This window comes from Heloderma suspectum, chromosome 5, assembly GCF_057233095.1.
Source record: "Heloderma suspectum isolate Gila_16-S chromosome 5, 16-S_ref, whole genome shotgun sequence".
NCBI lineage: Eukaryota > Metazoa > Chordata > Lepidosauria > Squamata > Helodermatidae > Heloderma > Heloderma suspectum.
In genome coordinates this window covers 15,043,308-15,115,396 of record NC_139462.1, presented here as the reverse complement: position 1 = coordinate 15,115,396, position 72,089 = coordinate 15,043,308, and the positions used below count along the sequence as shown (strand labels likewise).

The window sequence follows — 72,089 nt, the reverse complement described above, 5'->3', positions numbered from 1 at the left end:
CAAGAGGCTCTTTAGATTCTCTTCACTTTCTGCCATTAGGGTGGTATCATCTGCGTATCTGAAGTTGTTGATAATTCTCCCAGCAATCTTAATTCTGACCTCTGATTCATCCAACCCGGTGTTTCTCATGATGTCCTCTGCATATAAGTTAAATAAGCAGGGCAACAATATGCAGCCTTGTCGTACTCCTTTCCCAGTTTTGAACCAATCGGTTGTTCCATGTCTGGTTCTTACTGTTGCTTCTTGACCCTCGTACAGGTTTCTCAGGAGACAGGTAAGGTGGTCTGGTACTCCCATCTCTTTCAGAATTTGCCACAGTTTGTTGTGATCCACACAATCAAAGGCTTTAGCGTAGTCAATGAAGCAGAAACAGACGTTTTTCTGGAATTCTCTTGCTTTCTCCATGATCCAGCGAATGTTGGCGATTTGATCTCTAGTTCCTCTGCCTCTTCGGAACCCCGCTTGTACTTCCGGTAGTTCTCGGTTCACATACTGCTGAAGCCTAGCTTGTACGATTTTGAGCATCACCTTGCTGGCATGTGAAATGAGCGCAATTGTGCGGTAGTTTGAACACTCTTTGGCATTGCCCTTCTTTGGAATTGGAATGTAAACTGACCTTTTCCAGTCTTGTGGCCACTGTTGAGTGTTCCAAATTTGTTGGCATATTGAGTGCAGCACTTTAACAGCATCTTCTTTTAGGATTTGAAATAGCTCAGCTGGAATACTGTCATCTCCGCTAGCTTTGTGGTTACTAATGCTTCCTAAGGCCCACTTGACTTCACTCTCGAGGATGTCCAGCTCAAGTTTTGTGACCGCACTATCATGGCTATCAGGGACATTCAGATCTTTCCTGTACAGTTCTTCTGTGTATTCTTTTCACCTCTTCTTGATCTCATCTGCTTCTGTTAGGTGTCTGCCTTCTTTGCCCTTTATCATGCCCATCTTTGCACAAAATGTTCCCTTGAGATCTCCAATTTTCTTGAAAAGATCTCTAGTCTTTCCCATTCTATTGTTTTCCTTGATTTCTTTGCATTGTTCATTTAAGAAGGCTTTCTTGTCTCTCCTCGCTGTTCTCTGGAACTCTGCATTCAGTTGGCTATATCTTGCCCTTTCTCCCTTGCTTTTGGCTTCCCTTCTTTCCTCAGCTACTTGTAAAGCCTCATCAGACAGCCAATTTGCTTTCTTGCATTTCTTTTTCTTTGGGATGGATTTCGTTGCTGTCTCCTGAACAATGTTACGGACCTCTGTCCATAGTTCCTCAGGCACTCTGTCTATCAGGTCTAATCCCTTCAATCTATTCCTCACCTCTACTGTATATTCATAAGGGATATGATTTAGGTCATACCTGAATGGTTTAGTGGTTTACCTACATTCTTCAATTTTAGCCGAAATTTTGCAATAAGAAGCTCATGATCTGAGCCACAGTCAGCTCCAGGTCTTGTTTTTACTGACTGTATAGAACTTCTCCATTTTTGGCTGCAAAGGACATAATCAATCTGATTTTGATATTGACCATCTGGTGATGTCCATGTGTAGAGTCGCCTCTTGTGCTGTTGGAAAAGAGTGTTTCCTATGATCAGCGTGTTCTCTTGGCAAAACTCTATTAGCTTTTGTCCTGCTTCCTTTTGTATACCAATGCCATGCTTGCCTGTTATCCCGGTGATTTCTTGACTTCCAATCCCCTATGATGAAAATGACATCTTTTTCTGGTGTTAGTTCTAGAAGGTGTTGTAGGTCTTCATAGAATTGATCAACCTCAGCTTCTTCGGCCTCAGTGGTTGGGGCATAGACTTCAATTATGTGATGTTGAATGGTTTGCCTTGGATTCGTACTGAGATCATTCTATCATTTTTGAGATTGTACCCCAGTACTGCTTTTCCCACCCTTTTATTGACTATGAGTGCTACTCCATTTCTTCTAAGGGATTCTTGCCCACAGTAGTAGATATAATGGTCACCTGAATTGATGAGTTGATGTTGTAAACATTACAGTAAATTTCCATTATAACTTTCTGATAGCTTTCACTAAAGAACACCATGCTTTTACTGTGTAATAATAACTCTTTGGTATATTGACTGAATTGTCTTTTTAACAAGGTACTTAAAATGCTTCATTTGCAATCTAGTATTGAATGAATCCAGACCAAACAGGCTTTCTGATTGGTGTAGTCACTTACTCAAGATGGCGGGCATCACTTCAAAGCATTGCCTTTGTATAATAATTGACTCTAAGACTTGAGTGCCCCAGTCATAGGATTGCAGGTCTCAGGGTCTGGCCTGAAGGTTCAAGGTTTATGGCTTCTTCTCAGAGTCTCCATGAAAAGCTATAAAATCTCAGGCAGTGCAGCCAGGATCAAGGGAGGAGGCTATTTTGTCCTTACATTGAGAGGTTTTGCCATTGGCTCTCCTCCATGTACACCAGGCTTAAGGGTGGTGGAGAAAGTAATTCAGTTCACATTTTAATGCAAACCTACCTAATTCTGGACTTTCAAACCATCATGTGAATCGAAACGCAATAATCCTTTGAAATTTGCATAGCTCCGAGTTTTGAAATGGAGCTCTCCGATCAAAAATGCATATATTAGGGCAAATAACATTAAAAAATGTGTTATATTAGGAAAATTGTTTGCAAAAAATGTGAATAATGGGCAAAAGGCATTCAAATGCATGTATTAGTGAGGGGTTTTTGGAGGATAGCAGTAAGGGAGAAGGCCTTCTTGGTGGTGGCCTCCCAACTGTGGAATGCTCTTCCCATGAGACCACCATCATCTTTACAGTGCCAGGTTTAGACTTTCCTCTACTCCCAGGCTTTTGATGGCATATGATGGGACTTCTTAATTTAGTTGTTTCATTGGGACTTGGAATTGTAAATTGGCTTTAGCTGTTTTGTGTGTGTGTATATGTGTGTATTTTTTTTTAAGAGAAAGGTGTCTAATAAATTTGAAATAATAATAATAATAATAATAATAATAATAATAATAATAATAATGTATTAGGAGAAATGTGCACGATAATGCTCATGAATTTTCAGGCACACTTAAAAAAGATATCTCAAATTTCAGGATGAACCAAATTTAAGACTCAAGATATTCTGAAAGTTCAAGAAAAGCTGAACTTGGAAAAAACAAGAAACTGAGAGGAACTGAAATTGACAGATTTGTCCATCCCTAATCAGGCTCCACCCCTGAGGTGCCAGGCACACTCTTCCTCTGATTGGCCAGATGCCATTCTCTGACCTGTCTCTGACCTTCACCCCATCCCACCAGGTGTCAGATCCTGACCTGTTTTGTACCATCCCTTAACTCCTTGTACCTCTTGTACTACTGGCTCCATCCCTCCATCCTCTGTGGCTCTGTGACTCCCATCCATGAACTGAAGCAGACTTCTGTATACATATGAAGAAAGTGATCTTGGTGTGTTTCTGTCATCACACGGTGATGGTTGTCCAAGCCCCACTGAACCGGCTGTGTCTTTTGATGCTGGTGCCTTACTTGTTGCACACACCTAGTTGTGCATGACTAGGGAAGAACCAGAGCCAGGAAGTATAGCTGGAGACATCTTTTTTCAGGGTGGACCAACTACCAAGAAGATCTGAGACTGGCAAAAGCTCCCTCCTCCCACACCCACATAGCATGAAGGGGAACTGTGTGTAGAATGGGGCTGTAGGGCTGCTGGCACCATCCCTGAGTTTGTGCAGCACCACTGCCCCCACCATTCATTAGACATGGATATCAGCAAGGGAAAGCCTGTGTGTGTGTAGACCTCTACATGCATTGGCCATCCACAAGTTTAGGAGTCCTGCATGATTGGAGTTCAGGAAGGTGGGGAAAAATTATATGGGCAGGTTTTCCCTTGCAGACATCCATACCTAATGCATGACATGAGGGCCGGGCCAGTGGTGCGGCACAACTTTTCAGGCAGGGCCAGAAGCATGGCTCCATAGCCTTGTGTGATGTTGGAACATAAAGGGAACCATGGGTCATTTTGTATTTTTATTTATTATTGCTTTTCTATACTGCCCCATAGCCAAAGTTCTCTGGGTGGTGGACAAAAGTGAAAACATGAAATACAACCTAAAAAGTTTAAAAGCCATTTACAAAAAAGCACATAAAAGCACACAGACAATATACACAAACAACATATAACTAAAAACAACATTGAACTATCAGACCGAACTAAAGACACAGCCAGGACTGATTAAAACTCATCATGTGCTGCCAAATGCCTGGGAAAAGAGGTAGGTCTTAAACTGGTGCTGAAATGATAATAATGTTGGTGCCAGGCGAACCTCATCAGGGAGCTTCTTCCACAGATGGGGGCCACCACTGAAAAGGCCCTCTCCCTCACTGCTGCCTTCCGAACTTCCCTTGGAGGAGGCACTCGGAGGAGGACCTTAGATGCCGAATGTAGAGTACAGGTAGGTTCATTTTGGGAGAGGCGTGGCATTGTGGCTCCAAGCTGTGTGGGGCTTTATACTGTAGGTTAAAACCAGCACCTTGAATTGAGCTCAGAAGCATATATAGGCAGCCAGTGTAAGCAGGCCAGAGTTGGTCTTATATGTTTGGATGTTCTGGTCCCTGTTATCAATTTGGCTGCTGCATTTTGCATGAAATGCAGCTTCTGAACTATCTTCAAAGGTAGCCCCACGTAGAGTGCATTGCAGTAATCTAACTTGGAGGTTACCAGATCATAGACAACCGAAGCCAGGTTATCCCTGTCCAGATAGGGGCATACCTGGGTCACCAACCAAAGTTGGTAGAAGGCACTCCGTGCCACTGAAGTCACCTGAACCTCAAGTGACAAAGATGGTTCCAGGAGGACTCCCAAGCTATGGACCTGCTCCTTCAGGGGGAGTGCAACCTTATCCAGAACAGGTTGAACACCCTCCATCTGGCCAGGTCAGCAGAACCACTGCCCCCATGTAGCTGGCCTGGGATAGGAGGAAAAGCGGGAAAAGTTAGAGGCGGAGCTCAGACATTCCACCCGGTTGGTTATGAGAGATAGCTTACATAGGGGGGCACAACTGTAAGGGAGGGGCATCCCCACTTAAGTTATCCTGGCTGGCAAGTTCTTGTTCAAACTGCCAGCAACGTCTCTGATTCCCACTGGGCTCCTCTACTGATATTCGTAATTATGTGGGGTCACTATTTTCCTTTGTAGTCTGACAGTCTCCGAGGATTTGCATTTGTAAGGAACCTGGTAGCTAACTAATAAAGTAGTGAGCCTGAAGTCTGGTGCCTTGGAGTGTGTGATTGCCAACAGAGAGAACCAAGGGACCTGACAGCAAGAGCAGCGCAGAGCAGGCAAAAAGGGGCTTTCCTGGGGATGGGAAGTGCGGACGTGCCTGTACGATGCTTCCTATGCATGGCCTGGCCTCCCCACCCCACACTCCAAGGTCCTGCAGCTAGACAGATAAAATTGGGCATCTAGCTATGGAAGCAGGGTGGCTGGAGAGCAGACAAGAGGATTCCCTCCTCAGTCCACCCACCTTGCATTGGATAGGTGGTCGCCTCTGAGTTTGGAGGTAGCTGCCTATCCCAATAGGATTGCTCCCTCTGGCATTCATGGCTACGGTTTTTGTCAAGTGTGCCAAAAATCAACTTTAGAGTATGCAATTGTGCCAGTCTGTATTATACACAACATTCAGCCTCCGATAACAACAGCTGCTATGAGTACTAAATGTATCTAGAGCAGCATGCAGCATTATCATAAAAACATAAATATAATCATAAAAGTATAAGTACAACTACCAACCAATTTCTAAAAGCAATAAAAAAGAATGGATAATATAGTCAACACTTCCAAACAAATCAAAAACAAAAACCTAATAGCAGTGAAGGTAAAAGATGTTACATATTTGAACCGGCAGCAATAAAACTAGGTGTCACACATTTTTGTCTTTTGAAATAACAGTTTCTTCAATTTCTGGTGAAACAACACAGGGGAAATCTGGCAGATTTTGACTGGGATAGGGATGTATGAGAATTTAGTTTAGTTAATTTTTGACCAGAACTTGCCCCATTCACAAGTTCAAGAGTTGCTGACAGCCCTTGCCTGGCACAGGATTAAACAATAGGCTACTGAGACATTTGGGAATGCCACTTGTTCAGTACCATGAAGGCATTATGCTGTGAAACATATAAAATGGGTCATACAGACTGCTCAAAGTGGGTGGAGCTTGCACAAGATAAGGGTTGACAACTTCTGGAACAGCATAATAAGAGGAAAAACACCTGGTCTACACATACAATAGAACATGGTGGTGGGGTCCTGATGTGATGGAAGGGACTGCAACTTCAGATTGCGGGAGGAGGCTCACATTTTAAAATGCTCCCCCATGTAAAAACAAAACAAAACAAAACACAGCAACAAAGCTGTCTGCAGATTAAAAAGGTTCCAGCCTAACCCTCCCCTGCTGTGCTAACTTCTCCTAGCAATGAGGTTTTGTTTGTTAAAGGAGAGCATTCAAAACGTGATCCCCTCACCTGGAGTGGTAAGTGGTACAGTCCTTTCATCTACCTCAGGACTCTATCATCTCACTCCATGCTGCACATATTGACCAGGCCTAAGACTGACATGATCCACTGAATATATATTGCTTATTACTTAGGTTTGTGTAAGAAAACAGTTTATAAAGAAGCAAGTGTCAGGACTGGATGGGCCTTCCCCTTTGCACCCAACATCACAAAGAGACAAAGCTTCAGGCTAATACGACTTTATTTTGCTAGAGACTAGCCTTTCTATAAATGGAGGTTCAAGGAAGATCTCAGACTGCCTCAGGCCCTACACAACTAATTTGCAATCTCTAATCAGAGGAGACGAACCAAAGGATAGTGAAGTTGCTGACAGTTTGCCCATGAACCTCACAGCCAAAATTGCTTTGCAGTGATGCCCCTCCCTTAGGGTGGCTCCCTCCTATCTTGGCTTCCAAGGGTAGCTATCCTGGCTAAGCATCTGAGCCCTGCAACTAACTTTTCCTGCTTTGCTTTGTGATGCACCCTGGCATCTCTCAAGTCACGCCCCTCTTCCTCCTCCTTCTTGGAAACTTGAATTCTCACCATGGAGGGAGGGGGCAGTGACTCAGCTTGGGCCATCTGTTTGCCAAGGCCTTTGGTGGAATCTCTCCCAGCGTCTTAGGGGTCTAGGGAAGGTCCCTCCCCCAGGCTTTGATCTAGCTGTTCCAACTCTGATTCAGAATTGGAGTTTCAGAAATTTCAAGGGGCTTGGACTCATCCCTGACAACAGGAGCCTTTCAGGAGCAGTTTGTTATATAGCCATATATATCAGTAACACTTCCCTGACAGAGAATCTATTCGTCTCACTTCTAATGATCTTCCAAATGTGACAAAGAAAAACTAGGCTGCATTCCACCATATATAAACAAGAGTGGGTTTATGGGCAGCTTTCCAAACTATCCATCCTCAAATAAAATTGCACTGTAAATTAGAGATGCTGGAGAAATTCAAGACGGATTAAAATGAGCTCGGATTTCTAAGCATCTGACCTGAGGAATCTACTGCGGAGCACCCCCCTCAGGCCATGTGGAGTCTGTGGACTTTTGGATGATTTTTTTACTTTCCCGAAATTTACACATATAAATCTGTAGAAAAATATGTAACTTTCTGCTGAGGAAATGTTGAATGGAATGGGGGACAATAGGCTAAATATAATGCACTAAGGTAAATTATGTAAATACTTACGTAAATACTTATGCAATTATTTACGTAATTATTTCCATATTTTTCTGCAAGAAAAAAAAATGCATCCGTCTGTGGGCGGATGATGGAACAAAAGGTGCCTGATGATCCGCAAAACACAGGCGGAGCGGATTTTACACAGTCCGTACATCAGTCACCAGCAGCAGTTTTCAAATATTAATGACTTCACAGTATTTGTTAGCTGCTGTTGAGCTCATAAAATATAGGGAGGAAACTATTATAGGGCAACACGGGTGGATTCATGAAAAGGTTTCACCGTTTGAATATAATGGCCCTACATGTTTTGTCACTTTTCACAGGGATGTATGAGAATTTAGTTCATGTTTGCACTGCAGGAGCTCATGAAAATGTCCACAAACTCCTGTACTTGCATTAATATTAGAAAAACGCACACTTTTAAAACTGTGCATGCTTTCCCCACACCCAAATGCACATTTTTATGCTTCACTCTATGGAGGATGTCCTCTTTGAAAAAATTTGAACTTTTCCCATTAAAAATGTTTAATTTTCCCATTCAAACAAAATTTTTAAAGAGCACAATTGAACACAAGGGAGCGAGGTGTACACCAGTTGCTGGGGAACATGGGAAGGAGGGTGCTGTTGCACTCGTGTCCTGCTAGTGGTTTCTGGTCAACAGGTGGTTGGCCACTGTGTGAATGGAATGCTGGTCTGGATGGAACCTTGGTCTGATCCAGCAGGGCTCTTCTTCAGTTCTCATGAGGTGGGCTGAGCTTCAAAGTGGTGCTTGGAGAATCTTGGCACTTTCAAAAATTGCTTGTTTGCTCATCCCTACTTTTTTCTTTGGTACTCAGGAAAAAATACATAAATCTATGTGCCGGGGAGAGAAATGCAAAGCAAGGGAAAAAAGTTCTTCACCCTTTTCCTCCCTCCTACTCCATCACCTGTTCCTGTCTATCTGTGCTGCATTGCTTTTAAGGGATAAGGCATTTCAATGAACATTTGCACATGCATCTAGGATACTGATGTTGCATATTTGAATGAGAATTCCACTGAAAGCAATGGAGCATAGATAGAATACCCAAGCACTCTTGGCTACACATCAGATTTGCTCCTGGCCCTTGTTTCTGCAAGTGATAAAAATGCAGGATGTTCTTTTTTGGATAATGTTGCATAGAGACAGCCACTACAGGCCCTGCTCAAGCAGAAACTTTGTGGATAGTGATGGTGCTGAAGTTTGCCATGTTCTTCTCTGGCTTGCTGTATTATCTGAGCCGTCAAAGATCTCCCCACCTCCAGCTCTCCCCCTAACTTTCCCCTTACTTACCTGGCTGGTGGCACCATCCACAAGGAGGTCTCATTCCTTGGCACCATCCACAAGGAAGTCTACAAGGATGGTCTCCACCATCCCTGGAAAGTTCAGTGCTGCTATGGGCTCCATGACCTTTAGGGTGGTGGTGTTATGGGGACAGGATGTCTTTGGAAGGGTGATGGGTCCAAATGGAACCTAGAATGGGGTAGAATAAACTCAGCGCTGGGGGGAAATAATGCTGAGCCCAATTCCAGATTGAGCTTGTGGGACTTTGCCCATCACCAGCTGTGACTGGTCTCCTACAGGGCTGGGATGAGTGGTGGGTGCCTGCTCCTCCATCTGGTCCTTTCTATGACTGACAGGGCTCCACAATCTCACTTGCCACTCTTTGCTGTGGCAAGTCATCAGCCAGCCTCTAGTGAGTATAATGAGGGCAAGGCTACCACCCAAGTTTGTAGCATGGGGATGTGTGTGATCCCTTGCCTATTTCCCTGTCCCAAAGTTGGGTGGAAGGTTGGGACTTGTTTTGACTCTTCACCTTGCAGGTGCAAGCACAGAGCCCAAACAAGTCTCTCCTTCTCTTGTCCAATTCCTAGCCAGAGCATGGAGATGGAAGCACATGGGCTTGTCTCCATGCCTGCGGGGTGTCCAGCTAAGTGAGGCCAAAGTTCTTGCACGTCGTTGTCCAGAGAGCTGGAAGAAATGCAGGGGCTTGTTTTCACATCTCCTGGTTAGGATGAGATTGTCCTTGACATGGCTAAGAAGCATGGTCCTGGTGACTACAAAGTTTTGGTTGGCTCTGAGGTCCAGCAGAACTTTTTTAGAACCTTGGTGAGGATGCATTCACCCTTATAAGGAAGATGATGGGCTGTGTGCCTGGTCTCTTCTCCCTTTAGACACCACATTGAAGGGGAACAGTGGCTTCCTTTCAGTCTAGCTTCTAGCACCAGACAGTTCAGAGGCAGCCCAGTTTTGGGTCTTGTGGAAGATGTGCCATTTAAAAACAAAACAAAACAAAACCTTTCTGGAGCTTTTCTGATGCTCAGCACATCTTCATGCAGAACACCTCCTTTGCTAACATGAGGAATTATGCAGACTGATAGTGCCATACCAGAAAAGATCACCTACCTATAACCCCCTCCTAATTAATGTGTGTTAAGTTGCTTATCTTTCAGAAACATGGGCGACTTAATCGCTTCTCATGTCATTCTTTAATTCATAATTAAGCATTTTTTCAGCTGCTTAAATTTCTGAGGCATCCTTCTCTCCATAATAGCGAAATATCTGGAAATGAACTCATGATGGATAATTTTGGACAGCAAAAATATAAACCATTTACCTGCAGCTGCTGAAGAAGGTAGGCTGCATTTTCAGGTGATGTGCAACCGTTTGGGGGGTGGTTATCCATGAACACAATTTTGCAATGTATATGTCCTGGATTAGGGATACTGGAGAAATTCAAGATGGACTAAAATGAACTCAGATTTCCAAGAATCTGACCTCTGGAATCCAATGCAGACTGATCTCCTCAGGCCATGCAGAGTCTGTGGACTTTTAGATTTTTTTAAATTTTCCCAAGATTTACGCATATTTATTTGTAGGAAAATGCACAAGTTTTTGCTGAGGAAAAGTTGAATGGAATAGGGAACAATATGCTAAATGTTATTTACTAAGGTAAATTATTATGGAAGCTCTTACATAATTATTTGTGTATTTTTCTGTCTGATGAAAAAAAAATCTAGGGATGTACGAAACACCTACCTGGTTCTGCGCTGGGGCATCCGCGGTGGGGGGGAGGTGCTCCATCCCTCCCCCCGGAATTCTTTCCAGCTGGCTCTGCTCCGCGGCAGGTCCACGGAGCTGCTGGCTGGGGCCAGCTGCAGCCAGAGTTCTGGCTGCGGTTGGGCTGCTGAAGCCGCAAATGGCAGCTGTCGTAGTGGCTGCCATTTGCGTCCTTCCAGGCTGCCATGATAGGCTACATAAGTATTTATGTAGCCTATCATGGCAAAGAGCAGGGACGCAAATGGCGGCCGCTACATCGTTTGCGCCCCTGCTCTCTGCCGTGATAGGCTACGTAAGTATTTACGTAGCCTATCATGGTAAAGGCAGCTATGCAAACGGCAGCCGCTATGCCATTTGTGTGGCTACCTTTACCTAGGGATGTCAGAGAATTCTGCCATGGATCTCAGTGAGGCCGAATGCTAGTGCATTCGGCCCCCCGAAATCCGTGGAGGAACGAAGCCCCCCCTATGAAAGGCATGTGAAACGGAGCACTTACCTGCTACCATCCGTGCTGACTTGTGAATGGTGGCCACGTCTGCGGCCGCCATTCGCTTCCTCATCATAGCCATGATAGGCTACTTAAATAATTACGTAGCTTATAACGGCTAATGCAGGGACACCATTTGCGTCCCTGCAGAGGCCGCGATAGGCTACGTAAGTATTTACGTAACCTATCATGGCAAGCAAAAACCCCCAAAACAGCGGACGCAAATGGCAGCGGCTATGGCAGCCGCCATTTGCGTTCCCTTTTTTCGCCGTTTTAGCCTACGTAAATATTTAAGTAGGCTATTACAGTAAAAAAAGGGAATGCAAATGGCAGCCGCAGTAGCCGCCGCCATTTGCGTCTGCTGTTGTTTTTTTTTTGCTTGCCGTGATAGGCTACATAAATATTTATGATGCCTATCACAGCAAAATACAGGGACGCAAACAGCAGTGGCTACAGCAGCCGCCATTTGCATCCGTGCAGGCTGCCCAGCGGCCGGATGTCTGGCTGTGGGCGGCCCCGGCCAGCGGCTCCGTGGAATCTCTGTGGAGCGGAGCCAGCCGGACAGAATTTCGGGGGGAGGGATGGAGCGCCTCCCCCCCACTGCGAATGTCACCCTTCAAATAGGTAAGTGACTTTCGTGCATCCCTACCTTTACTGTGATAGGCTACGTAAATACTTTCGTAGCCTATCACAGCAAAGAACAGGGGCGCAAACAGCGTAGCGGCCACCATTTGAGCCCCTGCTCTTTGCCGCCATCCCTAAAAAAATCACATCAATCTGTGGTGGAACAAAAGCATCTGACAATCCACGAAACACAGACAGACTGGATTTTACACAGTCCATACATCCCTATCCTGGATGCAAATCACTACATGCCAATATAAGCTAGATGCCAGAGATGAAATGAATATTAAAAAAATATTCAAAATTTGCCAATATTTCAAATTCTAATCTGAATTTTGAATGTGAAATTTAATCTCAAAATGTCAAATTCAAGTACATTCCTCAGCACACTTACTATTGGGAGTGAGTCCTGTTGGGTTACATCTAGGCAAACATGTTGGGCTGTATGACTTGGCAACTCTTAATTCTTCCTTCTTCTTTTGGTCCGCATCAGATATAAAACTTTATGAAATACCAGCTGTAAAAATCTAAATATCATTGCATGTCAATGATCAAATACAGTAAAATATCAAATACTGTTGCATGTCAGCTATTGAATACAAAAAAACCCAAAATATATGGTTAAGAGAAGCATTAGCTGTATTATACCTCCAGCAATTAGCTGACTCAGACAAACCCTTATTAAGGAGACCTTGTAGCATCCAATAGACATAGAACAATAATTTGTGCTGAATAAGGTGGAACCTGAGATCCATAGACACTTCAAATACAGATGGTAAAGTTGTGATCCATTTTTTAGGCAAAATGGGACTGTGAAGGTTTGAGGTCTACAGAGGCAAAAGGAAAAAAGGTTATGCCTAGAGGTCTGGAGTTGTTTGTTGTTGTTGTTGGGATGGGGTATCCCTGAGAGGAGTCATTTCATTTCCCCAGTTAAGTTTCAGCTTCATTTCCCCAGTTAAGTTTCATTTCTTCAGGTTTGTAACAGTACTTCCAGTTTTGAGGGAGGAGGGTATAAAAAGAGAGCAGGAGAGCCAGTAAGAGCAGAGTCGATGAGACCACAGACTGAAGAGGGAGAATGAAGCTTTTTGCAACTTTTATTTTCTTTTAAGGCCTTTTGTATCACTCACCTCTATTGTGTGAACAACCTTTAGTTGTGATTTGCTTGCTTTAATTTACCAGTAAACTGTTGTGGTTAAACCCTGTGTCTACAGTGTCAATCGCCCCACGTCTACAGCCTAAACCCCATGTTACTGGCAAGGGGAAGGTAAAAGAAGGAAGGTGGGACTTTTAAGGAGGCAAGAGATCCTTAAGGGGTTGTTTAGGGGGTACGGGTCATAAGGGGAACTCTGACAGGGACCATCCAGTTTCTTATTCCATTCCTGCTGAAGACGCTATATATCATATTCACCAATAATAAGCATTTATAAACATAGATCATGGGTCACTATAATTGATCACCCTCAATAAGTGCTTCATGTCTAATGTTTACAGGTGCTGAACCAGCCAGCAAGGTTGGAGAGAATTTCATTTCATTTCATTCTTCTCCTGTCCTATCTTTATGGCACCTTCCCACCCAATGGGACCTTGAGCCAGTCATCCAAGTTGGAGGGAAGAGCATCTTGTAAAGTGCTAAAACCTGATGGTGCATGGCTATAATAAATTGTATTGACATGTAATTGGCTATGAACTTGTTGGCCCTGTCTGCAGTGAATTATGATTCTTGTAAGCCATACACAGAGAATGCAGTTAAAAACCAAACCAAACCTGATTGCATTAGCGCAGCTGCTCTTTCTGTTGAGATAAACCGAACCCTTCACATGAACAAATGAAAACAGGCCAAAATATTTATGGGTCATTGACCAAGGGTTGAATGCCAAGGAGCTCTTCAAGGATGCCACCTTGGGAGACTCTGCATGAATTAATATGAAGTTCAGACCTTCCTCTACATTCTATAGGCACATAATGAACAGCCAAAACACTGTGTAGTGGCAAAGAATAGGAAGAGGTGAAAGCTTTCTTGCTGAGCAATGGACAAACGCTTTGGAAGAAATCTCCACTCAGCAGGCAGATGAACAAACTCTATGGGAAAAGAACTCTGGAAAGAAAGTTTGGAGGAGGATGTTATGAATGATCATAATGCTGCCTCATAGGCGGGCTGATCTGCGCCGCCTATGAGGCAGCATGGGAGCGGGTCGGTTCTCCGGGAACCAACCTATCCTATAGCCATCTAGCCGCTGACTAGTGGCCATAGGATTGCACCCTAAGTAAACAAACTGAGACCATTAAGGGCTCATTCCCCTGCTGATCTTCTCATGTGGCTTGTACTAGCTTCATCTGGTTTGCCAGCTATGCCCTTTCCACAAGAAGCCAGATCTGGCCGTAGTCATTCAAGCCCTAGTGACTTCCACATTAGGTAGATTATTGCAATGCATTCTATGTGGGGCTGCCTTTAAAGACAGTCCAGAAGCTTCCATTGGTCCAGAATGGAGTTGCCACTTGCCAGGTCAATAACTTGAGTGGACAGATTGGAACACAGAACTCTGATACTGTACCATCTGCACTGGCTCCCAGTTTATTTACTGGCTCACTTCAATATGCTACAGTTTTTAAAGAGTCACCAATAGGTTCTGCTCCATGTCACCCTGTGGTTGGAAGTGCACCGGGTGGGTAAGAGAGACAGGGTCTTTTATGTGTTTGCACCAGCACAATGGGATGCCCTACATAAGGCGGTTCACACAGCCCCATCACTGCTTGCCTTTTGGTAGGAAACTAAGACTTACCTTTTCCAGCAGGCATTTTTAGGCATGGATTTTTGAAATATAGTTTTGACTACTGCTGCTGTTAATGCTGACTTTGATTCATAGTTTTTAACTTTTATTTTAACATCTATAATTTTAAATTTAATTTTATATCCTTGTGTGCTACCACGGATAGATATGGAGATATATATATATATATATACACACACACACACACACACATACATACATACACACACATACATACATATATACACACACACACATATATATATATATATATATACACACACACACATACATACATAATATACATATACACACATACACAGAAGAACAGTACTAACATGTTGAAAAGAAAGATATAGATAGATAAGCATGATATATGCCTCTATGTGCAAGCAATGGCCTTCTATTTACATAGGGCACCCTGCACTTTCTCTGTACAAGATAAATGGGCACAAATAAGCCATTAAAAATTGGTTGATCTGAGAAACTGGCGAGGAAACATTTCAGTCTTCTTTGACTTGAAAATTACCCTATTTCACATATATGCACCTGTGCATACATGTGTGTGCACACACACACACACACACAGTTTCAGAAGGAGACTTTCTGGCATGGAGCTGCTGAGTTGGTCTTCATAAGCAGATCTGAAACCATCACATGTGGGCTGAATAGAGACTGGGTGTGATTCATTCATTATGGACAGCAATTGTCCTTCATTAGGTATTTATTTGCACTTTTCATCTTGCTTTGTCAGTTCATTACTAGGGCTGTGCACCACCTCGTTAAGATACGAAGCCCAAATAATGAGGTGAAGTGGGCTTCTTCAGAAGAAAATCCTTGTGATACGAGGCGGGTCAGAACAGTATCAAGGCACCCTGGGGCAAAGTGCTCCACCCACAAACCGCCTCCTCCACCTCATATATTCGGAGCTCTACTTAATGCCTGAGTAGTCCAGACAGGCTAGTGGACATGGAAAGGTGGGGAGGCAGAAAGACGAGTGCAGGAGGAGGAGGGAGTGTGCTTTGGTGAATAGGAACTCTCAGCCAGAACCGACACCAGCAGTCTCCAATCAGAGAGAGGTGGAGGAAGGAGGTATATGTACTTTGGTGAAAGGCTGCATTCGGTTATGTGTCTTTGGGAGAGGGCTGATATGGGTAGATGTTCGTGTGTGTGTGTGCGTGCACGTGCACATGCATTCCTAGGAGTTGCTCCTTTAATTCATTTGATTTTGATAGCCATTAAGCTTTCCTCAAAATTTGAAATAAAAGGAAACAACTTGGTTGTACTGGGAGTGTTTCCTCACTCCTTGATATTACGTCCCCTTTGGGACAGTGTCTTTTACAGCACCTCTTCCAGCCACCCTCTCCTATTTCCTTCTACCTTTGACTTCTTTGTTATTTGTATTTAATTAGATTCATCTCTCCTTTCCATATTTTTTCAAACTAACATAGCTTTTTCTTGGTCCTTGCTGCTACGCTCTCCCCTCCCCTGCCATTCCTGTGTTTGTTTATCTCAATTTTGGACTCCAGAAAAGGCTGTGTTTGTTGTTTAAGGCTGACCATCACTTCTGCTTTCTCCATTATATCATAGAATCATAGAATGATAGGGTTGGAAGGGGCCTACAAGACCATCGAGTCCAACCCCCTGCTCAGTGCAGGAAGCCTGATTCCCCCCAGGCGGTCTCCCATCCAAGTACTAACCAGGGCTGCCCCTGCTTACCTTCCGATATCAGACAAGATCAGGCACATCCAGCCCTCGAATGTCATTTTTGTCTGTCAACTTTGTCGCCTTTATATTTTTAAAAGATCAGTCTTATTTTGATTTTTAAAAGCAAACATTGACTTCTGGACATGTTCCTCTCCCCCTCCCTTTTAAAGTCATATTCAAGCATTTACTTTTATCTTTTTAAATTCTGAAAGAAAGGTATATTATAGCAGCCTATATAGTGTTTGTCCCCCCCGCCCCTGTGCTGAAGTGAACCGTGCTGAAGTCCTCCCTCTCTGTTGATCCTCCAAAAAGAGAAATTAAAGAATGGTTTTAAAAAAGTTTGTTTGATTTCTGCTCTTATCTTACTGCCTGTGCTGTCCTGTATTTCTTGAAGATACCCTGCCTTCCATAAAACAACATGGAATATAAAACAATAAATTAAAGACGCCAATCATTTGCTTAGGTATTTCTGCTTTTCTTTAGCTTTTGTGTGTCTGTGTCTGTATGCATGCGAGGTTGTTGTTCCACCAACACTATACATCCAAATTTCAAGGCTATTGATATTTCATCCGTAGTATCAAGGAGTGAGGAAACACTCCCAGTACAACCAAGTTGTTTCCTTTTATTTCAAATTTTGAGGAAAGCTTAATGGCTATCAAAATCAAATGAATTAAAGTGTTGAAAAAGCACGAGACACATAGTATTTATATTAATTACCTTCTTATTCCAATAACAGTCCACTGTGTGGCTAAGCAATCCAGTGCAATATGAGGCTGGATCAAATTCCACCTGCACATTACACACAAACCAGTGGGCCAAAGTGTCTGGACTTTGGTGGGTGGGAGGCCCTTGAGGGGTTCTGGGAGGGGCGTAGGTTTCACACCCGACTGTGGAAACAGGGAGAAGTCACAGCTCTTTGCTTTGGGAGTTTTCCTGGAAAGAGTCAAATTTCACCAGCGCCTAGCACACAAGCCAGTGGGCCAAAGTGCCCAGGCTTTGGGGGGCAAGATGCCCTGGAGGGGGGCTGGGAGGGGTCAAGGTGTCATATGTGTGCTTGGAAACAGCAAGAAGTTACAGCTCTTTGCTTTTGGAGATTTCCTGGAAAAAGTCATAATTCACCAGTGCCTAGCACACAAGCCAGTGGGCCAAACTGACTGGGCTTTGGGGTGTGTGATGCCCTCGAGGGGGGCTGGGACAGGCCAAGGTGTCACATGTAGGGATGTACGAAAGTCACTTACCTTTCGTGGATTATGTTGATGGTGGGGTGGAGGTGTTCCATCCCTCCCCCCGGAATCCTTGATGGGGGGGAGGCGCTCCTTTCCTCCCCCCCCGGAATCCTCCGCGGCCGGCTGTGCTCTGCCACAGCTCCGCGGAGCAGCCGGCCAGGCCCAGCCAGGCCAGAGCCATCTGCAGCTGGATTTCCGGCCGCAGAGGGCTCTGGGAAAAAACAAACAAACCGCGTACACAAATGGCAGCGGCTATGGCCGCCTCCATTTGCGTTCCTTATTTTTGCCGTCTTAATCTACGTAAATATTTACGTAGACTAAGATGGTGAAAATAAGGGGAACGCAAATAGTGTAGCGGACATAAATATTTACATAGACTGAGATGGCCCAAAATAAGGAACGCAAATGGCGGTGGCCGTAGCCGCCGCCATTTGCGTACACCTTTTTTCTTTTTTTTAACCCAGACGTTTTAGGCTACGTAAAAACTTACGTAGCCTATCACGTCTCTGTAAAAAACAAAAACAAAAACTGCAAATGGTGGAGGCAGCAGCTGGTCGGAAGACCAGCCGCTGCCGCCGGCTCCACCGCCGCCCGGAAGATCCGCCCCAGGTAAGTCTCATCCCGGGGGGGAACTGCGGGGTGGCGGGGGGGTGGCAGGCTGTTCTGCCACAGATTTCGGGGGGCCGAATGCACTGGCATTTGGTCTCACCGAGATCCGTGGCGGAATTCTCTGCCATCCCTAGTCACATGCATGTGTGGAAACAGGGATAAGTTACAGCTCTTTGCTTTGAGGCTTTCCACAGAAACTCTCAGAGTTTAACTCCATGTAGCACAAAACCCACTGGGCCAAACTGTCTGATATTTTGCAGGTGGCCTCCTTTCTGGGGGGTTGGAGAGGTCTTATTTTGTCTTCACACTAATTGAACACACTTTCCTCTTGTATTGCTGAGTTTTCTGGCCACATCCACCATCCTTCTGTCTCTCCCACTGCGTGTGTATGTTAACACGCAATGTGTATGTATACATCTATATCTATAATCTTAACACATCATGCATATGGCAAGGGGAGCTATGGCTCAGAAACTTGTTAGAGAAAAATAAACTCAGCTGCCTCCTGCTGACCAATGTTACATCTCATTGGAATGCGCTCTGGTATAGACTGCAATATAAATGTGTATCATCATCTTCATCATCTAGCTTTCCCACCAGCAGCTTTACTGTTGGATGTGCTTTACTGTTAGGATTAGTGATGGGTGAATTGAGCACATCTTTTTTTTTTTTGGCTGAGTTACAAATCCACTGTTATAAATTCATATGAAAGTTCAGTTCAATTATCTTTGAAGTTCTGTGTGTCTGCGTTACAAAGTGCACCATAGGAATGTGGCATGTTTAATGTGGTATTCCTTTCCACTCTGAGCTTCATGACCTAGAGCATGTGCATTGTTTACAGCCATCGTGCGCAAAGATGGAGGCGTTTGTATGCTTAGTCATGCAAAATGTACAGAAGATATAAATTGGCTTGTCATCCATTATGATCTGAATTTCATAAACATTAAAGTCTGTTGGAATTAAGTCAGGGATTGTTACGCATTTGAGAATTATGAACCTACCGGATTCAGTTTACAGGCTGACTAATTATGACGTTTGGTGCTGTTGCTAGTTAGGATGCAGACACAGAGGGTCTCCACTGGAGCCACTCCACTGGTTAGATTGCACCTGTGGGAACCAGCACTTGTGAAACAGGGCTTTGGCATTTCTAAAATAACCCAGAAATGTTCATTTCTGGATTGGGACAGGTCAGCAGAGCTCCCTTCTGTGAGCCTCGCTTACCTCCTGTCCCATCCTGGAAATGAGCATTTTTGCTCATTTCTGGTTATTTTTAGAACCTCAACAGGCCCATTGTAGAGATGTGTGAACACCCCTGTCTGGGTTCTCCAAACTCCTGCCCAGCCCCTGCCCTGCTTGCCAGTCTTCAGACTGCGCTCAAGCCCTTCCCACTCTGGGTGAGCAGCCTGCACTCACCCCAGTGGTCTTGTCGAGCTCTGAAGTCACCATTTCTAAAAATAATAATAATGGCGATCTCAAAAACGCGCATGGTTTTGTATGCGTGAAAATGTGCATTTTTGCGAATGTGCATATTCTCATGTGTGAAATGCACATTTTCCCTGAAGGCACACATTACTGTGTGTATGAAAATTTGCATTTTTCATAAAATCATGCATACACAAATATGCACATTTGCAAAATGCACATTTTCACATACGCAAATATGTGCATTCGCAAAAATGGGCATTTTTTGCGTGGGCATACGTTTGTGCATTTTTGTAATTGCCATTTTATTTCTCAGAAAATGGTGACCGTGAAGCTTGACAAGGCTGTTGGAGTGCATGCTATTTGCTGAGCATGGACAGGGGGTGAGCAGGGGCAGGGGCTCAGCGAGTGGGGCTTGGGGGTGCGGGCAGGAGCAGGTCTGCTGGATTCTCTGACTGAATCAGGTGCCCGCGCCATCCCTAGTCCATTGCACAAGTGGTGGGCCCACGAGTACATGGACATAATAGGATACCACCCCCAGGGCCAATGAAAGGCTGAAATATTGCCCTCACTGTTCCTTTGACTCCAGATTTTATCTGCCATCTTGAAAGCATTCCATAATTACTCCATGATGAAAATATGATATTACATCATTTAACACAATTTTTATAACTGGCATTATGTTACATCATCTTTGATGTTCATTTTGCACACATGTCTGGGGTATGCAGCCTAAAAGGCAATGAGGGAAAGTGAAGGCAATGATGAAGAAAAGTGGTACTAAGAGAAGGCAACAAAAGGTTCCCAAAAAGCATCGTAACAGTACTAGTGCTTGGTGAGGTGAATATTTTCAGGGCTTTCATTTGGTTCTCACATCGGATTAGGGATGTCAGAGAATTCCGTCACGGATCTCGGTGAGGCCGAATGCCAGTGCATTCAGCCCCCTGAAATCTATGGCGGAACGGCCTGCCCCCCCGCCCCCCCCATGGATCCCCCCTGGGACGGGATTTACCTGGGGCAGATGTTCCTGGCGGTGGCGGCTGCGGCGGTGGCGGCTGCGGCTGCGGTGGCTGGTCTTCCGAAAGGCCGCCGCCATTTCCAGTCTTGTCTTTTTTTTTTTACAGAGACATGATAGGCTACATAAAGACTTACATAGCCTATCACATCCCGGTTAAAAAACAAACAAACCGCGTACCCAAGTGGCAGTGGCTATGGCCGCCGCCATTTGCGGTCCTTATTTTTTGCTGTCTTAGTCTTCGTAAATATTTACATAGACTATTATGGCAAAAATAAAGGGGAACGCAAATAGCATAGTGGGCGCTATTTGCGTCCCTTTTTGATTTGCTGTTTTAGCCTACGTAAATATTTTTTACTGTGTAAAAATAAATAAATAAATAAATATTTTTTACTTTTCTACGTAAATACACAGCTGGTCATCGAGCCCCCCGTTGAGGATTCCAGGGGATGGGACTGAACGCCTCCCCCCCCCCCATGAACATAATCTGTGGAAAGGTAAGTGACTTTTGTACATCCCTACATCGGATAAATTAACTTCAAAGCAATAGCAAAAAAGGGAAATATTCAGTACAGTCCTTGTAAAACCATTTGATATCCTCCTTCAGATAAACTAAGGAAACATTCTTCTAGAACCTGCGGTATATACTAGGTTGGGCTGGGTTTAGGTCTTCCCATTTTGGGGCTCTCCCAAATGCTATGGGGGAGGGCATTTTGGGTGAAGGGGGTAGTGTAAAGTGATTAGTAGGGGTGGACGAAAGTCACTTACCTGTCCTCAAAGGACGTTCGCGGTGGGGGGGAGGCGCTTCGTTGGCCCCCCCGCGAAGTTCAGGCTGGGGGGGAGAGGCTTCCCGCCTCACCCCGGCCGAAATTCAGGCCGGGGGGGAGGCTTCCTGCCTCGCCCCGGCCGCAAACGCGAAAGTTAAAACAAAAAACAAAAAACGCCCCCTGATAGGTTACCTGACGATTAACGTAGCCTATCACAGCTAGATCTGCAAAGTCAGCTATGATAGGCTATGTCAATCGTCACGTAGCCTATCACGGGTGACTTAAAAAAAAAAAAAAGCGCGTACGCTAATGGCGGCCCCCATAGGGACCCGCCATTCGCGTTCCTTATTTAGTCGCTGTAGTCTACATAAATGTTTACGTAGACTACAGTGACCAAATAAGGAACGGGAATGGCGGCTCCCTATGGGGGCCGCCATTATCCGTACACACTTTTTTTTTAAGTCACCCGTGATAGGCTACGTGACGATTGACGTAGCCTATCACAGCTGACTTTGCAAATCTAGCTGTGATAGGCTACGTTAATCGTCACGTAGCCTATCAGGGGGCGTTTTTTTTCCTTTTATTGCAATGGCGGCGGCGGCAACACGGTTGAACACCCGCCCCGCTCGAACACCTGCCGAACTGCTGGCCGGACCCGCTGCCGGGAGGGACATTCGGCGAAGGTAAGTCCCGTCCCGGGGGGGGGGTGTGGGGGGCGGGGGGGGTTCGGAGGATTTCTCCCCGAAACTTGTTCGGGGGGCCGAACACGTTGGCGCTCGGCCCCCCGAAGTTTCGGGGAGAAATTCTCTGCCAACCCTAGTGATTAGGGCCGTTTCAGAGGGAAGGGGGGTTACACTGGTACTCTGTGTGTGTGTGTGTGTTCTTTCCATTCTTTTTTCCAGCTCTTACAAGCTGGTGGCCCTGCTGGTGGCTTTGGTGTGACATATGTAGCTGAGTTCTGGCTACCACTTCTGCCATTCTTCTTTAGTGATGTATGAACCCCGCACTGTCTGGTCAAGGGGTGGGGGGTCCATGGAGGGGCAATCTGGGCCACTCAGGGCCTGTGGAATCCTCTGTATCCCAGCCACATCTGCTAGAATTGGTGGAACAGCTCTCCGGCTCCCTATACGACCTGATATGCGAATGGCAGCTGCCATTGGCCTATCGTGGGGAAAAATACAGCCATAAATGGCATATTGTACACTATTTGCAGCTGTAATAGGGGTGTACGAACCCCACTCACCATTCTGGCTGGCAGCATCCGTGGGGGGGGGGAGGCGATCCGGACCTCTCCCTGGAATCCTGCCCGGCTGGCTCCGCTCCGCGGCGAGTCCGCAGAGCTGCCAGCCAGGCTCATCCGCAGCTGGACTGCCCTCCACTGCCGGGCTGCTGTGGCCGCAAATGGCGGCCGTCGTAGCGGCCACCATTTGTGTCCCTGCCCATGCCCGTGATTGGCTACATACGTATATATTTACGTAGCCTATCATGGCAAAGAGCAGGGACGCACATGGCAGCTGCTACGCCATTTGTGTCCCTGCTCTTTTTGTGACAGGCTACGTAAATATATACGTAGCCAATCACGGCTAGGGATGTTGGAGAATTCCGTCACAGACTCCAGTGAGGCCAGATTCTTTAGAATCTGGTCCCCTGGAGTTCGTGGAGGAACGGACTACTCCCCGGCACCCCCCGAAATCCCCCTCCCAGAACGGACCTACCTGGTGGCGGTGGTGGCTCCAGCGGCTCTGGCAGTGGCTCCGGCAGCGGCTCCGGTGGCAGTAGCTCCAGTGGCTCCGGTGGTGGCTCTGGGTCATCTTCCAGCCGCTGCTGGGCTGCTGCGGCCGCAAATGGGGGCCATCGTAGCGGCTGCCATTTGCGTCCTTGCCAAGCCGTGATAGGCTATGTAAGTATCTACGTAGCCTAACATGGCAAAAGTTGTTAGGCAAGACCGCGGAGCTGCTGGCCGGGGCCGGCTGCAGCCGGACTTCTGGCCGCAGCCAATCTGTGGCTGCAAATGGCAGCCGCTATGCCAGCCGCCATTTGCATCCCTGCCAAGCTGTGATAGGCTACATAAGTATCTACGTAGCCTATCACGGCAAAAGGCAGAGACGCAAATGGCTTAGCGGCCGCCATTTGAGTCCCTATTTGCGTTGCCCTATTTGCTATTTGCGTTGCCCTTATTTTTGCCGTAGTCTACGTAAACATTTACGTAGACTACAGCGACTAAATAAGGAACGCGAATGGCGGCTCCTTATGGGGGCCGCCATTAGCGTACGCGCTTTTTTTTTTTTTTTTAAGTCACCCGTGATAGGCTACGTGACGATTTACGTAGCCTATCACGGCTGACTTTGCAGATCTAGCCGTGATAGGCTACGTGAATCGTCACGTAGCCTATCAGGGGGCTTTTTTTTTTTTTTTTTAACTTTCGCGTTCGCGGCCGGGCGAAGTGGGAAGCCTCCTCCCCGGCCTGAATTTCGGCCGGGGCGAGGTGAGAAGCCTCCCCCCCGGCCTGAACTTCGCGGGGGGACCAGCGAAGCGCCTCCCCCCCACCGCGAACGTCCTTCGAGGACAGGTAAGTGACTTTCGTCCACCCCTAGATTTTGACACAGATGTTTCTTGAAGAAACTTTCTTCTGACTGTTTTACCTTCTTTAATTTTTGAATTCCTATGAACCAGCATTGGCCCTATCATTTCTTTCACTGATATATTGTTACACTAAAGGATCATTCTGCTTTTATTTATTTTTAAGAGAGATCTTTCACCTGTAGTTCAATATAGAACAATATGTTCTGCCACATCTGAGAGCCAGTGTGGTGTAATGGCAAGAGTGTTGGACTAGGAGCTGGGAGATCCGGGTTCTAGTCCCCACTCAGCCATGGAAGCTCACTGGGTGACTTTGGGCCAGTCATAGACTCTTAGCCCAACCCACCTCACAGGGTTGTTGTTGTGAGGATAAAATGGAGAGGAGGAGGATAATGGAAGCCGCCTTGGGTTCCTTGCAAGAGGAAAAAAGGCAGGATATAAATGCAATCAATCAATCAATCAATCAATCAATCTCTACCATCTCATCTGCTGCATGCATAGAGCAGTTCCAAATTCTAGCCTACGGTTGTGAATCTTCACAAACTTAGGGCACAATCCTATGGCCACTAGGCAGTGGCTAGAAAGCTATAGGATTTTTCATTTTGTGGGAACCGAGCTTGGAGCCAGAACTCCAAGTTCAAGTTCCCAGAAAACCGCCTCTGTGCCCCCCCCGCCACCTCACAGGTGGCGCAATTCATCCCTGGCTCTGTGCTCAGAAGAGCAGTGCAGAGTGGCCAAAAAGGGGGAGTTCCTAGAGTGGGAAGGAGACAGTGGAAGTGCCAGTATGATGCTTCCTATGCACTGTCTGGCCTCCCCACCCTGTTCTGAGCCACCCCAGCTAGACAGCCGAAATTGTCCATCTAGTCATAAATGGTGGTTCCACATGGACCTATGGCCCAGTTGGAGTCCACCAGGAAGACAGCCTTCAACATAGTGGCCCCCTTCCTGTGGAATACCCTGCCTTTGGAGGTCAGGCCAACGTTGTGTTGCTTTCGGCACCTCCTGAAGGCATTGTTATTTCGAGAGGCTTTCCCCGAGTGACCAGCCATGGTTTATTATGTTCAGGATCTGTTCTTTTAAAATGTTTTAACTGCTTTAATTATGGGGTTTATTCTTTTATCTGGCTCTTTGCCACTCTGAGATCTTTGATGTGGAGTAGTATATAAATATTGTAAATAAATAAGTAAGTAAGTAAGTAAGTAAGTAAGTAAGTAAGTAAAATGCAGGGTGGCCAGAGTGTGGAGGAAAAGATCCTCTCTGTGCTCTGCCTGCCTGCATTGGATAAGAACACAAGAACAGAAGAAAAGCCCTGCTGGATCAGACCAAGGGTCCATCTAGTCCAGCATTCTGTTCACACAGTGGTCAACCAGCTGCCGATAGTTGGTCACCGCCGAGTTCAGAGGCAGCCGACTATCCCCATAGGATTGCATTCTCCAGTTATTGATTTTATTCCAGGCAAACATTTTTTAAAAGAGATCTTTCACCTGTAGTTCGATAAGGAACAGTCCATTCTACCACATCCCTACCACCTCATCTGCTGCATGTGTAGATCAGATCTAAGTTCTAGCCTAAGGCTGTGAATCTTCACAAACTTAGCCTAGTAGTTTGTGAACCTGGCAAGTAGACAGAATTTGCAAAAAGTAAACTGGTGTCGAAAGGTCCAATGTTATGCACATAGCTCCAGCCTCCAGCTGTCATCACTTGGTGTGCTATATTGTGTGAAGAGGACCAGACACTTGCTATTTTCGATGGCTGAAATGATGCCAACCAAGAGCAATTAACAGCTTGGGTGTCTGCAGAGGAAAAGCTACAGTCAGCTTAGAGCTTTGCTGGAGACAAAACAACAACAACACCCAGTCACAAATGCTTTCTGGCTCAAGGGAGGCTTCACCACATGGCTGCTAATAGGGAGGAGCTAAGCATTGCTAAATGAGTAATGCAGGGAAATAAACCCCAATCCAAACCAACAATAGCTTTGGAGGTCTCCAGCTGCAAATAATTTACACATTCAATATGAGCACAGCCTGAGTTTTTATGGATCCAGAACTAAGTGCCTTTGGGCAACGTCCTACATCTAGTGTGCCATAGGCATTATAAAAAAGACTAGGATTGCTTTTTGTGACTCATTATCCACAAGACTTCTGACTACAATTCTGACAAGTAGGAGAGAGAATAGGAATGTGTGTGTGTGTGAAGATGGTGCCTTAGGGGGAGAGACTCCCAAACAAAGAAGAAACAATTGTGAAATATCTGTATTAGCACAAGTAAAAAATAAAACAAAACCCACAACTAATCACGAAAACTTTTGATGTCATCAAAACTCTTCATCAGGGTGGATGTTAAGTGAAAAACAAAACCAGGGAGAGAGAACATTATTTGTCTGGGCTAGATATCTTCTTCCAGGTGACTTTCTAGTGGGTCCAAATAAAGATATGATTTCACTGTTTCTGTTGGATGTTTTCTAATAGATCAGCACAGCTGATTGCCATTTCTGACTGTCAGACACCCTCAGAAGGATGTACTGAGGGATGCAAATTCTAGTGTGATTATCAGCGAATGAATGATACATAAAGGTAGTGGGTTTTTTTTTTCTGGAGAAAAAGGTACTGAAGCTCTTGGATTACACTTCCTCAGGAGTAGATGGGGATGAAATTGCAACAAAGAGCATTACAACAGTGGACAAACACTATATATAACTCACCCATTTAGTAGGTTATAAGATGTTCCAAATCTGCATCATATTTTCATTGGCTTTGTTCTTTGCTTTGTGTAGCTGCTGCAGAATGCTGTCAGTGAAGTAGCCATGATTGGACATACTTTGTTGAGTCAAACTGAGTAAGAGAGGGCCCAACAATTCTGATGAACAGCAGTGCCAGGGCAGTGTTAATCAATATAGAAGATCTTGAAGGAGTCAAGATGAGATTAATCTGTGAAAAGCCCCTTTCACAATCAGATGAAGATACAGGTATGATGTCAAGTGGTGTTTTCAATGGCAATAATTCTTTTGGGAATTTTTTCTCAACCAGGTATTCTTGAAATCCACAAATAATTTGTCTCTCATTCAGTTGAAGTCTTCTGGACATATTTCAAACTTCTTTCAATCTACATCTTCTGGCCACTGTTTGTTGTTGTTCAGTCGTTCAGTCGTGTCCGACTCTTCGTGACCCCATGGACCATAGCACGCCAGCCCTTCCTGTCCTGCGCTCTCTCCCGGAGCGTGCTCAAGTCGGCCACTGTTTAGGATCTAGTATTTGGGCCCATTTGAGTAAATCAGCTTCTTCATCATCCAGCAGTCTCTTTGCAATAGATACCTTCAGATTTTCATAGAAGGCCTCTGGACAGATTGGAGGACCATTTTTAGATTGTTTCTGTGGATGGTAATGCCTTTGAAGATGAGAGTTTCTGACACATAGACGGCATTTTCCTAATATTGTCCATGACACCCCTTTCTGTCTTCAAATATTGTAATAATATTTTTTATGTTTTTACTGACTTTGTATGAATCCATGTCATGTTCTTGTAAGTCTAGGCTTAGTTCTGACAGTTCTTTAAGGGCATCACATATCCGTCCTAAGTCCAGTAGAAATTCAACTGAAGTTATCTTCTTTTGTAAACCCTTGTACATGGATCTCTCTTTTCTGTCTCTGTTGCAATCATTTTTAGCTTCAACAAAATGAAGCACCAAGGTTTCATAATCTTTCCACATGGCAGACACTGATCTGAAACTGGAAGCTACCCACCTTGTGCTTAGTATTCTTCCAATCATTAATAATTTTAGCTCAAGCATCTTTATACATACATATAGATCTCTACTATTTTTTGGTGAAGCGTGGTACAAAATATACAATTTGTCAATGAAGGATTTGAATCGATCGATTCCAGAGACAGCATGTACAGCATCACTGATAATTCCAGTCTATGGTTGACACAGTGCCACACAATAACAGAGGGAAATCTATCTTTTAAAAATGTCTTAACTCCACAACCATTTCCTAACGTCACAGCTGCACCATAGCAATGAACAGAAACCAAATGTTCATGCAGATACTCTTCTGTCATTCCTAAAGAATGGAGATGTTGGAGTAATGAGCTGAAAATTCCTCTTCCTGTGAAATTATCTAGTTCTATCAAGTCAAGAAACATACTTATGGGGTACTTATTGCACATTCTGGGACAATAACTTGTACATACAAATTCAATGTAGATTTTTTAACTGGTGGTAGTTGATTCATCAATGACTAAGGAGATCCTGCTGTTAGATTTTACAATTCTTTTGATCAAGTTATTTCTCATTTCACCAGCTGTGTGATTGACAATGCTGCTGCAGGCATTAGTGGAGTGAAGCATATGGCCCATGTCGATACCATCCCGTTCTTGCAAGTTAATTTCATCTTCAAAATTATTAAAAAAAAAAAATTTAAAACCACTTTATACTCTGTGTGAAATACCTTAACTGTGACATCCTTTTCACAAGATATGGATTTCATAATACTTTCTCCAGAGTTCCCATCTGAACTTCTTCCACTAACTTAACAGCAGTTTTATGACATGAACATTCTTTATGGTCAAATAATTTCTTTCTGAAAAATAGCAATTGGTGTTTTTGCCTTTCACCATAGGCAGAGATTTCATAATTTGCCCTCTCCTTAGATATTTTCGTCCCCATTTTCTTTCAACTCCAAGTGTTCCAACATTTTGGCACTGAATGCAACCATGGTTTTCATTTTGTGCAGATAACCAGTCATACTTTTGGCAGAAAGAGTTTATTTGTTCAGATGTCCAACTGCTGGGCCGGTTTGTACCTATATTCCTCTCCTCAGCACAGGAAGACATAGGTGCCATTGGAGTTTGATTTGATTCCACTGTTTCAGTTTCTTCACATAATTTATGTTCTTTGGGCATAGGAGGTGAAAAATAATTTGTGATTTTTTGGTCATATTACCTGTCATCACAGTTTCGGCACAAAGAAATGCCCCAAATCACATGAGGCAAAGCAGCCAGATTCTGAGGAAAGGCCTTGGTTCCATCTGCCTGGAGGTTTGCTGCTGCCAAACTGCCCCTCTGCTGCAGGCCCTATTTAGGAGAGCAGGGCAGTATAAAACATATCTTACTTAACACTAGAAAAAAAAAGGTGCCAGAACTCAGCTCCAGCAAGTAATTAATAGAAGTAAAGGTGCCGGAACTCAGTTCCAGTGAATTCTGCCAGAAACAAAGCACTGGGTAAAGGTACAGTTCCAAACACATTATCTGTATTTATTCCATGGCAGAGAGCCACTGCATGATGCCGCATGTGGCTCAGCTCAAATTATGGATTGATGGATCACAAAGGAGGCACGGGTTCACAAACTCCACCCTCCCACTCCCCTTTTCCTTGCAGCATCACTTTCTGTTTGAGGGGGCCCCTGGCAAAGTGCCCTCTGCTCCCATCTCAGTGGTCCCCCTACTGTGCATCCTATCTACCTGGGTTCAAGGTTCCCAGCGATGTCAGTAGCAGTTGCCCTTACTGGAAGGGTGAGGCAGAGTCAAAACTGATGAAGCAGAGTCATGTCCAGATATCTTCCGCTTAGCTGTGGTTTGAACTTTGATCTGGTGTTCCTAGAGGGGACCAAAGAACAGAATCGGTTAAGTAAATCGGTTAAGTAAAGGTGCTCCACACCTCCCCCCCGGTGAGGATTCCAGGGGGAGGGACGGAGCGCCACCCCCCCAGCGGAACCCGGCAGAGCGAGGTAAGGGCAATTTCGTACATCCCTAGCAATGCCTTTGACAAAGCATTGCTCTGAGGAATTGGGAAATTAAAATGCCAGCCCCAGTACTGGGACTTTTTAAAAGGGGGACCCAGGGCTGGCTTGAGAGGCTGAGCCTGCTAGGGCACTGGGGTCAGTGGCGCTCCCCCCAAAGGCCTTATTACATCTGTATTAAAGAATTGATGGAAGTCCTGTTTGTATCCACCTTTTTGTCAGTGAATACTCTTTTGGAGAAAATTCTTTGATGAACTGTATGTTGGCAAAGAAGATGGGCAAGCATCTCACCGTTGCATAAATAGAAGTTCGAACAAATTGTGGCTGCGATATGTGTATTTTGCACAAATTGCAGCTGCAATTTGCTCAAATTATGCAAAATGTGGCTGAAAATTGCACAAATCACCAAATTGCATTTGCAATTTGTGCAAATTTCTATTTCGGCATTAAAAAAAAACAAAAAACAAAGAAAACAAAACAGAAAAAGTTCCTGGATTTTGGGAAAAACCCATGGCTCAGCTCACAAATGCAAGCTAAGTCGGAGGCACCACAGAAATCCATCAAGTCCCCCAAGGGCTGGATTTCCTGGTGATAGACATCCTGATTACAGATGGTTCACTTTATTATTTCTACTTTAAAAATATACTATTTATTTATTTATTTATTTATTTATTTCTATACCGCCCAATAGCCGAAGCTCTCTGGGCGGTTCACAAAAACTAAAACCAAACAGCACACAATAAAACAATTTAAAATATATAGAACATTAAAACCACAATATAACAATACAACCACAATAAAACCTAGCAGCAGTACAGGAGTTTAAAATACAGATTTAAAACAGCAAAGATAAAAATTTAGAAAGCTAAAATGCCTGGGAAAATAAAAAGGTCTTCACCTGGCGCTGAAAGGAGTACAATGTAGGTGCCAGGCGAACCTCACTAGGGAGCTCATTCCAGAGCCGGGGTGCCACAACAGAAAAAGCCCTCCTCCTAGTAGCCACCCGCCTCACTTCCTTTGGCAGGGGCTCACGGAGAAGGGCTGCTGATGATGATCTTAAGGTCCGGGCAGGCACATATGGGAGGAGGCGATCCTTCAGGTAACCTGGCCCCAAGCCGTTAAGGGCTTTGAATGTTAACACCAGCACTTTGAATCGGGCCCGGAAATGGACCGGCAGCCAGTGCAGCTGGAAAAGTACTGGCGTAATATGAGCTCGCAGGCCAGTCCCTGTTAACAATCTTGCTGCCCTATTTTGGACCAGCTGAAGTTTCCGGACCGTTTTCAAAGGCAGCCCCACGTATAACGCATTGCAGTAATCCAGACGAGAAGTTATCAGAGCATGGATAACTGTAGCTAGGCTATCTCTGTCCAGATAAGGGCGTAGTTGGTATACCAGCCTAAGCTGATAAAAAGTGCTCCGTGCCACTGAGTTCACCTGTGCCTCAAGTGACAGTTCTGGATCCAAGAGCACCCCCAAACTACGAACCTGATCCTTTAGGGGGAGTGCAACCCCCTCCAGAACAGGTTGATTATCACCTAGCCGGGCAGACGAACCACCCACTAACAGTACCTCCGTCTTGTCTGGATTGAGTTTCAGTTTATTGGCCCTCATCCAGTCCATTACCGTGCCCAGGCACTGGTTCAGAACAGCCACTGCCTCACCTGGTTTTGATGAGAAAGAGAGGTAGAGCTGGGTGTCATCCGCATATTGATGGCACCTCAGCCCACACCTCCGGATAACCTCCCCCAGCGGTTTCATGTAGATGTTAAACAGCATGGGGGATAGAATAGAGCCCTGTGGAACCCCATGGCACAATTGCCATGGCACAGAGCAATAATCCCCCAGCACCACCTTCTGGAATCGGCCATCCAAGTAGGAGCGGAACCACTGTAGTGCAGTGCCTCCAACTCCCAACCCAGACAACCTATCCAGAAGGATACCATGGTCGATGGTATCGAAAGCCGCTGAGAGGTCCAGGAGAATCAACAGGGTCGCACTCCCCCTGTCCCTCTCCCGGCAGAGGTCATCCCACAGGGCGACCAAGGCAGTTTCCGTTCCAAAACCAGGCCTGAAGCCCGATTGAAATGGATCTAGATAATCCGTTTCATTCAAGAGTGCCTGGAGCTGTCCTACAACCACCCGCTCAAGCACCTTGCCCAGGAAGGGGAAGTACTATCCATTTTTACAACAAAATGGTGGTTATTCCTAAGTAGATGTGTAGCATCAGGGCAGCAGAAGCAAGCTCCATTTTATTCCTGAGGGTGCTATGATTTAAGTGAGTTTAAAATGTGAAACCACACATGCTCAGATTCTTTCTGTCTGTCTGTCCGTCTGTCCATCTGTCTGTCTGTTTAAAATCAATGTTGGAAAAGAGGTTCTTGTTTTGTTTTTATTCTAGCATATCAAGAACGTCTGGGGGCCGCGGTGGCTTAGTGGTTAAGACGCTGAACTGCAGACCGGAAGGTCGGCAGGACAGCAGTTCGAGACCCGAGTGCTGCGTGACAGAGTGAGCTCCCATCTTCAGTCCCAGCTTCTGCCAACCTAGCAGTTCGAAAGCAAGAAATTGCAAGTAGATAAGTAGGTACTGCCTCAGCAGGAAATGTAACAGCGTTCCGTGCATCTCGGTGTTCAGTCATGCCGGCCACATGACCACGGAAGCATCTTCAGACAGCGCTGGCTCTTCGGCTTAGAAATGGAGATGAGCACCACACCCTAGAGCCGGACACGACTGGTTGGGGACACCTTTACCTTTTTTTAAAAAATCAAGAATGTAGAAGCAGTGTAAATCATGGAATGGTTGTGCCAGTGGGGAGAGAAGAGAAATGTTAGTTGTGTGCTTCACAACTGAAACAGTACACATTCGGGTGTCTAAAGCTCCCCACACGGTAAGACAATTACAGGCACAATCCTATGTTTATTTAGACAGAAATAAGTCCTACAACTTCCAGCATTACTCAGCCAGCCATGCTGCCTGGGGAATTCTGGGAGTTGTAGGACTTTCTTCCTGTCTAAACATGCATAGGATTGTGCCTTACATCCAGAGTCTAAAATTAACTATCTGTACTATTGCAAACATGGCATGAGGGGATTATTCTTCTCTCATTGTTGATCTCCAGCAACTAGAGATGGACAGATCTTTCGGTTTCAGTTTCTCTCAGTCCCCATTTTCACAATCTTAAGTTCAGTACATCTCAAACATTAAGATTTTTTTTAAAAAAGGTTTGAATGAAAATTCATAAGCATTTTTGTGGACATTTATTTCTCCTAATGCATGCATTTTGGGTAGGCATCTTGCCTAATATACACATTTTTTTGAAAGCAGTTTTTCTGATTGAATCCATTTTGAATGTTATTTCCCTTAATACAGACACTTTTTCTGCATTTGTTTGATCGGAGAACTCCATAACAAAAGTCGGAGAAGTGCGAATTTCAAAAGATAACTTGAGTGTTGATTGGAACAGTGGTTTGAAAACATGAAATTGGTTAAATTCACATTAAAATGCGAAATTAGGTAAATTCACATTAAAATGCAAACTGATCTATTTTCTCCCCCACCCCCGCCAGCAACTGCTATGATTCAGAAGCACGCTGCCTCTGAACATGCAGTTTCCATTTAACCATCACAGTGCATAGCCATTGAGAGGGTTATACAGCATGGTGGTTCAATCAACAGAGAGCTCCACAGTGAGAGAGGGCTTATTACAGCCAATTATAGGGCAATTGAGAAGATCTGACTGCATGCATACAGCTAGTATGTGGAAGCTGCTTCCCACGCCCAGGGTGCATGCATAGTTCCAGGCCCTGCCTGTGGCTCCAGGGTCTGCATATTTGGCACACGGTCTGAAAAGAGGAGTCCACCTGTGTACAGTTCATAGAATCATAGAATAGTAGGGTTGGAAGGGGCCTACATTGAGTCCAACCCACTGCTCAATGCAGGAATCTAAGTCAAAGCATCCCTCACAGATGGCTGTCCAGCCTCACCTTGAATGCCTCCAGTGTGGGAGAGCCCACCACCTCCCTAGGGAATTGGTTCCATTGTCGTATTGCTCTCACAGTCAGGACATTTTTCCTGATGTTCAGCTGGAGTCTGGCTTCCTGTCACTTGAGCCCATTATTCCATGTCTTGCGCTCTGGGATGATCGAGAAGAGATCCTGACCTTCCTCTCTGTGACAACCTTTCAAGTACTTGAAGAGTGCTATCATATCTCCCCTCAGTCTTCTCTTCTCAAGGCTAAACATGCCCAGTTCTTTCAGTCTCTCCTCACAGGGCTTTGTTTCCAGTCCCCTGATCATCTTCGTTGCCCTCCTCTGAATCCTCCTCAGCTTGTCTGGATCCTTCTTAAAGTGTGGTGCCCAAAACTGGACACAGTACTCCAGATGAGGCCTAACCAGTGCTGAGTAGAGGGAAACTAGTACTTCCCAGGATTTGGAAGCTATGCTTCTATTAATGCAGCCCAAAAGATCATTTGCCTTTTTTGCAGCTGTATCACATTGTTGGCTCCTATTCAGCTTGTGATCTACAACAATTCCAAGATCCTTCTTGCTTGGAGTGTTATTGAGCCACGTATCCCCCATCTTGTGACTGTGCATTTAGTTTCCTTTTCCTGGGTGCAGAACATGGCATTTATCCCTATTCAGTGTCATTCTGTTGCTTTCTGCCCAGCACTCCAACCTATCAAGATCACTTTGTATTTTGTTTCTGTCCAAAGTGATGACCCCTTGAAGGCCACCCATTTAGGTAAATGGGGTAGTTACAGAAAAGAATGAGCAGCCACATCTTTTCCATAACCATCCCAAATATGTAAATGGGGGCTTAAAGGGACCATGTCCATAACAATACAGGTGTTTATGCTTATAATGTTGCTGATATGGCCCCTTTAAGGCCCCCTTTAATGATCCTCATCCTGCTGCCTCCTGGTCAGCAACCACACTTTCCTGTGTGGGTGCCCAGCAGAGAGAAGTGTGGCTGCTTGGTGGAGGCAGGATGGGAACTGCAAGAGAGGTGCCACGATGCTTCCTGCTGCCTCTGCAAGCCTGCAAAGAGCCGCCATTGTGTGCACAATGGCGGCTCACTGGGGAAGTGGGCACCAGCTTGACAGACACCCACAGACTTCTGGGTGGCTCGCACCCTGGCACGAACAGGGACGGGTGGCTGGTGGGGGTCTGACGAGCGGAGGGTGAGGCAGCAGTGGGTGAGTTCATCCATCCTTGTACTCTACTTACACCAGCCCAATACTTCAATTAAAGCCCATGGGAAAATGTTATGGGGACTCATCCTATGGACCCATTTTGGATCAGGAAGTAGGGGCAGCTGGGGTGGCTACATAGTGATGGAGAGATGTGTGAAGGGCAGAAGAAGAAACAAACACAGCACCCTTGGCCACCTCTCCGTAATAATGTAAGCTCAGAAAGACCACCAAAATACATTCACAAGGCATTGTAAAGTGCCCTGAAAACAAGGCAGAGAAACAATAGCCACAGACTCAAGGTGGAGCTGGAAAGGGTTTATTGTGTGGAAAATTTTATTTATAAAAAAATGGCCACTGCGATGCTCAACAAGGCCACTGGGGTGAGTGCTGGCTAGTTGCGGAGCATGGGCAAGGGGCAAGCAGGGGCTTGGTGAGTGGGGCTCGGGGGTGTGGGCAGGGGTGGTTCCGCCAGATTCCTGGACTGAATTGGGTTCCCGCTCCAACCCTACCCACATGTGCATGCACCTACATCCCTAGCAACATTCACCAGTTTTGTCCTAAACCATTCTCCTCTTCCCCACCACATTACCACAGGTGGGGTGGTCAACAGCAACTGGCATCCTTGGATAGGTGCCAGGTTCTCAACACCTGTCAGGGCCTGCCATTGATGCCTGTACACCTAGGGATGTCAGAGAATTCCATGACAGATCTCGGTGAGGCCGAATGCCAGTGCATTCGGCCCCCCAAAATCCGTTGCGGAATGAAGTCCCTGCCCCCCCAACCCATGAAAGGCACCTGGAACGAAGTCCCCACTGCCCCCAACCCACAAAAGTCGCATGAAACAGAGCACTTACCTACTCCCGTCCGCGCTGCTTTGCGAATGGCGGCCATCCTGCGGCCGCCATTCTCTTCCTCCTCTTCATAGCCATGATAGGCTATGTAAATACTTACATAGCCTATCACGGCTAACGCAGGGATGCCATTTGTGTCCCTGCGGAGACCGTGATAGGCTATGTAAGTATTTACATAGCTTATCACGGCGGGGGGGGGGGACCCAGTGTACGCAAATGGCGGCTACCGCCATTTGCGTACGCTGGGTTTTTCCCCCCTGCCATGATAGGCTATGTAAATATTTACATAGCCTATCACGGCTCAATACAGGGACACAAATGGTGGTGGCTACAACAGCCACCATTTGTGTCCCTGCAGGGCTGCCCAGCGGCCGGATGTCCGGCTGCAGGCAGCCGGAGCTGGCTGGCAGCTCCGCAGCTTGGCTGTGGAGCAGAGCTGGCCAGGCAAGATTCTGGGGGGAGGGACGGAGCGCCTCTCCCCCATTGAGGATTCTGGGGGGAGGGACGGAGCACCTCCCCCCACCGTGGATTGCCCAGTGTGGAGCCAGGTAGGTGTTTCGTACATCCCTATGTACACCACCTGCATTCATTTTTGGCAGCCCAGTGCTCTGAGCAGCCCTGGTGGCTGAGTCTAGCAGCCATTTAATTTCAGACAATGCTTGACACTGTCATTCTGCAGCATTGTGGGAAATTAAAATGGCAGCCCTCAACACTTGCTGCTGCTGCTACCAGCTGCCAGGGAAACCTGTCAAGGCATATCAATGGAGGATGGGGTTTACCCAGGGCTCCCTCAAACTTGGAACTGGCCCTGGGAACAGGTTTGCTGCAACTAGGGACATATGAAAGTGACTTACCTATGGCCTCACTGGAATCCGTGGCAGAATTCTCTGCCATCCCTAGCTGAAACCAGAACATTTTGCTAGCCAGACAAGACATCTCTTTGAAAGCAGATGCAGACCAGAAAGATCTGCCCAAACACACAACATCTGAGCCTGAAGATTTCTGGGTAGAAAAACTTGGTTCTGATATTGGAGAGAGAAGCCAGTCCAACAAAAATGTACCATGTGCTTTTTATCAGTGTGGTTCTAGAGTACACTGGAGAATCCATATTTTGCCTACTGTGAGGAAATGAGATGTATCCATTGTTTACAAAATGGAAAGTGCCAAACCTGCTGGCATGAGGACTTGCATCAACTGATGTGTTTATCCTAGCTGGGACCCTGGTGCAATGAATCGAGGTCAAAACATAAGGCAAACATTTTTGCATTGGTTTTCAAAGCTTCTATGCCGGCCTGTGATCATTCCAGCTTACAATCTTACACTCCCAGATGTGTCCCTGAAGTGAAGGAAAGAAGTGATTAAAAACGAAGAAAAGAAAAAGGGAGAGTCATGCAGGGGGATATTCATGGGGTTACTTGGGACCTTGTTAAGAAATTGTGTATTTATTGTATAGGTCTAGAAGGGATTGAAAGATAGTTGCCCTTAGCATTAATACATTTAGTTTTGATGAATTCAAGGCCAGTCAAATGGCAGGTTTCCAAAAGGGCATTTGGAAGGGGCATGAGCTCAGTGGCAGAGAACGTGCCTTACATGCAAAAAGCATCAGGACGACTCCACAATTAATGCTTCCAAGGAAGCAAGGCTGGGGAAGATAGCTCTCTCTGCCCAAGACTAGGGTGAGCCACGGTTAGCCATATTGGCAACCCAGGATGAAATGGACCAAATTAAATGAACTCTGTCCCTCAGATCTTGACACAGTATCTAGAAGCATGCTTCCGGAGAAGCCGACATTAAAAATTCAGCCACTCTTGGCCAAACATATAGATTTCTATTCAGGCAGCCAGAGCCTGTTCTCCACTTTTTGGTTACTTCTACCCTTTCAAAGTCATTTACACCCATGGTGAATGTTGGGCTTGCTACAACACCCCCCCTCCCCCAACACACACACACATACACACACACACACACACACTCACCATCTTCTGCTGTATCAACTAAATATGTATTAGCCCAATCTCAAACCTGAGCAATTCTTACTGAATTCAGATAATATGGCACCTAGTCACCCAGCTATAGTCAAGGGTTCCTGTAGCTTGATCTGCCATGCATGAAAGGGGAAAATTTAACAAGTGCAACTTGTCATGCCGCAGCCTTCCAGGACTAGGAGGAACATTCCACAGTTCCTCCAGCTGTACAGCTATGGTGCAAGAGCCCTCAACACCTGTTGCTTCTGGCCAGCTTGAGAAGGAAACTCATAGATGGATACACCCCTCCTTTTCTATTAGGATCACAGAATACATGAAGCAGGACCCCCCCCCCCCGCCAATATATGAAGGATTTAAAACCTCATTGAAATTGGAGCCACCGGCCTCCACTGCCTCAGGCTCAGGGACAAAATATGGCTTTCTGGCATTCCATAGAAGGCCATGCTTGCTTCTCCTAGCCCCTCCCCCTTCCCCCAATCACTCATCATTGGGTGGTTTCCTGGCTTTTGTGCCATGGGTTTTTCCCATTCTGAAAAGTTGAAATGCCTCTCCTAAGGGTTAGTTGCTGGGAGCAAGAACATAAGAACATAAAAAGAGCCCTGCTGGATCAGACCAAGGGTCCATCTAGTCCAGCATTCTGTTCGCATGGTGGCCAACCAGTTGCCCACAGGAAACCACAAGCAGGACACGAGTGCAACAGCACCCTCCTGCCCATGTTCCCCAGCAACTGGTGTACAAAGTCATACTGCCTCTGGTACTGGAGGTAGCACATAGCCATCAAGGCTAGTAGCCATTGAAAGCCTTCTCCATCAGGAACTTGTCCACCCCTCTTTTAAAGCCATCTAAATTAGTGGCTCACTAGGGAAGATGGGCAGCTCCACAGCTTCATTGGGTACTTGTTGGCCTGTGACAAAGCTTGCACAGCACTGGGAGCAGGGACAGGTGGTGACAGCGGCTTGACAAGTGCCCAATGAAGCTGGGCGCAGGCGAGTCCATCCATCCCTAATGCTAAGGGAAATATGCAAAATGCAATGCACCACTGAAACTTCTGCAAATTGTGGTGGACTTTATTGGTGGACTTTCCCAAGCAGCGGGGGGGGGGGGAATCTGAATCTATCAAAGAGCAAATGACAAAGTGAAGGACACCCGGCAATCTGCAAAACACAGACAAATGGGTTTAACAAAATCCATTCATCCCTAATCACAGCCTCCCCCCTACCTGGTGCTCTCCATATGTGGGTGGGGATGATGAGGCTTGTAATACAACATATCTGGAAGGCACCATCATGTTGGGGAAGGCTGATGCATAGAATATACCAACTCACGCAAAGGAATGGAATAATGGGGTTGTGCTTAATTTCTCAGTAGCGAATTGCCTAGCCTGTCTATCAAATTGGAAACTCAGGAAGACTTGTCCATGTACTCTTTTTTATTTTTAATTCTCATGTTTCAGATGAAAGCTGGGGCTTTCAAAGCAAATGCTGTGATGTGCCCTCATCAAATTATTTCCCAATTCCTGCTATTAGTCTAAATATAATATTGCTACATGAAGTCAATATTGTTTTGAAAGCAATCTGCCATTTAATGATCTGCAGTCTAGATTTTAAATTCTGTAGTTCATACTGAACCAGGAATTGACTGCTAGGGAAGGTCACACTTGAAAAATACTGGATTGTAGCACTGTACCAAAATCTGTGAAAGGGCCAGTGGTGGCTGGTGACTCCAGTTTTGGAGGGCAGTGAGTCCATTCTGGATTTTAGTTTCAACCAGCCAACATTCTAAAGGTGCTGAACCTTATCCCCAAAATGGATTCAGTGCCCTGGATAGCGCATTTAGAGTTTTGGCTGGTTGTAGCTAAAACCCAGAATGGAATCACTGCCCCTTTGGAACTGGAGTCACCAGCCACCACTGGAAAGTCTTCTGTTTTTCTGCCTTATTCTCAGGAGTGTAGGGATGGGTGAATGAGTGAGGTTTTAGCTTCTCAAGATTCTCTGAACATCAGCTCACACCTTGTCTTGTGTTCAGTTTATGTTAGCATTTGCCATTGCTGCTCATTTTGTGAAAATAGGAAAATTGTGCAGAAAGAACAGCTAGCAAATGTGAAAGCTGAGTAAAAATTGTCAAATTTGTGCAAATTTCTAAAGTTGTGCCAATTTCTCCTATAGACTAAAGTGGGGCTGATTTTAACTTTTGTGCAAATTTTGAAATTTGCACAAATCAAATGGGGGAAAGTTGTGCAAATCAAATGTGAGCACATGTTCTGTCATTTGCAAACATTTTTGGTGGATGTGTTCTCATGCTCACATTCAGAGTTGCAAGCAGGGCATGCTTCCATGTTTTATGAGCAGAAACAAACTTCTTGTACATCCCTAATGAGAGGTGGCCTGGTGTGTTATGTGTGTTTTCCCCTTTCTATTTCCCTCTGTTGCACAAATCTCCATCATCCTGCAACCTCCCTGGATACCCATGGTTCCTTATCTGAAAAAGACCCATGGAATGAGTTATCTCATGATGTCTTCCCCTGGACTTGAACTGAACCATGGGAAGCTGCACACACCCCAGATTGTAAAATGAAAGACAGGGTGCGAACTCACATCCCTTAGCCACCTTGCGAATAAGGTCAGTACAAGAACCCCACATCCTACCAATGAGAATTTCAGTAAAATTTTCTTCTCATTTGAATCCCCCCCCTTGAAAGTAAATTCTTTTCTATCAGATTGAATGAAAATGGTAAAAAAAAGAAAAGAGGAAGACCATTTCATGCTTTGACCAGATTGGTCTGTGTCTCTGTGTGTGTGTGTGTGTGTGTGTGTTGGGAGGCATTTGAAGGAAATCTCTCCAACTTTGTCAGAATTTTCTTTAACTTCACTTTATTTCCAAACATTCATTTCAATTGCAGAACATGACAAGGCATCTTCTGAGTTGTTTGTTAAGCAGTACCATGAAAACAATATTTTAGAATTCTGGACAGTCCTTTCTGGCTGTGTTGCCTTTCTCCAGTGAAGAGATGTCAGGGAGCACTCCCTCTGGTGATGGTGGGGAGATATGATTCACCACCTGTCCTGATCTACTGCCTGAGGTGAGAGATTCCTTATGGGAGGGCTGATTCTGCAAGGCAGGGAAGAATTTTAAGCCCACCGTGCTTCACTCCATTTCTTTACTATGTTATTGTCCCCAGACAATAGACAATATTATTATCTAGTAAGATGGGTACTGCCTCCAAACCAGTAGAGGATACAGCTATCATGGCTTTTAAGTACTGATAGACCCCATCCATTATTAGTTGGTTTGATCTTCCTTTTCAGAGGACCTACAGTGTGTTCCCACATGCTACACAGAAATAGTGCAGAAGCATCAAGATATATATGTAGTTGTTTGTTCCCCCACCCCAAAGAGCACTTCAGCAAAGTCTTCAAAACTCCAGTTAGAGGACCAGATACAGCACTGTTTGCATTTATACCAATAATTTATTAGTTTTTTTTTAAACTTCAACATACAGTACACAAAACTGAAGAGTGGGCTTCAGTGGCTCTTCCCTAAGATGAGCTTGTCAAACAGGAACTCTCCTATTTTAGGGGCACTCTGAGACACTTCAGGTTGGTGAGGTGGTCTCCCAGTTGCTTGATGGCCTTCACTTGCTCCTCCAGGTATTCATGCTTTAGGAAGTCACACAGCTGAGGGGATCAAAGAGCACAGAACTAAATTTTGTACATAATCTTGACTGCAACATTTAAACTAGCTTAAGGATTGGGTTACAAACACATGTACTAATATCCTTTGAACAGACTGCACCATCAGTTGCTAGGGGTTTGGTTCAATTCATGAGGAGAAGTGGGAAGATGCATTATGCCCAGATTCAAATGCCAAGTCAGCATGCAACTTTAGGGCCCACAAAAATAAACACAAAATGAACAAACCCTTGCATGAGCTCCCCCACCCCGCCGCCCAGCTTCCTTTCAAACTGCAGGTCTCATGCAAGAGCTTATATAAGCTACTTAGCTAGCCAAGATGCGTTCAGCTTCTCAAACTTTCCAGTATGAAGAAGATTTCAGAATCCTGTAGTATTACTGTAAACACACATCAGGCTCTCCCTTTTTCATCACCAGCTTGTGTAAGTCCAGCAGGACCTGGTTCACCTTCTTCTCCAGCTGCAGGGTCCTCTACAGGGCATCCAGACTGTTGCTCCACTCATCTAGCTCTGGCTTCTGTGAAAAGAATCCAGGATAAAGAATAGATGCTTTAGTGCATGCATTATACAGGAGTCCACAAAATCTAGTACAACACACATCAAGCCCAAATAGATTCTTCTCCTGCAAAGCAGCAACTCACCAATTGTCTCTACTTGCTCCTTTGAGTATTCAGACTCCAGGAATTCACACAGTTGTGGAGGCAAAACAAAAGACACCATTGCTAAATATCGCATAATATCCATCGCAAAGCTTAAGGAAAGCCTTTATGTCCATCTGTCAAGTTCTGGTTCACAAAGGAAAAGGGCATATAGCATTAATCTGCCTTAGATGCGAAGCAATATCGACAGCCATGGCTGCTGAGGTCAGGTCATTGAAGGCTAAAACAAGCCTATGCCTTTCAACTTTTAAATGCCCTGGAGACAAGCAAGGTTTAAGAAATTAGTTTTATGAGAAGAAGCAGAAGACTTGAACATGGAAAGGGGGTTTATGCAGTGAGTTACCTTTCAAATTGAATATTTTAATGTAAGCTTTGAGAATTTACTATTTAACCATGACGCACTCAGCCTCCTGATCTTGCTAATAGAAGGCAGGCTTCTCAATACTGTAACACTGAAAACATGTGATGGTCTCCTTTCTCTATTGCCAGCTTGTGCAAATCCAGCAGGGACTGGTCACCCTCCAGAGAGCCACCGTCAATAAGTGTCAACAATACTGGGCTAGATGGACCAACATCTGAACCAATATAGAGCAGCTTCCTATGTTCTTACGAATGTGTGCCCCATTTATTATACAATCCATCCTATTTTCAGCAGGAAATCAGAATTTGCTGATCCCTCAACTGGAGGATTCAGAATTTGCTGATATGGGATCCTTGAATTGGAGGATTCAGGCCTGAGGGCTAGCGCAATGACACAGCTAGATCAGCCTTCCCCAACCTGGAGCCCTCTAGATGCTTTGAACTACAGCTCCCGGAGTTCCTGATCATCATCTATGCTGGCAGGGGGTGATGGGACCTGAAACTAGAGTGTTCTAGCTGAGCAAGAGTATAGTGCTTGAACTAGAGAGATCCAAGTTCAGAACTCTTGCTGAGATGCAGGGTGGTCTTGGGAAAGTTGCCAATTCCCAGCTTAACCTTTTCTAAAGGGTAAGAGAAAATGGGGGGCAATCTCCTCCTGAGTAGGGGTGGGCAAGTTGGGGCCCTCCCATGGTCCATCACTATTGGCTATGCTGGCTCAGGCTGCTGGGACTTGTAGGGTGAAACATGTGGAAGACAAGTCACCTACCATAGCTCTAGGTGTGGTAGGAAGCAGAAGCAGCTGAGCTAACAAGAGTTGGAGCCTGAACCAACACAGCCAACAAGTGCTGTGTTGTATGAGCAAGGAATATTTATGGGCATTCAACCAGATTGCAGGGAAGCTGAAGTATAAAGAAAGGAACTGGGGTGGAGGGCGGAGGAAACATTATGCAAGGAGAGCGGGCATGGGTGGGACACAGGTGGAAGGAGCTCTGAGTGGTCATTGGCAGCTTTTTCCATACATGTGAAAGTATTCTTGCAGGCAAGGTTGCCAAGTTTCCTGGCAGAGCTCCTGTGGCTTTATCATGTATCTGACAAGCACAGTTTAGACATGCCAGCAGAGTCTATTGTAGAGATGCAGACCAGGCAAATGCAGCTTTCTGGAGGACAAAAAGTCAGCCTGGTAGTAAGAGAACATGTTCTAGCCTGCAATCCACAGGAGAGACTTTCAGCCATCCATGCATGGCCTCCAAATGTGGAAGAGGTATTGAACATGGCTCACAGGTATCTACGACAGCCCCCCCATCCTTCATTCATTGGTTGGATGCTCCTCTAAAGGGAGCCATCAGGCCCTCCCACACACTACATGGAAAGGCCAAGCTCCAGCTTTGTGTGTGCACGCGCGCATGCATGTACATGCATGCAGGGGCCTGCACAAGGCTGCCATCAGTGTCCCCCAGTGCTAAGCAGAGAGAAGACACAAGGCCCCCCTTCATTCATTTACATGGTGGCAGTAGTACTATAATGGGCTGTGGCTGCCAGGAAATCCATGGAAAAGGCAGAAGCTATGAATTGCAGGGGTGCCATGGCTGCCCCCCGCCCCAAGTGGCAGCAGGTGCTGGGGTGAGGCAAGTAAGGCATAGAACCCAGTGAGCCCAGAGCCAGGGCATATTTGTTGTTGTTCAGTCATTCAGTCGTGTCTGACTCTTCGTGACCCCATGGACCATAGCACGCCAGGCTTTCCTGTCCTCCGCTCTTTCCCGGAGTGTGCTCAAGTTCATATTCATTGCATCGGTGATGCTATCTAGCCATCTCATCTTCTGGCGTCCCCTTCTCCTTTTGCCTTCAGTCTTTCCCAGCATCAGGGTCTTTTCCAGAGAGTTTTCTCTTCGCATTAGGTGGTCAAAATATTTGAGCTTCAGCGTCAGTATCTGTCCTTCCAATGAGCAGTCAGGGTTGATTTCCTTTAGGATGGACTGATTTGACCTCCTTGCAGTCCAGGGGACTCGTAAGAGACTTCTCCAGCACCACAGTTCGAAAGCATCAATTCTTCGGCGCTCAGCCTTCCTTATAGTCCAGCTCTCACAGCCATACATTACTACTGGGAAAACCATAGCTTTGATTAGACGGACCTTTGTCGGCAAGGTGATGTCTCTGCTTCTTACTATGCTGTCTAGGTTGGCCATAGCTTTCCTCCCAAGGAGCAAGCGTCTTTTAATTTCATGGCTGCAGTCACCGTCTGCGGTGATCTTGGAGCCCAAGAAAGTAAAAGCTGTCACTGCTTCCATTTCTTCCCCTTCCATATGCCAGGAAGTGATGGGGCCAGATGCCATGATCTTCGTTTTTTTAATGTTGAGTTTCAAACCAGCTTTTGCACTGTCCTCTTTCACCCTCAACAAGAGGCTCTTGAGATCCTCTTCGCTTTCTGCCATTAGGGTGGTATTGTCTGCATATCGGAGGTTGTTGATAATTCTCCCAGCAATCTTAATTCCGACCTGTGATGCATCCGGCGTTTCTCATGATGTCCTCTGCATATAAGTTAAATAAGCAGGGTGACAATATGCAGCCTTGTCGTACTCCTTTCCCAATTTTGAACCACTCGGTTGTTCCATGTCTGGTTCTTACAGTTGCTTCTTGACCCTCGTACAGGTTTCTCAGGAGACAGGTAAGGTAGTCTGGTACTCCCATCACTTTAAGCATTTGCCACAGTTTGTTGTGATCCACACAATCAAAGGCTTTAGCGTAGTCAATGAAGCAGAAATAGATGTTTTTCTGGAATTCTCTTGCCTTCTCCATGATCCAGTGAATGTTGGTGATTTGATCTCTAGTTCTTCTGCCTCTTCGAAACTAATTCTGGGTGCAACATATTCCTTATATTTCCCTCATACCTCCAAGCACTGGGGCCAATGGTCTGTATCTCAGAAGAAGGCAAGGACAACAGTGGTTGTGCTAACATTTGGCTTTATTTTTGCAAACACACCATGCTACACAAGTTTTGAGGGGTTTAGCTGCTCACCCCCAAGGTGAGCTTGTCAAACAGGTACTCCCCTGTGCCATTCTGGGGCAGCCCCAGGCGCTTCAGGTTGGTGAGGTGGTCTCCCAGTTGCTTGATGGCCTTCACTTTCTCCTCCAGGTATTCGGACTCCAGGAAGTCACACAGCTGAGGGAGTCAAAGAGAGATGTGTACAGAAAAATGTTGTTGAAAACTAAAGCTGTACAGAAACTAACATAAGGATAGGAATACAAGGGAGTGTACTAATATCCTTTGGATTAGACTGCACCATCAGTTGCTAGGGGTTTAGCTCAATTCATGACAAAAAGCTGGAAGTTGTATTATGCCCATTAGGGATGGCACAGGCACCCAATTCCATCCGGGAATCCAGTGAACCCCCTACACCTGTACTCACAGAGCCTGCTCTGAGCTGCCCACACTCTGCGACTGCCATTTTTGAAAAATAAAATAGTGATCATGAAAATGCACATTTTTTTGCAAACGTGCATATGCAAAAATGTGCCTATTCATGCATATACAAATATGCACATTTTCACTCATATGCAAAAATGTACATATTCACAAAATGGCAATTGCAGAGCTCTGGGCAGGACCTGGGCAGGTGCCCGGAGAACCCAGATGGGGGGGCGGGGTGCCCTCCCATCCCTAGCTCAGATTTTAAATGCCATGGAAGCATAGAAAATTCAAGATGGTTGTGGCTTTACGGCCTCTTCCCACAAAAAACCTCTTGCCATGAGATTGTTTTTCAGTTAGCTACTTTTGAAAATTTAGGTCTCATTCAAGACTTACTATAAGCTATTCAGCTAGCCAAGATGTGTTCAGCTTCTCAAACTTCCCAATTCAGAGAAGGTTTCAGAATCCTGTAGTATTACTATAAACTCACATGAGGGTCTCCCTTCTCCATCGCCAGCTTGTGTAGGTCCAGAAGGGCCTGGTTCACCTTCTTCTCCAGCTGCAGGGCCCTGTGCAAGGCATCCAGGCTGTTGCCCCACTCGTCCTGCTCTGGCTTCTGTGAAAAGAATCTAGGATAAAGAATAGATACTTTAGTGCATGCATTATACAGGAGTCCACAAAGTACAACACACATCAAGCCCAAATATTCTTCTTCTGCAAAGCAGCAGCTAAAGATCACCCCTTTTCACTCACCTTGACATCCTGCAGCACAACACGCCCCCCTCGCTTGTTCTGGTATTTCAGGAACTTCTCAGCATGCTCCCACTCTTCCTGGGACTATTCCTTCAGGAACTTGGCCACATGGCACAGGGCAACATCATCACGGTCAAAATGATAGGACTAAAAATGAAGGAATGAAAGCTACACAGACCAAGTTTAGGATTACATTTACATTTAGCCCAGGAGTGGGGAATTTGTGGTCCTCCAGATGTCTTGGCCTACAGCTCCCATCATCCCACACCATTGACTATACAGGCTATGGGTGATGGGCATTGTAGGCCAAAACATTTAGGGGGCCACACGTTGCCCACCATTGATTTAGCCAGTATGTTGTACCAGAAGAACGAGTTGTGCTCCACGTGTTCTGTTCATGCAGTCTAGAGTTCTGCACCCTTCTGCAAGCATTGAAACAGAAATTGAACCTGAGCAAGTTGGCCTGCTCCTCTAGAAATGCTGGGCCAAATACAAATGCCCATTCCAACAGTCATTTCCTGTGTTGCCTTGTATCATTTTTAGCCTTTTCCAGTCATATCCACTTGTGGTTAAGGTCTGGACTGACTATAGCACCTACACACCATCCCATCCCGCCCCCCAAGTCATCTGCTCTCAACTAAATGAATGTCAGATTCCTTTAGAGATGAGCAAAGATGAAAGATTTATGCCAGCATGGAATCTGGTCACCCCAACTACAGTTAAGGATGGAGATTGTTTACTTTCAGTAGGAAGGGGAGCTTCAGGAGATGAACCTCATGTTCTGGTGCTGGAAGAGGAGGAAGAACTGCACCTTCCACAATGCAATGATTGTAAAAAGGCCACAGTCTCTAATGTTTCTCTCCAGCCTGAGCAGAACTGTTGTGTGGGGCCATAATTTTGTCCCATGTTCAATCCCTTCAGCTGAAAGAGGACCTCAGATAGCAACCAATGGTGAAGTTGTTTACCAGAGTCCATGGTGAGCTACTGCTGGTTAGAGTAGACCAGGGATGTTGAACCTTTCAGCCCAAGGCCTGAACTCAATTTTGAAGGAGCTCTCAGGGGGTGAGATTCCTCTGGTGAGCAAGGCCAAAGGGACAGGGTCAAAATATCTGCATATTTTAACTTAAAGCTCTTACTGATGATAACAAAACCTTAGGAGAAAAGGCACTGCGCAGAAACCAGTTGGGGTTTTAGCAGGATCAACAATTGGGGAAACGGGGTGGTTAAGAGAAGAAAAGAAAAGCCCTGCTGGATCAGACCAAGGGTCCATTTAGTCCAGCATTCTGTTCTCACAGTGGCCAACCAGCTGACAATCAGGAACCCACAAGCAGGACATGAGCACAACAGAACCCTCCCACCCAATCTCCCCAGCAACTGGTGCACACAGGCATACTGCCTGTGGTACTGGAAGTAGCACATAGCCATCAAGACTAGCCATTGATAGCCTTTTCCTCCAGGAATTTAAGGCGGCCGCCATTTGCATTCCCTTTTTTTTGGCTGTGATAGCCTGCGTAAATATTTACGTAGCCTATTATGGCAAAATACAGGGAAGCAAATGGCGGCTACAGCAGCCGCCATTTGCATCCCTGCAGGCTGCCCAACGGCCGGATGTCCGGCTGTGAGTGGCCCCGGCCAGCAGCTCTGCGGAATCTCTGTGGAGCGGAGCTGGCTGGAGAGAATTTCGGGGGGTGGGACAGAGCACCTCCCTCCCACCTAGGGTGGACGAAAGTCCCTTACCTTTTGTCGAAGGACGTTCGCGGTGGGGGGGAGGCGCTTCGCTGCTCCCCCCGCGAAGTTCAGGCCAGGGGGGGAGGCTTCCCGCCTCGCCCCGGCCGAAATTCAGGCCGGGGAGGAGGCTTCCCGCCTCGCCCGGCCGCGAACGCGAAATTTTTTTTTTTTTTTAAACGCCCCGATAGGCTACGTGACGATTCACGTAGCCTATAACGGCTAGATCTGCAAAGTCAGCCGTGATAGGCTACGTCAATCATCATGTAGCCTATCACGGGTGACTTAAAAAAAAAAAAAAGCACGTACGCTAATGGCGGCCCCCATAGGGAGCCGCCATTCGCATTCCTTATTTAGTCGCTGTAGTCTACGTAAATGTTTACGTAGACTATGGCGAAAATAAGGGCAACGCAAATAGCGTTGCCCTTATTTTCGCCGTAGTCTACGTAAATCTTTACGTAGACTACAGCGACCAAATAAGGAACGGGAATGGCGGCTCCCTATGGGGGCCGCCATTATCCGTACGCACTTTTTTTTTTTTTAAAGTCACCCGTAATAGGCTACGTGACGATTGACGTAGCCTATCACGGCTGACTTTGCAAATCTAGCCGTGATAGGCTACGTGAATCGTCACGTAGCCTATCAGGGGGCGTTTTTTTTTTCTTTGATTGCAATGGCGGCGGCGGCAGCCGGTCGAAAGACCGGCTGCCGCTCCCGCCCCGCTCGAACACCCGCCGAACCGCTGGCCGGACCCACCACCGGGAGGGACATTTGGTGAAGGTAAGTCCTGTCCTGGGGGGGGTGCGGGGGGTGGGGTGGGGTTCGGAGGATTTCTCCCCAAAACTTGTTCGGGGGGCCGAACACGTTGGCGCTCAGCCCCCCGAAGTTTCGGGGAGAAATTCTCCGCCATCCCTACTCCCACCGTGAATGTCACCCTTTGAAAAGGTAAGTGACTTTCCTATATCCCTACCTGAATCTCCCACCAACCAGCTTCATAGGATGACCCCACTGGGCTCTAGCATTGAGACAGATAGGAAGCTGCCTTATGCCAGGTAAGACTATCTCAACTCTGAGGTGGATACTTCACTTATTTTGTATTAGGACGATCAGGCCATCATCTGTTCTGGATACATTAGTCAAAGCATGGAGGAACAATGTTTTGGTGCAGAGTAGCTTTCAGGACTTGCTTCAGCAGCAGAGTTGAGCCATCTCATAAGAAATTTCCCAGTGGCCCACAGGTTCAGAGCAAGTTTGTTTTACTAGACCCCCAAAAGGGATAGACCCTCCCCGCCAAGTTCAGTCCACTAACCCATGGCCGTTCCATACTCTATTTTCATACTAAGAAGACCCATCAGCCTTTTCAGGGTACGTCACTCTAAATCATAGCTGGGAACTTGTGGCCCTCAAAATGGTGATGAACAATCCCACCATTCATGACCATGCTGGCTGGAGTGGATGGGAATTGAGGTCCCCTCTCCCCTTCTATTCTAAATAAAGAATAGGGAGAACAAAAAAGAATGCAGCCCTTTTAATATAGCAGGACAAGAGGATCCTAGGTAACTGCACCGTGGCAAAAAGCTGATTTCTATAGTTACCATTATAAATGGTAGCAGTTAACAATTCAGTAGAAGGGCTTTTTACTCACACTTTGAGATTATTACAAGTTGAAGGAAGAAATAAGTATTTAAGACACCAGATGTCTATTAGACCCCACCCAATTTGAGAAATGTTTAGATGACCATATGTATTGCTTCTTTCACAGAACACGCAGCAAACATTTCTATTCTTTTCTTGACTTTCCATCCCCATGGCATTTCATGGGTTACAACAACTTCTACACTCCTGATAAGTTAGAATGAAAAGCAAACCCCATTTGCCAGCCCTGATAAAATGGGGAAAAAAAAACCTCTTGAGGAGATGAAGTTTTCTGTTTAAGTCAGAAACATCATGGCTACAAGAGTAAAATGCAATGTGCTTCTTCTACCCTGATACCAGACATATTTATTTCAGAGTAAGTGAAGTTTTATTGTAGAAAAGGATAAATTTTAAAAGGATAAATTTTAAAAGTAGAAAATAAAAAACCTTAGCATATGCAACCACATACATACCTAGGCAGCACCACCCCCTGGCTATAAAGTGTTATGGTTTTTGTTCTTTGTTTTTAAGAAAAAAGGATGCTCCAATAATCACTGAATCAGTGAGAAAAAAGGATGCTCCAATAATCACTGAATCAGTGAGACTCACAGATTAATCCTATATGAGGTTTTCTACATGAGGGTGTTAATTGGCTCTATCTACTTTCAGTTTCATAGCAGGACTGAGATCTGAGCACTACATGAAGAGCATTTCCTTGCCTGTTTTTCTTCCACATAGCCTGTAGGTGGTGCTGTGCTATAGCAGAATAGAGCAAATACACAAGTGAGAAACCAGGTTTTTTTGCTTCCACAATTAAATACCGCATTTCCCTACTCTTAAAAAACAAAACTGCTGAAAGTACTTTTTAGACACAGAAGTCATCTAAAAAACCTATAAACAACTGTGAGTAGGGTATGACAGGTGCGCAATAAATGCCTCATGTAGAAAAGCTCTGTGCTTACTCAGAATATCATAGTTTTGATTCCCAGGTAAATGTGTATAGGATTGCAGCTTACCTTATACACCCTAAGTGGAGTAAGCCTTGTTGAACATAATGGGGCTTTCTTCTGAGCAGACATGCATAGGACTGCAATATTAGTTTGGAAAAAAAAAACATGCAATGGATGGGGCTGAAACTGAATTCACACACACAAGGACACATTGGAACATGCTACTTGGACTGGAGAGGCCTAGGTTCAGATCTTTGTTTTGCCACTGGATGGTACTAGGCATGTCACTAGGTAAGTGAATGTCTTCTTTTTTTGCACATGTGAAAGAGCTCTTGTACAGAAGATTGCCACCTTTCCCCCCACAGAGCTCCTGTGTCTTCATCAGGTGTGTGACAAGTCAAAATTCTATTAAATTTGGTTTTAACTGTTAATTGATTTTCTGTTTTTATTCTAGTTTTATTATGCTTGGTGGTCTGAAGTTTTGTTGTAAGCTGTTTTGAGAGGATTTACCCTCAAAGGTACCTTTTAAAGAGGGTACACTCTTATAAATGTTTACACAGAAAAAAGTCCTATAACTCTGAGCAGGTTGGGGAATGCTGGGAGTTATAGGATTTTTTTTCTGTCTAAACATGCAAAGTTTGCACCCTAAATGTATAATAAATGAATTCACCTGGTGAATTTTTCCACTATGATGGGGAAAGTATCACCTGCTGAAATACCATTACTAACACAACGGTTAAAGGCACAGAATTTGGAAGAATTCTGCCTAAAACAAAACCCTTCAAGGAAACCTGGTAGAATCCCCTGAAATTATCAGTGTGTCAAATTTAGTCTCCTTTGGAGTTCCCTTTCAAGGAGAACAATTATACAGAAAGGGGAAAAGCCATTCCAATGGAAAATTAGAGCTTCCCTTGAAATTAATGGGCTTTTTTGTGCTTAACAATACTGTGCTGAACATTCCTCACATTTTTCAGGGGTATTTCTGTCCCCCTGTTCCATGAAAAGTGTGTGTGTGTGTGTTGTTGGCAATTTTCTGGAACAGGTGATACCTATGGGTTCTCACAGAATAGGTCACTGGAAATGATGCTACATCATGATATGGTATTGTTCCCTGGAGCTTCATTGGGGGAAATAAGACCCCATTGTTATTGGTCAAGAAAAGAAAAACCCCCGCCACTGCTTCCTATAATAGTAAATCCCCCTCCCTCTCTCTCATAATTAATAATTCCCCCAAATCATTCCCTTTTTCTACACACTTTTTGGCCCAATCTCCATCCCCAAAATTGTTGGAGACGTTTAGGTTAAATACACTGTATAGGAGCAAGATGAATGTGTTGCAGTTATTGAGTTGAAGGTGTCATGCTAGGGTGGCCATGTGTCCTACTTTACAGAGGACAGTTTTCTATTTGAAGGGTCATCCAGATGAAGTCTGTTTTAAAGATTTAAAAAAAAAACCCATCAGAAGGAAGAGCTGGGCCTTGAAGCTGCCCATCAATAGCACCTGGACAGCAGATCAAGCTGGCACACAGCTCACCTGGTCACAATCTTCCCCACTATGGTAAGATGTGTTGTATTTCTATTTAAATTATAGTAATTATTTCTAAATTCGCATCTATATACATTAATCAGCAGGTGAAAATTGGTGTCCTGTTTTGTTTTCTTTTTCTGGATATGCATAAGTTCAATGGACTGAAAGGGAAATTGTCATTACATCCTTTGTCCTTGTCTATAACTGACGTATGTACTTTTTAAAGAGAGAGCTATTTCCATACACACACACACACCTTTTTTGCCAGCCAAACATGCAGGTAAAGTTTGGAAGCAAGAACATAAGGTAAAAGCTTCAAATACCAGTGCTGTCAATTTTAAACTGATTTCTTGGTTTAATGCTTTGCAATTTTGAGCATTTCCTAACCCCTTTCTGCCTTATTAGGCAGGCCAATGTTTTCTTGCAGAAGCCATCAGCTACATAAATGAAGTGAGTTGAGGAAGAGTCGTCTTATGCCCAAACATACTGATCACAAAAATAGGTCATGAGTAAGACCATCATTATTTGTCTAGGAGCCTCCCCCACCCCTGGCCCAAGAATTATTTTCCTCACTGAGCCCCTGTTGCCACTTTGGCAAACACGCTAGACTTTTAGGAGAGAGAAGCCCCAGGATGGAAGAAAGGGTCAAGATGGCTGAGATGGCCAAAGGAGAAGGATAGAATAAACTGCAGAGATATAGGAGTGTGAAAGATGAAGACAGAAAACTACAACTGTTGTGTGTGTGTGTGGAGAGAGAGAGAGGGAGGAGTCATGCATGCTATAAGGGGAATATTGCTGTGTAGTATGGGTAGTTAGGGTCTGAGTTGGGAGAAAAAATAATAATCATCATCATTTATTTATTAGGAGACCAAGTATAGGTTATAGCCAAAGAGACCAACAACAGATACCTATCAATACAATACAGGGTAATAACTATAAAAATTCTATCACCAGGTTAAAATTCAATAAACAGTATGCAAATACGCAGTGGCTTATAAGAATGTGTGATGGCAGATACCAACTTTTCTTAAAAAAAAATAAATCCTCTTGGGCTGTTCTGAGTTGGGCTGCTTACTTTTACCACAAATCTAGCTGTGTTAAGCATAACAAACTTGGATGTACTTGGCAAGAAATATTTAATTTTATTCGTATCATCAAGGTTAGCTACATGTGCTAAACATCTCATTCAATATTTATCTCTTGGAATTTTATATAACTTGCAATGTAGCACGTAGTGTATTATATCCTCAACCATGTGACTGCCACAAATTCAGAAACGTTGTTCCCTGGGGATGTTTTTATATCTTCCTTCCCTAGAATTAGTTTTCATTGTCTAGAAGCGCAAGGCCATGAAGGCCTTGCAAAGACAGGGAGATGTGACGTCAGACAGGTATTTCTTTTCCCCATGGCATGTTTTTAGGGAGGGGTAACAAGAGGAAAATCTGGATACCCTAATTGCTTCAACATCCAATCTAACATAATATTGCTGCATCTGTTCTTGAATGGATTTGCTGCTGTTCTGTACATCACTAGATGCTACCACTTTAGGGTCAAGTCCAAATGTCGTCAGACTTGCTTCACATCTTATTAACCAATTACTTTTAACAGTGGAGCTTCTCTGCTTTGCTACACAATGAGTTATTACTACATTAGCTGAGCATTTCATTTTGAGGAAGTAGAAGAAAACAGTACACCAAATAGAGTATATTATTGGCATTACTCTGACATTTGCCCTTATGTAAGTGGCAGGTGTACTTGGTGGGAGACCCAGTAATGCCCTTAAGAATTTACTCAGTAAAGGACTGAACATCTCTCAGAGAAACCCCATATCTCAGCCCCATATATAATCTGTGGAATGACCTTTGCAACAAAAACTCTAACAGCCGGAACAACAAAATTACCTCCCTTGGCTTTGGCAAATTTTAATACTGTCTGCATAGATTTTTGAGTCTTCAGCTTAGAAGCTGACAAGTGGCCAGTCCAGGATCCATTCTGAGTCAAACAGACTCCCAAATAATGGAGGGTGCAATCCTATTGGGATAGGTGGCCACCTCTGAACTCAGAGGTGACCACCTATCCACCTATTGTCCCCTCCATGCTTCAGCTGCCCTGCATTCATGGCTAGATAGCCGATTTCAGCTGTCTAGCTGCAGGAAGTTGGAGTGGGTGGTGGTGGATGCTGGACGACGCATAGGAAGCATCGGAACGGCACTTCCCTCTCCTCGCCCCCAGGAACTCTTCTGAGCATGGAGTGCAGGGCTGATCTGCGCTGCCTACCAGGTGGTGCGAGAGGGGGTGGAGGTCAGTTCTCTGGGAACTGACCTCAGAGTGCGGGCTCCAAGCTTGGTTCCTGGGAACTGACCAATCCTATGGGCATCAAGCCGCTGACTAGGAGCCATACGATTGTGTCCTTAATCTCTTTTGATGGTTGTCCTTCTTTACCAGCTCTTACTTGAATCACTGTATCAGAATATAAGTCCTTGATCAAAATCAAAAGGTGCCTGTTCATCCCAAGCCTCCATAATTTATGCCACAGCCTCTCTCTGTCTATTCCATCGAAGGCTGAGGTCAAATCGACAAAAGCAGCATATAAATGCTTCTTCAGGGGACTTGCATATTTCTCCCTCAGGTGTTTTAACACAACACACTGATCTATGGCTGATCTACCATGATGGAAGCCTGCTTGTTCCTCTCCAATGATGTTATTTTGATCTGCCAAGCCTCTGCTTTAGTGAGCAGATATTGTGTATACAATTTGGAAGATACATCCAACAGGGTAATGGGGAGATAGTTGGCTGGTGAGGATTTGTCCCCCTTCTTGAAAATCGGGACAACAGTACTTTGATTCCAACCACTGGGGAATCTGCCAATTGAGTTGATAAAAGTGAAAAGCTTGGCCAGTATGGGAGCCCACCAATGTAAATTATTCACACACAAAAATCTCTGGAGGAAGTATATATTCCCCAGGTGCCTTCCACCTACCTAAGGTTGAAATTAATTGTTTCACCTCAGTGGCAGTCAAGGCTGGGGAGCAAGGACTGCGACCCCACCCAATCACTACCTGCCACTTTCTCCACACCCCATCTTTCCCCCCTCCCACCCAGAGAGGCTGTGGTGTCAGGGGGCATGCATGTGCACAGAAGGAGAAAACAAAATTGCAAGGAGCAAAGGATGCTGGGTTTGCAGTGGCTGAACAATTCTATCTGTCTGTCTGTCTGTCTGTCTATCTGTCTATCTATCTATCTATCTATCTCATTTCTATACTGCCCAACAGCCAAAGCTCTCTATGCAGTTCCCAAAAATTAAAACAAAAAAGAGCAGGATAAAACAATATAAAATATGAAATAATTAAAACCACAATATAACAATTCAACCAGAGTAAAACCTAGCAGCAGTGCAAAAACATAAAAGCTAAAAGACTAGGAAGCTAAAATGCTAAAATACTGGGGGAATAAAAAGGTCTTTACATGGTGTGGGATGGAGTACGACGGAACAAAGCAGTCCTATCAGACACTGGGAGGGGGAAAAACATGGCCCCCTCTTATGCAGCCCTGCCAAATGAACATCAGTATGTATGTCTACAAGGAGTAGTGATGCCTGCCATCCTTGAAGAATTCTCTCCCCAAGAAGGCCTGCCTGCCACAACTGTATGCCTTTAGTTGTCAGTGAAAACCAGGCTCTTGAGAGGTTGATATGTGTATGTGTCGCTTCTGTACTCTTGGGGTTATTCCCTGTCTTTTGTTTACTGATAGATAAACAGACAGATGTGTAAAGCAGCAGCACAGCAAAGCAACAAGGAGGCTGTAGATCCAGTTTGGATGCAGTGTGTCTTAAGTTAAAATTTATAAGAAAGACAGACAGACACAGAGTAATTTCAAAATATATTTAGAGCTAAACGTTTCTGCCTCTGCCCTCATCAGTACTGACTACTGATGAGGGTGGAAGCTGGAGCGTTTAGCTCTAAATATATTTTGAAATTACTCTGTAGTTAGTCTATGCACGCCTATGTGATTACATACTTGGTATGTGATCTGTTCTGGTATTGTGTATTTCCTGTTCTTTTTTTTTTATCGTATTCATTGGTAGCTGCTTGTCCCTAACCCCAGACGAGAAAGAACATTACTTAGATGAACACAGTTAACACACATATTTTATATTATGAAAATAGCAGTCATGAGACCATGGGGGAAGTGGGGGGTAGTTCACGGACCTGACTAAAAGTGCCCTCTGGGGTGCTATGTTCACTTGAAGGAATGATCCTGTTGGCATGAATGAAGGCTTCCCTCGAAATGTCAATTGCACCTTCAGAGAGAGAAATTTTGACCCTCTGTTGTATGCTAAAGATATAAAATGTTACAAATAAATGGAGGGATGGGAAGAACATGGTGCAGAGGACAGGAGGAGCACTAAAAAAGCTGCAATGCTTCAGATAAGCTCCATAACGAGAGCCAGTGTGGCGTAGTGGCTAGAGTGTTGGGCTGGGAGCCAGGAGATCTGGGTTCTAGTCCTCACTCAGGCATGGAAGCTCACTGGGTGACTTTGGGCCAGTCACAGACTCTCAGCACAACCTACCTCACAGGGTTGTTGTTGTGAGGATAAAATGGAGAGGAGGAAGCCACCTTGGGTTCCTTGCAAGAGGAAAAAAGGCGGGATATAAATGCAACAAATAAATAAATAAATAAATAAATAATAATAACAAGATGAGGGCTGTTGCCTTTTCTGGTAAGGATCCCATGCCTTTGGAAATTCAGGAGAGGCAGCAACATAAGTGCTGCAGCATGTCCAAAAGCAGAGACAATGTACAAGGGAGAGCTGCAGCTGTTACCTTCCTGCCACTCATAGAGCTGGCAGAAAGGGACCTAGGCATCCTACCAGAAAGAGATGGCAACATGATCAAGGATGGGTGGCCTGAAGGATGGATAGGATTGGATCAGACAGAGTTACCAGATGCTTGTCCTTGTTCCTGTGCCTTTCATTCCTTAGGATCAGGCTACTGTTAAAATAGCTGCCAAAAGCATCACCTATTTCATTTTCATTTCTTACATTTCTATATCTTTCTCCAGTTTACAAAAATTAAAACCCTAAAAATACAATATAATGTAGTGTAGAACCAATGTATAAAAATGACAATGTTAATCAACAAAAATCTCAGGACCCATCAAAAACCTTGTCACATACTGAAAAGTCAACTGCCTTTGATTTATTTTCATCAGGCAGACAGGCAAAAGGCCCCCAAATGTTGTCCACCATGCAGCCATAGAAACCAGAGAACCAAAGAGTTATTAGGCCTGAAACTAGGTGTTGCCTGTACTTTGAAGAGAGGGACAACTCCCCCCTGTGAAGTAAAGCCCACCCACCATTCTGTACAGCTTTGCCCCCCCTCCCCCTGGGTTAGGTCTTGGGAGATCCAAGCAGGGGAAATAAATTTTAACTGGCCAGCTGAGTTGCTGACAGAGGAAGGGAGATGGGGCAAATCCTGGGCCAAGGCCTGTAATCCCAGGCAGCCTTTCTGAAGGGCATGACAACCCAGCAGAGTGGCAATGCACCCAGACTTCTTTGGCTTACTCTGGGACAGTGGGGCTCTGCCCTCAGAGAGACAAAAATGTCTCTCCACCCCCGAAGATGTCCGGCAAGGTAGGCATAACCTCAGCCCCGTAAGAACACTCAAGAGGGGGAGCCAGGTTAGTCTATTGCAGCAAAAACAACAAAGACTCCTGTGGCACCTGAAATACTAACATATTTATTCTGGCATGAGCCTCTTACATTTGCACATATATATGCAAATGTAACAGCAACAAAAGAAAGGGGGGACCACAAGAGAGAAACAAGGGAACATACCATAAAACATATTCATACAGAATCATTTACATCACCCTTAATAAAAAAAGAAAAGAAAAAGAGGGGGAAGGTAGGAGTTAACACTTCCATTTCAAATATATATGTTAATATAAGCAGTTCATATTTGAATATAAGCATCCATAAGGTAACAGGACTGACTGCTGTGGGACGTATGTTCAAATGCAGCAAGGGCCATAAGCTCTTCAGTCCGATGAATGACACACAGTGGGTGTTTATCCTTCCAAGCTAGCTTGAAGTACAAGTCTCTTTACAGCTGTAAGGGCTCTCAGTGTCCACTTTTGCAATGCTGCCCATCTATTAATCCTGGGGATGTCCAAGAAATCCACAACGGAATCAAGTGACTTTGGATTTCTATGAATCTGATCCCAGGATTCCACAGTAGACTGGTTTTTCTCAGGTCACACAGATTCCACAGACTTAAGGAGTAGAGTGTGTGGGTGTTTGGACTTTTACACACATTTAGTGGTAGAAAGGATATATCAAATTTAAAAAGCACATTTTGGAGGCATTTGTGTATTTAGGGGGGTTGCTCCTTTTTTTGGGGGGCCGCACATTTTCACCAGTGCAAATTCATGCAAATTTGGGAAATTGGAAAAAATCCAATTCTGCTAATGAGTGGATGACGGAATGAAAAGCACCTAAACATCCTCAGTCTGCAGATGGTCGGTAGCTAATCCCCACATCACAGGGGCGTAATGGCATAAGATTTTGCAGACACTGCACTTCAACAGATGCAGTAGTGAACAGTATCCACAAAAGCTGATGCCAGAATAAGTGTATTAGGGCACCATCCTATCGTATTACAGTATTACTGTAAACTCACTTGAGGATCTCCCTTCTCTATTGCCAGCTTGTGTAGGTCCAGCAGGGCCTGGTTCACCTTCTTCTCCAGCTGCAGGTCTCTCTGCAGGGCATCCAGGCTGCTGCCCCATTCATCCTGGTTTCTGTATCCCCCCGAAAACATGGAATGGCTACATCAGCATATGGTTGCTGCATTCAAGCAGCATCAGATCTCAACCTATTCTTTCCTTGAATTAAGCTGAGCTAAAGACCTTCCATGCCACTCACCTTGATGTCCTGTAGCACAACACGGCCCCCTTGCTTGGTCTGGTATCTCAGGAACTTCTCAGCATTTTCCCTCTCCTCCTGGGACTGCTCCTTCAGAGACTTGGCCACTTGGTGCAGGGTGACATCATCGCGGTCAAACTGGGAAGACTGGAAGGAATATGAATGGAGGGAGCATGGAAGCCATAATTAAACCAAGATCGCAGGATGTTTAACCAAAATGCAGTCCCAAAGATATAAGCTGCTCCAGCAAGTGTATCTATGCAGGAGGAGCCTACTTAACCAAGTATTGATGCAGTAGCTGAAAAACTGGCCATCTGTGGAAGTGCTGGGCAGACTTATAGATTCCTGTTACAATAGTCATTGCCCCATTTGGCCTTTTTGTTATTTCTGTAAAAAAATGCTAGTTGGAACAACTCAGTATATAGTTGTTGTTTCCTTGCCCAGTTCTCCAGGCAATTGTGTGTTGAAAACAGGGTAAAGCATCAGGGGTCTACCAAGCCCCACTAACTGAGGTTTACCATAGGCATGTTCACATAGCTGGAAGTACAAAGCTATGCACACTTATTTAGGAAACAAGTCCAGTGGTGCAGCTTTAGACCCTGAACTTAATGGTCTTATGCTCCTCACCCTCTGCTTAGATAGCCATGGGTATTGCCTCACTTGTAACACACACAACTAATACGTCTTCTCTCCATCGCTGTGACATTTGATGTGTTACAACTGTTTCCACATTCATGATATGTTAGAGTAAAAAATAGGGATGGTGGAGAAATCTGCCATGGACTCCAATGAGGCCGGATTCTTTGGAATCTGCCCCCTGGAGTCCGTGGCAGAACGGACTACCCCCCGCCACCCCCCAAAATCCCCTCAGGACGGAACCTACCTGGTGGCGGCTGGTCCGGGTTGCCATCTTCGCTCTGCAGCCATCTGCTGCCAGGCTGTGGAACAAAATGACGTCTGGCGTAGTGGACTCCATTTGTGTCCCTGCCGTTGGACGTGATAGGCTATGTAAATATTTATGTAGCCAATCACAGCCAACAGCAGGGATGCAAATGGCGTCCCCTACACCGGATGCCATTTGCGTCTGCAGACCGGCAGTGGCCGGAGCCGGCTGACAGTTCTGCAGACTCCTCGTGGAGCGGAGCTAGCTGGGGAGGATTCTGGGGGGAGGACCAGGTTGCCTCCCCCCACCTGTGGACACCCCCAGGGACCCCAGGTAAGGGGATCCGTACATCCCTAGTAAAAAACAAACGCCATTTGCCAGGTTTGAGAAAACAGACAAAACTCTTAAGTATGTACAGTTCTGCATTTAAGTTATAGCATCATGACTAAAAGAATACAATCATAGGGTTGGAAGGGGCCTACAAGCCCATCGAGTCTAACCCCCTGCTCAGTGCAGGAAGCCTTGTACTAGGGATATACGAAAGTCGCTTACCTTTTTGACAGGGTGATTCGCGGTGCGGGGGAGACACTCCGCACCTCTCCCCAAAATCCTAACCCCGCTGGCTCTGCTCCACGGCAACTCCACTGAGCTGCTGGCCGGGTGCATTTGCAGGTGCCGTGTGGAGCCTGCGGACGCAAATGGCGGCGGCTACGGCGGTCGCCATTAGCGTCCCTGTTTTTTGGCCATGATAGGCTATGTAAATATTTATGTAGCCTATCACGGCAAAAAAAGGGAACGCAAATGGCAGTGGCTATGGCGGCCGCCATTTGCGTTCCCTTTTTTTTGCCGTGATAGGCTACGTAAATATTTACTTAGCCTATCACATCCTCCTCAGGGATGCAAATGGTGTCCCTGTGTTAGCCATGATAGGCTACGTAAATATTACGGCCACAGACACGGCCGCCATTCGCAAAGAAGTGCGAACAGCACCAGGTAAATGTCCCGTTTCGCACGCCTTTCGCGCGGTGGTGGGGCGGGGGGCTTCGTTCCGTCGCAGATTTTGGGTGACCGAATGCATTGGCATTCGGCCTCACCGAGATCCATGGTGGAATTTTCTGACATCCCTAACCCAGGCACTCTCCCATGGAAGTACTAACCAGGGCTGACCCTGCTTAGCTTCTGAGATCAGAGTGCCATGTGTTTCTACTGACCTGATGGTAATAAGTACAGTTTTGTTATAGAAAAAAGATTTTTCAACAGTACAATTTTCTAAAAAAACAACTTAGCATATGGGACCATGTACATGCCTGGCTGGCTCTGCCTCCTGCCTATAAAGTGTGTGTCTTTTTAAAGAAAAAAGGATGTTCCAGGAAGGGGCCCTTGCTGGGGCAAGTTCTGGTGAGAGCTGCAGGCAGACTTAACATTAGCTGCCACTCTCCTGGCAGCTATTTCAAGGCTTCTTGGGGTGTGGAACCCCAGACTCCAACTACGTGGCTCAGCCCACTGAACAAACAACAAATCAATAAGCTGAACAACCCATAAGGTTGAATAGACATATGTAGGACTGGGGTAAAACTGAAATCGCACACAGTGATCATGTTTTTCCCAGTGGAAGAGATAATAAACAGCAACTTACCATGGACACGTACACATAGCTCGCATGCAGCTCTAAATTCACCAGCTGCTTCACAGCAGCCTCACACTCAGCATGGAAGTTTTGGCACACTTGGGAAGCCATATCTAAGACCAAGAGAGTGTGGGGGGGAAAGCAAAAACCAAATAGCAACGCAAGCTCTTCTCAACTGCTGCTATAGAAGAATATGTGGCTCAGGAGGAGGTATATATGCAGTTTGTTTTTCAGTCGTTAAGTCGTGTCTGACTCTTTGTGACCCTATGGACCATAGCACGCCAGGCCTTCCTATCCTGCACTCTCTCCCCGAGTGTGCTCAAGTTCATATTCATCGCATTGGTAATGCTATCTGGCCATCTCATCCTCTGCCGTCCCCTTCTCCTTTTGCCTTCAATCTTTCCCAGCATCAGGGTCTTTTCCAGGGACTTTTCTCTTCGCATTAGGTGGCCAAAATATTTGAGCTTCAGCTTCAGTATCTGTCCTTCCAATGAGCAGTCAGGGATGATTTCCTTTAGGATGGACTGATTTGACTTTGTGAGCTGCACCTCACAAAGGATGGGAAGAATGTGTTTTGGCCACAGCATGAAGAACTTCATCAGGAGGGCTTTAAACTGAATCCTACGGGGAAGGGAGATGTAAAGTTGGGGGTAACAATGGATGTAGGCTCATGCACTGCAACGGAGAGAACCGCTCTAATAGCACCCAATAATAGTCTTCAGAAACATGTAGGAAGAAAGCCAGACTATGAAGCACATGGTTTTCGATGTCTATATACTAATGCCCAGAGTATGGGAAACAAACAGAATGAACTTGAACTCTTAATTAGGGATGTACGAAACCCACCTTTTCACGGAATTTTTCGCGGTGGGGCGGGAGGTGCTCCATCCCTCTCCTCGGAATCCTCAACGGGGGGGGGGGGGGAGATGATCTGGTCCGCCCCCCCCGGAATCCTCAATGGCCAGCTCTGCTCCGCGGCCAGGCCATGGAGCAGCTGGCCAGGGTCGTCCACAGCTGGATTTCTGGCTGCAGACGGGCTTCTGCGGATGCAAATGGCAGCCGCCATAGCGGCCGCCATTTGCATCCAGTCAGGCAGCCATGATAGGCTACGTAAGAATTTACATAGCCTATCATGGCTACCCCCCCAAAAAAAAACAGCGTGCGCAAATGGTGGCTATGGTGCCCGCCATTTGTGTTCCCTATTTTTCACCGTTTTATCCCACGCAAATTTTTACGTAGGCAATTACGGCGAAAAAAAGGGAACTGCAAATAGCGTAGCGGGCACTATTTGTGTTTCTTTCTTTCTTTTGCCGTAAAAGCCTACGTAAATATTTACGTAGGATAAAATGGCGGAAAAAAAAGGAATGTGAAGAGCGCCCACTACGCTATTTGCATTCCCCCTTTTTTTGCCGTAATAGCCTACGTAAATATTTATGTAGGCTAGAACGGCAAAAAATAGGGAATGCAAATGGCAGCCACCGTAGCCGCCGCCATTTGCGTATGCTGGTTTTTTTTTTTGGGGGGGGTGTTAGCTGTGATAGGCTATGTAAATTGTTACGTAGTCTATCACAGCTGCAAAGATGCCAATGGCGGCCACAGCAGCCCGGCCATGGCCGGCCAGGAGACCAGTCGCCGCCCTGCTGAATCCGCTGCATCCACCCCAGGTAAGTGCTGTCCCGGGGGAGTCCGTGGGGGGGGCGTTCTGCCATGGATTCTGGGGGGCCGGATTCTAAAGAATCCAGCCTCACTGGAATCTGTGGCAGAATTCTCTGCCATCCCTACTCTTAATACAAGAGGGAAATTATGACTTGATAGGTAAAACTGAGACTTGGTGGGATGACTCTGATGACTGGAATACAGCAATTGAAGGCTATAACTTGTTCAAAAAGAACAGGAGGAACAGAAAGGGAGGTGGGGTTGCACTGTATGTGAAAAATACATCTCTCTGCACAGAAATACAGGAGGATGAGCTTGGTAGCCCCATCGAGAGCATCTGGATCAAAATAAATGGAGTGAAGAATAAAAGGAACCCGGTGGTCAGAGTCTACTACTGGCCACCCAATCAAGGAGAAGACGAGGATGAAACTTTTGAAAAGCAAATAGCCAATGTTTTAAGGAAGCATGATGTAGTAGTAATGGGGGACTTCAATTTCCCCGATATTTGTTGGGAGACGAATTCTGCAAAACATGGCCCCTCCAGGAAACTCCTGACTTGTGTGGCAGATAACTTCCTCCTAAAGAAAGTAGAGGAAGGAACTAGAGGATTGGCTATCCTTGACTTGATCCTAACCAACAGAGATGACTTAGTGGATAAAGTAGCAGTTACAGGAACTCTGGGGGAAAGTGACCATGTTGTACTTGAGTTCTTGGTTCTAAGGGAAGCAAAAGCCGAGTGTAGTCAAACGCATACCTTGGATTTTAGGAAAGCTGATTTTAATGAACTCAGAACAATGATCAGGAAGGTCCCATGGCAAGCGACTCTAACGAGAAAAGGAGTCCAAGGTGGGTGGGAGCTTTTAAAAAAGGAAATTCTCAAGGCACAATTACAAACAATTCCAACAAGAAGAAAAGGTGGAAGACAACAGAAGAAGCCAATGTGGCTTCAGAAAAAGCTTAGAGATTACCTAAAAACAAAAAAAGGACACATATATAGGGTTGGCGGAGAATTTCTCCCCGAAACTTCGGGGGGCCGAGCGCCAACGTGTTCGGCCCCCCGAACAAGTTTCGGGGAGAAATCCTCCGCACCCCCCCTGGGATGGGACTTACCTTCGCCGAATGTCCCTCCCGGCGGCTGGTCCGGCTGGCGGTTCGGCGGGTGTTCGAGCGGGGCGGGAGCGGCAGCTGGTCTTTCGACCGGCTGCCGCCGCCGCCATTGCAATAAAAGAAAAAAAAAACGCCCCCTGATAGGCTATGTAACGATTAACGTAGCCTATCACGGCTAGATTTGCAAAGTCAGCCGTGATAGGCTACGTCAATCGTCACGTAGCCTATCACGGGTGACTTTAAAAAAAAAAAAAAAGTGTGTACGGATAATGGCGGCCCCCATAGGGAGCCGCCATTCCCGTTCCTTATTTGGTCGCTGTAGTCTACGTAAACATTTACGTAGACTACGGCGAAAATAAGGGCAACGCTATTCGCGTTCCTTATTTAGTCGCTGTAGTCTACGTAAATGTTTACGTAGACTACAGCGACCAAATAAGGAACGGGAATGGCGGCTCCCTATGGGGGCCGCCATTATCCGTACACACTTTTTTTTTTTTTTTAAGTCACCTGTGATAGGCTATGTGACGATTGATGTAGCCTATCATGGCTGACTTTGCAGATCTAGCTGTGATAGGCTACATGAATCGTCATGTAGCCTATCAGGGGAGGTTTTTTTTTTTTTAAACTTTTGCGTTCGCGGCCAGGCGAGGCGGGAAGCCTCCCCCCCAGCCTGAATTTCGGCCGGGCCGAGGCGGGAAGCCTCCCCCCCCGGCTGGAACATCGCGGGGGGAGCAGCGAAGCGCCTTCCCCCCACCGCGAACGTCCTTCGAGGACCAGTAAGGGACTTTCGTCCACCCCTACACATATAGGAAGTGGAAAGAAGGCCAAGCAACACAAGGAAGAGTACAGGCAGGTAGCACAGAATTGCAGGGATTGTGTCAGGAAGGCTAAAGCTGAGAACAAGCTGAGGTTAGTGAGGGATGCTAAAAGCAACAAAAAGGCTTTCTTTAGCTACGTGCATAGTTAAAGGCAGAGGAAAGAAATGGTTGTTCAGCTAGTAAATAAGGATGGCAAAACGATAACAGATGACAAAGAAAATGCAGAGGTGCTCAATTTCTACTTTGGCTCAGTCTTCTCCCAAAAGAGGGTCTATGACCCCGCTGGCAAAGGGGAAGTACAGGCTGAAGGGGCAGGATTGCAGCTAATTACTTGGAATGAGTTCAAATCTCCAGGGCCAGATGAACTGCATATAATAGAGTAATAAAGGAACTGGCAGAAGAACTCTCAGAACCGCTGTCTATTCTCTTTGAGAAATCATGGAGGCCCCTTCCAACCCTATTATTCTATGATTCTATGATTCTATGCAATTGACTGGTTGAACCTGAATTCATAGACATAAGAGCATTGTACCTGGACAAGGGAGTCCTGGGTTCAAATCCTTTGTTAGCCACTGGAGGCCTTGGGCAAGTCACTAACCCTCAGTTTTGCCTTCCTCAATGGTACTGATGATGAAATGGGTCAATCCACCTCCCTCCTGCTCTGGTGGAGGGTTGGGATTATAAATATGATGAATGACAGTGCCCTGCATCAGCTGTCACTTCTGTATAATAGAAGAATCCTAACATGCTTTCACCAGATTAAGTTGATCAGTAAGGAGGTACATTTAGCCAGATGGGGAAGGCAACATCATAGAAAGAGGGACGACGAGAGTGCAATGCATTTGCTGGCCCAGCATGCTTGGGCACCTGCCAAGGGTCCACATCTCATCAGGACCCCACTGACACGTCCTCTTCACCATTGCAACCTGCTTGTTCACCTGCCTCTCACTCTGGCCCAGATAATGATGAGGAAGAGGAAGAGCAGATACCACTGCCTCCATGCTCGCTGGCTTTCTGTCTGTCAAGCAAGCAAGCAAGAGGGAGCCAGGATGCTGATATGGAAGAGGATGAGGAGCAATGGCAGCTGGTGACAATGGCAATGAGAAGGTAGACTTGTTGTGGAAGGGGGCCCAATGAGGGTGTCTTGTAGAAGGGCTCTAAGAACTGGTGTTGGTACATTCTGTGTGTGTGTGTGTGTGTGTGTGTGTGAGAGAGAGAGAGAGAGAGAGAGAGCAGCAGCAGCAGCAGCTTATAGTGGTAACTTGACTGCCTTTTTTTGGCGCATGTGAAAGGGTTCTTGTTCACAAGATTACCATCTGTTTTCTGGCAAAGCTCCCATGGCTTTATCAGCTGCATGGCAAGCAAGAATTACACAGACAGTGCTTTCCTTTGCATGTGGATGTGGTGATAAGGAAAGCGTAAGAGTCCTGCAAAAAGTTAACAATCTCCAAAAAACCTGGCAAAACACCTCATGTGGTCAGGCCATCAAGTTCAGTCTCCTTTGATTAACTTTCTCAAGGAAAACAATCCGAAAGAAAGAAAGAAAGAAAGAAAGAAAGAAAGAGTTCTTTGTAGAGTTAGGCCTCCCCATAAAATCTACAAGCTTGTGTGCACCTAAGTGCTGTGATGAATACCACCACCGCACACATTGTCACAGGAACATTTGCCCCTCAAAAGTGTGTCACTTTTGGCAACTTCCTTGAGGGCATGTGTGAAATATATAATATGTCAGGTTGGTGGGAATGGGGGGAAGGGCTAACCATTACAACAGGATCTGTCAGAGAGAAGTTTTGGTCTTATGTTTTACTGTTTCGAGTTCACAGCCTTTTCCGCCATTATTAGACAGGGTCACTGTGTTGTTGCATTGGCTGTCAGCTAAATAGAATAAGGTGAGTTGAGGAAGAGTTCTCTTCTTATGCCCATACAAACTCTGCAGAGAAACAGGTCACAAGTAAGATCACTACTATCTTTCTAGGAGTTTCTTCAAAGAATTTTGTTCTGGGGATGGGAAAACCAGGCTTGCTTTAGCTTCCTGGGATTTCTTGAACTCCACTTCCATAGTTGTTTTGCCTCACTCCCATTTTTGTTTCTGACTTGTTTTTCTTTTCCTTGGAATGGGAAAAGTCTGCATTTCTGTGCACATTTTTCAGACTTGTGCAGCTTTCCCCATTGACTAAAGCATGAAAATGCATATCTTTTTTTAAATGCACTTCTTAAACTGGACTTTTTTTTTTTTTTTAAGCGACAACCCATTTTTCCAAACACAATTGCAAATTTGGGAATGTGGGAGCTTTTTCTGAAAAATATGCTTCATTTGCATTTCGGATTGTGAATGTGACACATGGCAAACTGTGTGTACTTTTAGAAGTCTTGTACTGGATACTGAACCTGAATTTACACACACAGACATACTGATAAATAGATAGAGATTCTTTAATTAGTTTTCTTCAATATTTCCCTTCCTATACTTCTATTCTTTTATTCACCACAACCAAGCTTGGCTACTGTCAATAAAAACTATATTTCTCTATGACCTTTAAATTCCTTTCTAAAAGCTTCCTACCCCTCTTCCTTTCTCTACCCATATATAGGCCATGGATTTCAAGCGCCATGGTAAACTATTGTCCTCCTGTTGAAATGTAACAAATGTGGTGAGAAACTAAAAAGATGTATAAAAAGTTTGACAATGAATAAGGCCTCAATTGTAAATATCCTGAATGACCATTCTTTCCAAAACATGTGTCAATTGGAAACATCATGGAATGAAGAGGTTGATATGTCAGCAATGCTGTGTTATATCCATATGAAACATCCTAGCCCAGGTTAAGGGGGAGGTGTGAATGGAGGACAAATGGTTGTATTGCAGGAAGGCTGAATGGAGGTGCCAAGGTACGTGCTGAAGAATGTTAAAGTATCCCAGAGATGGAGATGGGCCAACAAAAGATGGGCATCAGCAGATGTTTTAATAACAAAAGATAGTACTGGACAGCCACAGAAACAACCTTGAGAGAGGTTGGGGAGTCTGAAGGATGTTGGGGAGTCAGAAGGACTTTCAATAACAGCATCCATATTGGAACTGTACATGATGTATTAACAGAGAACGCGTCAGTCTCCTCTTTGATGTCATAGGCTCAAATGAAGCAAAAGCATATAAAACCCCTGAGCTTTCCAATGTTCAGGAGAGACATGTTGACATTTGGATCATTTGCATGTGCACATACCGGCAGGACCCTCATCCAATGGGCCACATGCCAATCACTTTGGCCAAGTGTTGGTAGCGTGAATGTGAGTATGCTTTGGGTAGAATTCTGTGGCAGATACAACTGTACCATCCAGAGCTGAGAGAGAGTTATATCTTTGTTCTGTCATACTCTCAGATTGGTTTGGGTTGTACAGCCAGCCAAGCTCTTGTGCAACAAACAGGGACTAACTGTATATTTACTCATTTAATGCACCAAATTTGGGTAACTGTAACCAGGGAGCATGCAATTACCTGAAAAATTTCTGTTTTGTGTGTTTCATTTGATATATTTTAAACTTTCTATATCTATCTATCTATCTATCTATCTATCTATCTATCTATCTGATTAAACTGCTTGTTTCCTGCCTGCACCTCATTAGTTCCAAACTCCCTCAGCCTTGATCAACTGAGGAGCTTAGGGGTTAATAAAATCCCTTTTCCCCAATGGGGCAAGTTCTGATCATCTGTGAACTAAAATGAATTTCTCATACATGCCTATTATTTTCCTTACCTAGTCCCATTAAGGCAAACATGCCAGGCTTCTATATGGGAGAAGTCTGCTTACATTGTGAGTTATTTTCCTTCCTTCCTGAGTTTTCGATGACTGAAAACTGCTTGGAATAAAGGCCTATTAGCACCAATGGAGGCTTCCCTTGAAATGCACTGTGTCTCTGAACAAAGCAACATTTTAACACCCCCCTCCCAATACATGCTATTATGATTTCAGTGAGGAGGGGGTTCAGCTGCTCTTGCCTAAGATGAACTTGTGGAGCATGTACTCCCCCAGGGCATTCTGGGGCACTCTGAGACACTCCGAGGTTGGTGAGGTGGTCTCCCAGCCACTTGATGGCCTTCACTTGCTCCTGCAGGCATTTGGCCTCCAGGAAGCCATACAGCTGAGGGAGTCAGAGGCAGGCACTGATAGACAATGTACACAATCTATTGCATAGTAGAGCTTGGGAAAGCCAAATGATGGGTTTTTGAAGAACAAGATGGGCAGCATTTTTAGAAATGTATCATACAAAAAAGGATACCAGGAGTGATAAAGACTACAGAAATATCATACAAGAGACAGACAAAACCCTCTGATGGCTTGGATACATCAAAAGAAAAAAAAATCTTATAAATGGGACCACTGAAAGAATTTGTCTTTAATTTGCATTTTTTGCCATACTGCACAGATTGTTTCCATATGTGACTGAGAAATTGTAGCTTCAATCTGGGTGATTTCATGAATAGCTGAAAGTCTGGGAAATAACCAGTCTAATTATATAAATAAATAACTGGTGATTTCCAGATGGGGCAACATCCTTAACATGGTTCAATACACACCTTATTTGATCGTTATGAAAAGTGATGTAAAATTTATCGAGTTTTTATAACCATTACCCCCATCCGCCGAACCTTTAACATGGCACCATGTATAAATAAAATATCCTCTCATTTTGACAAAGTCATCAACTGACATCATCCATGAAATATAGCAGTAGTGTCCTTTGCATGAGGACAGTCTGTGCAGATGCTGGGGGTTATAATCAAATTATGGTAAAAAGGCTAGAAGAACACTACATTCATCAAAATTATACATGCCATGAAGTCAAGCAAGATTTGTCAATGCTTTTAATGCCCTCAAGCCTTCCACTAGGAAGGACAGGTTTTTCCACACGAGGGCTTCATGCAAGCAAGCAATTTTGCAAATGAACTTTCTCAGAATCGGAATGATGTGTTCAGCTTCCTAATTTCTCTGATACAAGGAAACCTTCCATATACCAAAGAATTCTTAGAGAGCAACTTACGTGAGGGCCCATGCATGTTCAGTCAGAAGTGTGCTGTAACAACTAGCTGGACTGGGGAAGTGTGGTTTCGAAAAAGAGTCAAGATATTTTTGGTTACCAAGACAGAAAATCCAGCTGTAGTAAAACTACTATAATAACCTAACTAAATACTTGATAAGTTGTCCTTTTTTAGCACCCCGAAGTCTGGTGCTAAGTGAAGAGGTAAGTAAAGTGGTAGATCACTTCACCCTGCCTAACTTGAAGACATTCCATTCACTCTGTGGCTTTGGAGGTGGTCACTATGTTTCAGCTGAGGCTACCTCACAGGGTTGTTGTTGTGACAATCAAGTGGAGACAACCTCCACATATGCCATTGTTTGGTCTGTAGAGGAAGGCTGGGATATGTGATTAATAATGCTATCAATCAGCAAGCACTGGGATGTGTGCAAGGGATCCCATGGAATTTTAGCCAGTTGTAAAGTAGGGCTGTGCAGGGACTCCCTGATTCGACTTGGAAGCTGCTTCATGGCTGCAGAGGTGGACCTGATTTGGCTTGGGCTGACCCCAAATTCAGCCATCCAAATGCCACTTTGGGGCCCCCTGATGCCCCCATGCAAGCCCCCAGCTCCTTACCTGGGCCGCCACCACCACCTCCTGAGCCCTGGACACACACCGGCTCTTGTTGCAGGGAGTCACTGTTTTTTGGACGGTGACTCCAGCCCCAAAGAGCCGATGCCCATCCAGGGCTCAGAAGCTGGCAGCGATAGTGGTGTGGCAGCGGTAACAGTGGCGACTCCTGTGAGTCACCACAGGTAAGGAGCTGGAGCCGCCAGCTGGGCTGGGGTGCCAAAGCTCTGAAGCACACCGAGCACTTTGAAGAGCCCCCCGACCTGCCTCAGGTCACGTCGTGCCCCCTCTGCTTCGGCTCAGAAGGGGCCCAAAATGTCCCGCTTTGAAGCAGTGCACAGCCCTATTGTAAGGAATAAAACAGCAGAGAGGCACATTGAGTTGGTGAAGGAAAGTCACTGTTTGTGAAGAGAGAGAGAAGGGAGGTTAGGTGGGCAGGATGTCTATCTTTGTGTGTGCGCACGCGCGTGAGAAAGGGGAGGAGTTTGGTGAGGGATGTGACACTGTGTAGGAGGCCGAGAGAAAGTACTATTCTAGGTTGGATTGTGTGTACAAGTTTGCAGCCTGAGAAAAGTAATAAAGAGGAATGAAGAATAATTTTATTTCACCCATCTGGTATTGGGTGGCTCATGTTCCATTTTTTAAATCCAGCCTTTCAAAATGGAGCCAAAATCGATTCCTAGGGAAATCCATATTATTAAAAAATACAAGGTGACATGCTTGTGAATGTGTGCCTCCAGGTAAATTGTTCTCTGAAGCAAATAATCCAGATTTTGCTAGAATTCAAAGTTGCAATCCGACTCTGCCACACTTCTCAAAACGTTAATTTCCATGCCACTGATTAGGCAACAAGCATTGGTAAATTTTTTTTTTCTTGTTTCTCTCACAGAGGGCAATCAGGTATATCATCAAGCTCATGCTCAAGACTCAAATAATTTCTTTTGAGGTATGATCCATTTTATGCCTTTCCTGGTAGCAGCTCAGGATGA

At 45.3% G+C, this 72,089-nt stretch overlaps 3 pseudogenes; all 3 read right to left on the bottom strand.

Moving 5' to 3' along the window:
- Nucleotides 1-26,718: 26,718 nt before the first annotated feature.
- On the bottom strand, nt 26,719-28,807 carry LOC146343604 (E3 SUMO-protein ligase KIAA1586-like; annotated as a pseudogene).
- A 16,639-nt stretch (nt 28,808-45,446) lies between these two features.
- On the bottom strand, nt 45,447-61,987 carry LOC146343603 (ferritin heavy chain A-like; annotated as a pseudogene).
- Nucleotides 61,988-69,437: 7,450 nt separating this feature from the next.
- LOC146343602 (ferritin heavy chain B-like) overlaps nt 69,438-72,089 on the bottom strand; it is a 10,886-nt pseudogene continuing 8,234 nt past the window's right edge.